Below are 72,089 nucleotides of genomic sequence, written 5' to 3'. Positions count from 1 at the left end.
ATGTGTTGTGGATGTTGTTTCTCTTTTTGTTTTATGCATTAAGTTTCACCGGTATTGATATTAACTACTAATTTGTTTATCAACAATAAGTTTGGTTTACCGGTATTAAGTATCAAGTTTGATTATGTTATAATTGGGTTGAAATACATTGACAACTGATTCACCCCCCCCCCCACTCTTAGTTTCCTTCTGGTTGCTAACATAGATAAGTATCCCAACCTGATTTGAGTGTGCAAAAAATAGATACAAGTCCATTAAGCATGTGAGCATATGACTCTTTATCCTTAAGCTTTGCTAGTGTGGGTCTACCAACCATATCAATACACTCCTTCTTATGTACACTTAATGAGTCCAACCAGGGACTCACCAATCCTCTGAGACCTCTAGCTCTCCTTATAATTTTGCCTTTATCCCTCTTGTTATCACTATTTAAAAAATGGGTCTTCTTTTCCCATAATTGGCTATGATTTTGAAATTTTGAATTAGACATTATCATTTGCTTCAGCTGTGTTAGGTCCTAAGGGTTTAGGGTTTTGATTTTAAATCGATTAATGTCTGATAAAAAACCCTCTGGTTCTATTTCTTTATTACTTTATCCACTTAAGTAATGGGTCCCGGGTTCGTAGGGAGTGTCCCCCTTTGTCATTTGCCTAGGTGGTCATTTGAATTAATCGTAAAATTTTATGCCTTATATATTTTCCTCCTAATGTTGTCGAGCCTAGTAAGTGGTGCGCATCTCTCTGGAAGATCTATGGTTTTAGCTATTTCGTTAGGAGAAGTTGCGCATGGTTTAAGACCCGTGAAATGATGAAAAGGATTTGCGTTCTAAATGGTGATTTTGGTCTAGTTTAAAGAGGTCTCATCTTGTCCAAGATCCAACGGCTGGCATTATTTCGTAGCCTGAACTTGCAAGCGAAATACCTTTCACGAAATGGTGAAAGCATTTGGTGGGACCCTGCATGCAAGGATTTTCTAAGTGACTAAAAGGTGATCAAGTCCCATTTGATCTGATGGTTTGCATTGTTTTGCAGGATGAAAATGCTCGATAGTTATCTTTCGCGAAGTGGCGAAATGATGTGGCACTTCAAGTAGACAATCCAGCTGGTCTAGAGAGTGAGTGAAATGGTTGCACGTGGTAGAGGCCACAATAGTCAGTGAGGTGGCTCCAAGGGTTTAAAGAAGGTGGGTCCCGGAAGTGAGTCATGCCGCAGAGTAAGAGGTGACCTAGCAGATATAGGTGGTAAAATGAATTGGAACCCAGTGTTTTCTCTCGGCAAATGAAAGACTGACATGTCAACTTTGAAAGTGACTAGATGCCAGGTGTTTGAGGTTGAGTCAGAGGGCCCACGTTTGCCAGATTTAGTTTAGATGGTTAAGCATTGAGCAAGTAAAAAATAATCTAACGGCCCATGTGAATTCACAAGGGTAAGATGCTCATGCTTTATGCCCTTCGAAATGGCGAAAAGGTTTTTTGTCCCCAAAGGTAGATGAAACATGAGGATAAAGGAGGTTCAACTTTGTTTTGATCCAATGGCTGGCACTATTTCACAGTTGCGAGATGCTTGAAGGATATGCATCAGGAAATAGCGAAAGTAAAAAGGGTTTGTCCAGGTATCAAGCTAGATGGTGACATGTCTATAGACACGTCATTTTAGAAGAAGCTGAGGGCCCACCAAGGTGTAATCGGTGGTAAAAGGGAGAGACACATGGCTAACATTGAACTAGGCTTGAACGGTTTTCTAAAACCAATGGTTGAGTGCCACGTGGTATTCAGTAACTAGTAAAAAAGTGGCGTAAGCAAAGCAGGCATAAAGGGTTTCCCTTAAAAGATGGTCATCTCCAATATGATCCAATGCCTCGCGTTGTTTCGCAGCCCGAAGTTGACAGATGTTTTAGCTCCATGAAATAGCGAAATACCGCTATCAGTCAAGGCAAAGGCGCGGTTAGTAAAGATGTTGGTAGTCCCGGTGAGAGTTAAATGCCAAGTAGTTACAATTCCATCTAACGTCTGGTGCGGTTTTGCAAAGGAGAAGTGCTCAAAAGATAAAGTCTATGAAATGCCAAAAAGGAGGTGGGGCCCAGCATGGAGGCAAGAGTGTTAAGTCAGTATAATGACCGATCAAGTTTCTTTTGATCAGAAGGTTGGCGTGATTTCGCTTAACAAAATTGCCTGAAGGTTATGCTTCACGAAATAGCGAAAGAGCGAAAGGAAAGAATTGCAGGAATGCTGTGGCCCATTGGAGCGAAAAATACGAATTCTCTCATGAATTCAATTCTAAAGGGACGACCGAAGCATGCAGAATCAATGTTGCAGTTAAGACCCTAAGTACCATATATGAACTCTAGTCGATTGAGTAAAGGTATTATTCAAAAGAATTGTTGCGGAAGAGGAGATACAGAGCTTTTGTCTTCAAATATAGAGTGAGTCAATTCAGTTGCAGAGAAGATTCCTTCGAGCTAAAATCAGGTTTTCTTGTACTCCTGTGTGGTTATGTCTTTGTGTTGTTTTAATTAAGGTCTTGATTTGTCACTGAACCATTTGGGGTAGTATTTTGATTTCTGCATTTTCAAAATGGCACCTAAGAGAGAGTTTTTTGGGAAGGTTAATTATTAGGAGAGGGCCATTTGTGATGATTTTCATGAGCAGTTGACGTTGTCAACTAACCAGGCATCAAAAGTGAAAGAATTAGTGCCTAGAGCTCCTTGTTTGAAGATAGGAGAAGGGCTATATGATAAGGGAAATTGGTTGAGAGATCCACAGGTCGGATTGTCTAGGTTGGGGTTATTCAAGGTTGGATTTGGAATGAGGAATTCTCCGGCCCCACAAAATAGCATCTAGGAATTAGATGTAGGGAAGTTGGTAGTTCTAGGGGTATTCATGGACATGGATCTATTGACTCAAATTGCACATAATTATGATCCAATTACAAGAAGCATTAGGGACATAAATGGAAAATACCTTATTGAAATTAATAATAAGGAATTTAGAAGTGCTTTTGGGCTAAATGAGTTTACAAATTTTCTAGAACCCATTAATTTTAAATCATTAGCTCAAGTATATAGTGTACAGAATAATCACCTTAGGAGTGGGCCTCTTAAGGAATTTTTTGTGAAGATAGGTGGGTCGATAGTTGTAGGACCCAACACAAAAGAGCCCTTCTCATTGAATCTATTCACCCTCAGGGCTAAGGGAATGTATTGGTCACTCTGCCAGGTTTTGGGAGAAGATACTAAGGCAAATATGCCCAATCACTACTTGCTAATGATTGCTCAGATTTTGAATCCTTCCCTTGCAGTAACATTTGATTATGCTTCTTTCATTGCTGATGCTATCCATGGAGGGATAATAGGAATAAAAAATGGGAAGGTGGATAGGCCTTTCGGATGGTATTCACTCCTTATGCATCTATTTTTTTTCAAAGGTGGTGATTACTTCACTAGTGGACTGGACCTCACAAAAGAGAAAGCGGGATAAAAGATGCCAGTGCAACTATGGAGTACTGTGTTGTCATGGGACAAAAAGGATGTCAGTTTCTTAAATTTTGATAAATATTTTGCATCCAAGATTAGGACTCTCCTCTGCTCAGAAAACCCAAGAATCCCCAAGGTTCTTTTGGAGTTTGTTAGACCAAAAGAATTTGTAGAGAGCATAAAGATTGTTCATAATTGGGGTGACATTTATCTATACCTAGTCTCAATAGTTTTTTAGAGTTTTTGGTTTTAAAGGCACTCCATTCTTGTTGCCCTATCAGGTCCCTCTCAAAGTGGGAATTGCAGAAGTCCTTAGATAGATTGGTAGTGTACAAGAGGCAGAGCTAACAGGCAGGGGTAAAGGGACTATTTTCCCTACTATTACCATAGCCCATCAATTTATAATAACCAAGGGAGGTTGGAATTGTTTTGAGGACTTTCTCAAACCCTATCATTTGTCAACTGCAATATCCAAGTGTGTTGATCCAAAAGACTTCTTCAATGGCATGTTTAGAAAGAGGGCAGTGTGCTGAGGAAGACCCCATCAATTTTAGTTTCCTGGAGACCTCATTAGAAATGAGTTTGATTTGGATGAGCAGGAACTAAGGAAGGAAAAATGGGTGGCTTATAAGAAAGCCTTAGACTTTGTGCATCAGTTTGATGCTAGCTATGACCCATTGTCTAGCTTTTTCCCTTTTGAGGAGAAAATAAAGTTTCTAATTGTTTGCTTTGAGGATGTGATGTAGACCTTGAAGGAGAAGAGATAATCTATGATTAAAAGTAACACTGAAAAGGAAAGAATGATTCTAAGTAGGTCTACCTCCACCAAAGCAATCCCTCCTTGTGACTACACACTGCACAAGAAATCTAGTTATAGTGTGCTCATGCCCACAATAGGGAAGCCCTCTACCTCCAAAGGAAAGAGGAAGATACAAGATGTCATTGACATCGAAGAGAGCCCTAAGAAGTAGAGAGTGGGAAAAGAGGTACAATCTGATATACCCTTGTACTCTCCATCCCAATCCCCTATTCATATAGGAGATGAGCAAGCGGCAGCTGAGCAACTTTTACAGTTAGGTAGTTTAGGGGAAATTGCCCATGCATATGATGAGGTAGAGGAAGGAATGCCAAAAGAACCCCTTGCTACTGAAATGAACATTACCACCACTGAACTTAAAGGCCAAGAGTGGGATCTTGAGATAAAGAAGGCCAGTAATGACTTCTTGGCTGACAACAATTTTGTCACATTAGGAGCATTTATGCAGTTTGTATGGAAACAAAATATAGATAAATACAATGCAAGATGTGAGAAGAGGAAAGGTGAGTAGCCTAACAAAGATCGAGCTCTATTGGAGGAGGAAATAAAAAAGAAATGATGGAAGAATTTAAGACCATCACTCCTAAGCAAGGAATTGATATGGTGGCACAAGTTGGAGTGCTTATTTTACTTGAGTGGGACATAGCAGATGCCCTGGTACTGGAGGTAGTGAGGAAAGAAACTAAGCCCATGGAGGGAATCACTTACAGCAAGGATAATGCTGCACTTGTCATGTGGTCTCTCAAGAGAGATGAAAATAAGAGAAGCAAAGATACCCCAGGGTCAAGCTACCTTTATGGGATGATAGTGAAGAGAGTATAGAACACAGGGGTGGTAGAAGCTGCTAGCACTATGCTAGAGACTGCAAAATTTAGCATTGTAGTAGCAGAAAAGGAAGCCAAGGAAAAAGCAGACCTCCAAGTCAGGTTAGAGACAGTTCTGAAGGCCTATAACAATGCTAAGGAGGAGGTAAGAGGTAAGGATAACATCATTGCTAAATTGTAGAGCCAGTTGACAGGACACTACCATCAAGGTGAGTCTTCAACACTGATGATCTCCTCCTCTCCTACAAGACCTCCACCTAGCAGCCCCATCATTGAGTTCCCACCATCTCTAGCACCCTCCAGCTCCCAGATGATTGAGATTACTCCTCAAGAGCTAGAGAATTTGAAACAGGCTCAGGCCTTGTATGCAAAGAAATATGAGGAGAGAGTAAGGGCTACTATTTCAAGTTTTGCAGATACAATGAATGCCTCATTGCTATATAATAATATAAGTAAGGTTTTGGACATGAGGAATGAGCTTAATGGAGATAAGGCCATTTTGACACCTATTTTTGACAAGTGGAGGCCTAGAGAGCAGGACTTGGAGTCTATTTGTGCATCTTATGATGAAGAAGGGGCAAATCCTATCATCAAATCCACTTGTGACACCACCAAAGACCTAGTAAAATTAGCAAATGGGGTGGATAATGCTAATAGGAAAATTAACTTGTACAAAAAGGAGTATGTTGATCAGGTTTTTGAGTTGCTCCCAGGAGTTTTTGCTAGCCCAGATCAACTGAAGGACAAACAAGTGTGGCTCAAGGATTTAGAGGCCAAATTGTCAGCCATAATTAAAGGAATTGTTGATCTAGATGATGCTTCCTTCTTTGTTGTGACAATTCAGGAGATAGAGAAAATCAAATCTCATTATGGTTTTCTCAATTCAGAAGTCAACAAGATGAGAAATTCCTGGAAAAGGTTGACCAAGGCTAAGACAAAAGTGATTGATTTTGCGTGGCCAACTGATGATGTGTATAATGAATGGACAACAAAATATGCCATCTAGGATGCAGAGCAGTTAGAGGGCACTCCTGAATAGTTAGAAGAGGTTGCAACCAAATAGCAAGTAGAAGAAGCCACAAAGGTTGAAAAGGACTTGTAACCATTTTTGCAAAAAGTTTTGTAACTTCTTCTTGAATAAGAAAATAATTGTAACAAATTCTCCTATGAAAGTCTGAAGCTATGTGCATCCATATTGTTATAAATGGATACTAGGACTTAAAAAAAGGAGATCAAAAAGAATTGTAAGAAAACGCTGCAAAAATTTATCTGAGCTTTTCTAAGTTTAATGGAGAATATTCAAAAGTTTTTGTAATACTTTCTTGGAGATAATATCAATATACAGACCATCAGTTTTGAGTAAAAACTTTGTGTCATCTTCAAATGTGTTTGCAATTATTTACTGTTTCATTCTAAATAATCTAGGGTTATTTTGTTTGAATAAGGGTTGTAAGGCAACTTTCAGTAGATGTGTTCGCTAGCTTTTCTCTTTAGGAGGGAAATTAAACATGCAGGGATCGCCTCTACCAGTAAATTCTTTGTAGGATATTTTGAATCTTGATGAGCATAGTTTTATTTGGTGTGCATAAATTCTCATGTATGTCAGGAATATGTAAGGATTAACAGAAGCCAAGCCAATGGGATGTGTAAAGATATTCTATTTGGGGAGTATTGTTTGAATTTAGATGACTTTGTGACCTTGGATAAGGCACTGGTATAGATCAAGGTTGTCTATTGCATGTTTTGTAGATCAAAATACTGAATATGAGTATAATTTTCATTCCTTTGTTTCAATTAGTGTCAAGGTGATTAGATCCACTGGTTTTCTGGACTGGTTTGCTATGGATTTATCTTTTGAAAGTGTGAATTTAGTTCACAAAGGTATACCCGCTTGGACTCTGAGTAAGTCTGAAGTGTAGAAGGTTAAATCAAACCTTGTCATATATTGTCCTAAGAATTTCCTTCCCTCTAACATCTATCCTGCACAATGTTTAATCATCTTATTATAAGGATGTTGAAGTGAATCAGATTTTGAAGACAACACCTCTCAAGAGCTGATAATATTTGTACATTGCCTTAAAGAATTATCAATCAACTTCAACTTACCATTAATCTCTTTTTTCTCAGATTCAATCAGTTGATCAAAAGTTTCTCTCTTGGCTTGTGTGAATCTCTCCAATGCTTGTCGGTTTAACATTTGTTGTAAAGACTGAAAGTCCTTATAAATTTGCTCTATGATTATTTTAAGCTTGTTGGATGGGCTTGCTCCTTTGTCAAAATGGCACTCCAAGACAAGTCTATGCAAAATTAGGATTGATTGATCAATAATTCCTTTGTCCACAGATCCTTCCTTCATCATCTTCTGTGCAACCATCATCATGAGCTCAATGGAATTCATCTTAGTTAATCTTTTATGCTCTACTTGTGAGGTGTCAATTGACAACAATGATGCCCTCGCTATCGGCTCCCTACTAGATTCCTCTTTCTTCTCCTCTGATGGTTTATTAACTTTTATAGCTTCCTCTTTTGCACCGCTGGCTTTGCCACTTGGTGCAGTATCAGTTACTGTTCCTCCTTATGAACTGTGACTTCAACCTGTACATTCTTATCTAGAGGACTATTGTCCTCAACATTTATAACATGTACACTCTTTGAATTTGTCGATATCTCAACATTTGTCAGTATCACCTCTGTACCCATTATACCTTTACCTTTCCCTTCAACTGGGATGTCTGTAGTGTCAATTTTATCTTTCGGTGAATTGTAGAAACCAGGGTTTTAAACAAAGAATTAAACCCATGCCTTGTGGGTCTCCTTGATTATCTCATTAACCCTTCCTAACATAAGACTAACTATCATGTTCTTTCTTTGAAAGATTTTTCTATCTACAACCTCAAGTGTCATATCCAACTCCTTTGGAGTAACAGATCCATAGGTAGTTAACAACTCTTGAATCTTTATCCCCTTATCCTCCCCCATAGCTGATAATCTTCTAGCATCTAGATTTTCATATAGCTGTGTCGGTATTTTCTTCTCAATTTTGAAAAAACCTTTCTTATATATATCCAAATATAATAAGACCACTTCCTCAACTTCTCTCTTCTCATCATCATCTAAATGCTCATAATAAAATTAAACATAGTCTTAGGTGGAAGAATAGTTACATTACTAGTGACAATTTCCAGGTTTGTGCCATCCATCTTATTTCTTCTAGTACTGGATGGAGTAGAAGGTGTTTCCTTTTGGAGCTCTATTCTTTGTTGATACCTTGATTGCAACCTTCCTTACTGGTTGCTTCTTTGCTTCTTCCTTAGACTCTTCACCTTTCTTCCTCAATACCCACTTGAATGCTAAGGGTGTGTCATCTTTAGTTCTAGAGTGATGGAATAGGCTCAATGAAGATTTCAAGCTCTTTCCTCTTCCTTCCTTTTTTTGGAACAACATCAATTAATGCTTTGATGTCTTGAGATACTTGTTCAACAAATTTTCTATCTCTACCTTACTGTTTCTCCCTCTTCTTCCGAGAAAACTCATTTTGAAACTCTTGCTTCTTCTGTTCTGTAGTACCAAAGGATTTCTTAGCTTCATCAATAGGTGCATCAATTAACATCTTTGCATAAGCATCCAAAATTTGTGCATCAACTTCATAACCCATCTCTTTTATCCATATCTTCTGGGTTTTGACTGCTTCCATCAAGGTTTCATCGTTTTTAACCATGAAGAATATCTCAGTTGAGTATTTATCAACAATTTCCTTTGGAACCCTCTCTCTAGATTTCATAGCCTTCTGTAATGCCTTGAAGTAACCCCAAACCTTATCATCTTGCTGACTACCCAAAGTAGCAATAGATTGTTTCAGTTGTCTTCCTACCGGGATATCAAATGCCCACTCTCTATTCCCAAAACTAGGAGTTTCATTAATGAAAAATAGAATCAAAAAAATAATAAGATTTCCATATCAAAATGTCCCCTTCTTCTCTCCTTTGATGTTCCCTAGGTTGATTAACAACTCATCTAACATCCATCCACAAAGATCTATCTTCTCAATTTCCCTCATAATCTTATGTGTGGCATAAATGTAGGAGATAGAAATAGAGTTAAGACAATTGGATTGAGTTACCTTGTACCCAATAATCATGCTACCATATCTGATATCTCTATCTGTAATGGTGCTAACCCTCATCGATCACAAGTCCAAAGTTCTGTCAGTGAGTTTATTAACCTGATCATTAGAAATCTTCTTCTCCAAACGCTGACCAATCTGTGACAATCCAGTGATGGCCCTAATGGCCTCCTTCAAGATCTCATAAGGTCTATCCAACCAGATGAATTCTCCATACACTCTACTCAAAACATATCTGACAATCTCATCCTCAAATTCAGGAATATCCATATATCGGTAAACCCTAGATCCTCAATGTGCTTGTACTCGGGTTTGATCTTTTTGGAGTCTCCCATTAACTCACTCATATACATGCTCTTGATATCACTGGTACACAAATCCTCAATGTGGCAGTGAATGTATGCTCTAAAATCTTCCACATATACAACTCCTTTTGGGATACGGGAAAAAGCGCCAACCAAATCATCTAAGGTGGCAATATGCGGACATTGCTTGAAAATCAGCCTAGGATGATCCTCAACCTCAACAATAGTAGGATTTGCATTAAAAGTAGGTGCGGAGGATGATCCCGCTTCCATAATAAAAGATAATATCGATAAGTACCTGAGAAATAGTTGCCAGTGAAACCCTAAAGAACTCTTCTGATCGCTAGTGAAATAGCTGAAGAAGATATAAGATCACACTGAATCTCTTTAGACTTTCTCTGAGTCTCTCTTAATCACTTTGAATGCAAGGTGATCAGAAATGAAGTGGATTGAACCTTTTAACCTCCAAGAAACCCTAATCCCTCATTGATATGAATGACTTTTGGTAGAAGATACTGGATCTCGATAGAACATCTCCATGCTTGATAAGCATTTCCAATGTCTGTGACATCTTCTAGGACCTCTTCTTGAGGCTTAAGTAATATTATCATGAATTTTTCCTACCCCTAAGGCATCTTCCTTGGTTACCAGTGAGCTTCCTCCTGGTGCAGGAGCAACCTCCTCTGCCAGTTGAGTAATAGAGCACTCCCATCTATTGATTGATCATCTGACTTCCTGACCCATTTCTTGATATGATTTGGTTGTATTTCATTGACCTTCTCTTTTCATTTATCATTTTATCCATCATTGTTAACCGATGGATTTCTGCTTCTACAAAACTTAGCTATGTGTCCAACCTTGTTGCATGCATAACATGTAACATTGTTCTTTTGAATTGCTTTTCTATAACCAGTATAATTTCTTGACCTGCACTGATTAGCTAGATGTCCAAATTTTCAACATGCATAACATTTTACATTCATTCTAAAATCTTTTTCCTTATGACCATACTTATTACATTTAGAACATTGGCCGAGAGAAGAATTATAGTTCTTATTTTCTCTATTTCTATATTGCCTAGCCATGTGACCAAATTTATTACAAACAAAGCATCTACCATTAAATTTATAAGCATTAAGCTACCTTACTGGTGCCTTCTGGTTTTGATCTTCATTTTTAGTACCGAAGCTTTGATCTTGTTCAAATTCAAGTCCACTGGAATCTCCATTATGTCTTTGAATTTTCAATAATTCATCAAGTTGTGCTGAAATAACCTTGAATTTGTCCATGTACCCACTTGCAATAGTCAGATCATCTCTCAGAATTATCATTTGTCTTTCAAGTTCTTGTTCATTACTTTGGTATTGCACTAAGTTTGTTCTCAACATATCATTTTCATGAACCAACCGGATGCATTCTTTAGATGTATCTTTCAAAGATCTCCCAAGATTTTCTTCATTCATTTTCTGGTCTTCAATCTCCTTTGACATCCTCATAGTTAAGGCTTGCATTTCATTCCTCATGGCCATGTTCTCCTGACTCACCTTCTGACATCTTTCATTATGGGCATTTTTCTCATCATGATCCTAATTTTGCAGAAGTTCCTTCCTCCTAGCTTGAACATATGACATCCTCTCTTGTAGGATAAGAATGAATTCCGGAGTGGAATTCAATTCATCTTGTAACTTCAAGTTCTTCACCCTTTCAGCATCATAATCTTCAAGTGCTACCTTAAGTTGCTTCTCCAAACTCATATCCATGGATTTTGGATTCAAGATCTCCCTCGAGTTGTTAAACTTCCTCCGAGGCACAAGGCTCTGATATCAATTGTTGTAATTCAAGAACACTAATAGGGGGGATGAATCAGTGTTCTATCGGAATCATCAATTTTAACCTTATTAAAACATGCATTCACCAACAGGTAAACTGGTACACATATAAATGAAATAAGTAAAGCAATTAATAAGCTAATCACACAAATGAATACCATAACACATAGAATTATATGTGGAAAACCTCAAACAGGAAAAACCAGAGTGGGATTTGTGACCCACAATATCAATCCACTAACCATATGAAAAGATTTTACAAAGTATAGGGGCCTATACTTGCAAGAAGGCTTCCAACCTGGAGCACACTGCTCATCACAAAAGAGTCTCACTGACTACAGTCACTTTGAATAAGAAAACATAAAACCAAACTCATATAATGTATCTACTATGCTTGATTGAGTTCCGGTTCAAGCTCTATTTGTTTTGGTTCTGATACCCTAAACCCTTACCAGAATAACCTCTTACATAATCAACATTCAACACATTAAAATTATCTCTCTCTCACTCATATTCCATTACTTCATATCACAAAATGATCTAATCAACTGACCTATATACCTTTATAATCCTTCATGCCTTATGTTGGCTTCCATAGATAATTACAAAATGAATATACATGTCGGCTCAATTACATATATGCATAAATATCAAAATCAATTGCCAATTTTTAGATCTCCCAAATGATGTTGGCCTCCAATACCACTATCCTGATGAAGTCATGTCAGCTTGCAATGCCGGTACCCAAAGAATCCTTCCTACCAGTGAAGAAACCTGTTGGTGTTGGTGAAGTGTCTTCCGGTGAACAACTAAACCAAGGAATGAAAGCTAGAACATGTTTCCATCAATGAGAACATATTGAAACCAGTCAAATGAGTGTCAATTTACAACAAGATCATTTCATGGACTGGATAGTTTCTATCGAAAGTTCATCAAAAATTTCAGTGCAATTTGTAGCCCTATGACTGAGACAATGATGGGAAACTAGAAGGATTTTAAGTGGACAACTGGAGCAAACCAGAGTTTTGAATTTTTGAAATGAAAGGTGACTGAGAAACCTTTTTTATCCTTACCGAAATTTAGTAAAGTCTTTCAAGTGGATCGTGATGCTAGTGAAAGTGTAATTGGAGCTATGTTGACCCCGGAAGGAAGACCTGTAGCATATTTTAGTGAGAAGTTGAATGATGTGAGATGGAGATATTCAATGTATGATCAAGAGTTCTATGCCATAATTCAATCCTTGAAGAAGTGGAGACACTGCTTATTGCCTTAGGAGTTTGTATTGTACATAGATCATCAAGATTTACAGTATTTGAGCAGTCAGAGTAAGTTGAATCAGAGACATATGAGATGGGTTGAGTTTATGCAGAGTTATACTTTTGTTTTAAAACACAAGAGTGGAAAGTAAAATAAGGTCATTGATGCCTTAAGTAGAAGAAGAAATTTCATAACAGAGATGAGAGTTGCAATATTGGGATTTGAGGAATTGAAGACCCTGATTTTGCAGAACTTTGGAGAGCTTGTGCAAAACCTGTTGTAGTAGACTAGAGTAAGTGGTTGGATTATTTTATTTAAGATCAAATGTTGTTTAAGGGAAATCAGTTGTGTATACCCTAGAGTTCTATGAGAGACAATTTGATCAAGGAGAAACATAGTGGAGGATTAACAGTAAATTTTGGGATTGATAAGATAGTGGCTTTGGTGAGTGAGAATTACGTTTGGCCTTAGATTCATAAGGATGTCAGGAATTTTGTTCAAAGTTGCATAATTTTTCAATTTGTAAAAGGAAGTAATCAGAATACCAGATTATATAAGCCTTTGGTAGTACCAGAGAGACCTTGGGAAGATATAAGCATGGATTTCATATTAGGATTACTGAAGACTCGGAGAGGAAATGATTCTATATTTGTGGTGGTGGATAGATTGTCAAAGATGTCACATTTTATACCTTGTAAGAAGACAACCGATGTAGTTCATGTAGTAGATCTATTTTTCAAAGAAGTTTTCAGACTGCATGGGTTACCGAAGAGCATTTTTTTAGATAGAGATACTAAGTTTGTTGGTTACTTTTGGAGGAGACTTTGGAAGAAGATGAAGACAAATTTGAAGTTCAGTTATACATTTCACCCATAGACGGATAGCCAGACCGAGGTTGTGAATTGGAGTTTGGGGAATTTGCTGAGGTGTTTGAGTGGAGATAAACCCGAAAGTTTGGATTTGATATTGGCATAGGCAAAGTTTGCATATAATAATTCAGTTAATCGAAGTACAGAGAAGACACCATTTGAGATAGTTACCGGAGTGTATCCTAAAGGAGTTTCAAAATTGAAAGATAGCATTCATGAAGCTAAGAAGAGTGCAGAAGAAGAAGCATTTGTAGATCATATGGAGGCACTACATTTAGAGGTAAAGCAACATTTGGAAGATATGAATCGGAAATATAAGGAGAAGGAAGATGAGAAAATAAGGCATAAGGAATTTGAAGTTGGAGATGAAGTGATGGTATATCTGAGAAAGGGGATATTTCCTATTGGAACCTATAATAAGTTGAGGATGAAGAAGTTTGGACCATGTAAGATCTTGAGGAAATTTGATTCAGGTAATGCATATGAAGTAGAGCTACCAAAAACCTTGGACATATCACCTATTTTTAATATTGCAAATCTTTTCAATAACATGAAGTAGAACTCAATGACAGTGAACCGAAATTGAAGTAGTTTCTTGAGAAGAAACTAGATGAGATTGAAGAAGTTTTGGATAACAAAGTTAGTAAGAGCACACACAACAATCAGTATAGAGAGTACCTTATGAAGTGGAAAGGAAAACCAGTTGAGGATTCTTCTTATATTTCTCTGGCTGAGGTAGACCATCTTGGTTTTCCTCTAGCCCTTACAAAGTGAGGGACTCACTTTTTATTAACCCTGGATGTTTGATGCAGGAGCATCCCTAGTTCTTGGCTATCTTGCATCACCCAAAAATATTTCCTTTCAGCAGTTTTGTTTGTGAGAGTTACCAGATACCTTGGCGTTGATCATTTCTCTTGCAAAGTTGGATTTGACCTTCATTATTGTTTATCTTTCTTATTCTGGATCTGTGTTTCATTTGAATCTCTTTCCAACAAGTTATCACTTCCAGATTGATTGGCAATTTTTTGTTTCTCTTGGATGCTTGAGCTTAACGGCTAGTTGGCGTTCTCAGATCTTGTAGAGCGATTCCTTGATTTGTGGAGCTAACTTATCATATGTGGGATGATCTTCGATGCTTGGTTGACCCTTTTGTTGGTCTGCACTTTGTGGTGATTCTTTTCCAATAGGATTTTCATCTCATATTTGGGCTGACCTATCTACATGTTTTATTTCTTTTCTTTAGGGAATGTGGACTTTCTTGGCCGACCTGGATGTTTCTAGATGCTATATATTAATGTATTTGATTATAGTATATAAAGTATTCAGGATATAAAACTAGAGATTATAATTTGAATATGATTTTGCTTCCGGATTGATGCATATGGATGTATTTCTATAATAAGGCAATTGCTTGCATGTAAGATGAATGTTACCGACGGTTGCATTTGAATAAATGTATTGATCTGTGCCCGATCTGGCATGCTCTCTCTCTCTCTCTCTAGTGTTGTATTATGTTATTTTGATCTTGCTGCATGGACCAAACTTCCTCTTTGGGAATCCTCCCATCCATGGCTGTACCAATCTAGTTCATTCATTGTAATCATTTTTGTATTTCACTTGTAGGACAATGAGTCCTTTGGGGGTTGTAGCTCTCTTATGTAATTGAGTAGTGATCTCTAGACAATGTTTCTGAATGCAAGTGCATTCCTATTTTCTACTATTATCACTCCTAGTCAAAGTATAATAATATTGTGGGTAATCAATCCCATCGTGGTTTTTCCCTTTCTGAGTTTCCACATTAAAATTTTGGTGTTATGGTTTTGTGGCTGATTGGTTTATGTTTCTGTACTTTACTTTCATTTTCTCTTATGCGGTGGTTTAAATATTTGGTTAATGAATTTGTTAGTTATAGAACACTGATTCACCCCCCCTCTCAATGTTCATTGATTCCAACAAGAACCTACCCACAATGAAATAGGAGTAAGTGAAATATTGCAATGGGGAATGCACATGCATTCAGGTACACTACCTAGAGCTCACTACTCAAATTACAAAACAAGAAGGGCTACAATCCTTGGGAAGGCTTGCTGCCTTAAAAAAAAATTTGGATTACATCTGAAGGATCATGAATTGATAAAATAGAATCTCCTCATGCCTGGTTATAGTTCTAGTTAAGCACAAATTCAAACTCTTCTCTTTCAGACTTCTATACACTTCTTCATACTTCTCCTCTGCTGCTAAAAGATCAAATCAATATTTGCACATGGCGCAGATACATCTCTCACATGAATATTACATATATTTATACGAATCATCAACCTATATTTCAAGGTTGGCTAAACTCTCAACACAAATTGCAAACACAATAACCTCACATGCTACAATAATACATGCAAACCAAAAAAATTCAGCTAAGACATAGTCGGGACCTAAATTAACACCACACACAAGAAACACCTCCAAAGATTGTGCCTCAAATATCCACAACATGAAGAACACTACCAGATCAAGAAAATGATCAATCACATACACAACAATCAATGTGGACCATCAACATGGATAGAACACAATCTAGAAGCATCTACAAACAACATGAATCACCATAGAACCAACCACAACATCACCACTTATCTTTATCATCATTATACCAAACCTCAAGAACACCAACTATATTGACTATCAAACTGAAAGATTCACTTGCGGACCTCCAAATCACAAACCATATGAATGTTTGAATCACTCTGCCAAATCCGCAAACCAAGATATTGTAATTCTAGAACAATGCAGAGCAAAATACAAAATACCGAATAACATGAACAACTAAAAAACCAACCTCAATACCAAATCTCACAACTCAATCCAATCACCATGCAAGCCTCTGAAACTTTTGCTGAATCAACTAGAAAACTTGTCTCCAAACCCATTAAACCGCAACAACTCATCTGCAACATACTGACCAAACCAACTCGTCCAATCTAACTACAACACTGGAATACACAAAAGAATATGTTGACATCAATGACAACACGTCATTCCAAAAAAATTCTCAGCAATATCCAACAAGGGCATCCTTGTCAATTCATTTTTAGAATCTTATCTTATGCTAGCATTATCATCAATTCAAGAGTAGATCTTATTCAAGGAGCATCAAATAACATCAAGGAATCTTCATGTTATGTTTTATCTATTATTTCATGATGTGGTTTATGTTGAACACCCGACAGGACTAAGAGGGGGGGGTGAATCAATCTCAAACTTAAAAAATCAATTATTAATAAATAACATTAACTTACTTAGGATTAATCATCAACACATAAGCATCAACCATCAAAACATGAACACCAGATTTACGTAGAAAACCCAAACAAGGAAAAACTACAATGAGAATCTAACTCGGAATATGAATAACAATGTTTATAACATTTTAGGATTACTGTCAAGGAGCACCAACACCTAAATTACTTATAGAACTAAGGCGCACAACCTTAGGCAAGATGCAAAGAGGACTTGCACAACTGAAGATCACTTCTTCAAGACATGATACAAACTATTGCCAAAGGACTCACTATCAATTAGCAACAAATGAAATAGATAAATTCATATTGAGAAGGATTCTCCTAAACATGAAATTTTCCTTAAACAACTAGATCAAGTGACCAAAATCATGACAAACATCTCTGATAATCTTCACTGTCACAACACACTATCTTGCAAAATATATCACCTTCAAAGCTCTTCTCAAACTGAATTTTGCATCACCACAAACTCAAATCTACTTGAAAATAGTTCACATATACTTCTCACACAATTCACTTCTCATCCACATACAATTCATCCATCCACACATTTTAAATATGAGATACATCATTGAAATCCTAATTAAGGATTGACCAAAATAGAATAATCAATATTACAAAAATAAAGCTACCCAAACCAAAAATAGTTAGATCAGTCTACTCCGAGAGAAAGAGGGAACTAAAACATATCACAATACATTCATCTACAATTGATCCAATAATCTACACATGCTAACACATAAACCAGAGGCATTACAAAATATATGATGTAAAAATAGTAACCAATCAGCCACACAATCTCTTCTGATCCAAAATACTCCATGCAGATCTCCACACACCACGGTGAGACCCAAACTAACATCTCAACACATTTTTCAACTCATATCATGACCAAAATAATATGATCCACTAAGCCAAAATAAAATTAGCAACATATCTGGAGGGAACCAAAAGCTTTCTAAACCACCTTGAATATAAGATGACACAACCAACACCAAAAACATTAACTGGAACATAAAACATAATTCTGCAACAACCAAAAGCATATCTAGACCAACATTCATATGAATAACTAGGGTTGACATCAATGACAACCATACAATCTCATGCTATCAACAAACTCCAACAATCTCCAACAATCTTCCCCTTTTCAATTGATGACAACACCAAAAATTAGAAATACCAATATAATCCTAATAATCTTACAAAAACTATCTTCCCACAATAATCTCACAACAACTCTCTCTCCATTTGACAACAATGACAAAGGATGTTGCAAACTATACTGACCAACTCATACCATTTCTCCCCCTGAGAGCAACAACAAAATCAATCTAGGAGACAAGAATAAGCGTCGAGTCTCCCGCTAGAAAGATGCACCACTTAAAATGCATCTAATTAGAAAAAGGAGGGGCAATAACCCCTAAATTCTTCCTAAGATACTCAAAAGTATCCTTCACCAGAGCCTTAGTAAAAATATTTGCTACCCCCTCTATTGTAGAAATGTATTCCAGTCTGACTTCATTCTATGCAACCTTCTCTCTTAAGAAATGATAATGGACTGAAATATGTTTAGTTCTTGAATGCATAACCAGATTCTTCAAAATGCTTATAGCATTAGTATTATCACACATAATAAGAATAGAATCATCATATACTATTCTGATATCCTTAAGAGTTTGCTTCATCCACAAAACTTGAGTACAACAAGATGTTGTGGCAATATGTTCAGCTTCTATAGTGGGTAATGGCACTGATTCTTGTTTCTTACTCATCCATTAAAGCAATTTGTCTCCCAAAAAAGAATGCACCACCACTAGTACTTTTCCTATCATCAATACTTTTGGCCCAATCTGTTGGCATTATGTGAACCGGTATGAGGTCATAATGATATTGTATGTTGTCATTGATGTCAATATGTGATATGAAGAGAGAACTGGCATATGTGAGAATCGGTATATATGCCAAAGTAAAGCAGTATATTTGTTCAAGGTGAACCGGCATGTCAAGGTGAACCAGCATGTAGTCATGGGAACCGGCACATGGAAGCATTGTATGACTACCGGTTGGTAGGTAGTTTCCACTTCAGGATTTCTGGTTGGAGTATCTCAAGCCTATGTGACTCAATTGGTGATCTTTATGTGATGAAGTTAGCATGATAACAAAGAATAGATAGTGTTGCCATGTAAGCCTTCTGCGCGTGAAGGATCTTGCATAAAGAAGAGTGTTCCTATCTACCTCAAGAATGTGCAAAGTCTATAAACTATAATGTGTGATGGGTTATCAGCCACCATGAAATCGGTGGAAAGCAAACGATGGAGAATGTCTTGAGATTGGATCAAGACTGTTGCATTCAATACAGTATGATCAACGGTCAGGATTGAACCATTTGAATTCCTTAACCTAACAGGTCTAGGGTTTAGGTTTTATGCTACTGACCTGTCTATTGTCCTATAAGGTCAATGTTGTGATTCTTTCAGAAGTTGTTGGCAAAAGTGGCGTGTGTGTATCTAAGAGAAGAGATACATGATTCTTGCCAGGCCAGAGGAGAGAAGTCATATCTAAAGAGGGTAAGTGCAGAAGGTGAAGAGGAGCTTAAGAGGATCTGTATTGGTATTGAGTGCTATTATCAAGTCATTGATATACCTGTTGATCTTTAACTACTTCAACAGTTATGAAATCCCCTAATAGGGTAGCCTTAACTGGCTTGTTGAAAATCCTCTAACAGGGTAACTCGAAGCTACTGAGACATTGATATCCTTTAGCTATTGAGTTCTTTAAATCCTCTAACAAGGTACCCTTAACAGGGTTTAACCCTTAACCGGGTATTGTAGCCATCCCTTAACAGGGTGATCCCTAACACGATCGATTCCTAACAGAACCTATTGTATCTGTCTTTAACCAAAGAAGGCTCCTAATAGAGCGGACTTCCAAAGAGTTCAAAAACAAGCTTGTGGGTATTCATCCCCACCATGGTTTTTCCCAGTTGGGTTTCCACGTGAAAAATATGTGTGTCATGGGTGATGTTTTCTTCATGTGATGTTATGATTGTTTTCTAATTAAGTGGTGACGCATGTTGATCTTGCTGTAATATGTACATCTTTGATGGTAGATTGTTTGTTCATGCATTAGAGTGAAATGGGAATGAAGAGTTAGATTATATGAGAAGATAAGTTTCAGCTAGTCTTTGCTTGTCTTAGTTACATTGGGTTTTGCTGGTTGAACTCTATTGAAGGACCCGTGCTGCTATTTATCTGTCAGTGCATAAGTGTTAGTTGACAAACCGGTTTAAGGTTGAGTTTTTGCCTGTACTGATTCACCCCCCCTCTCAGTACCAGTTTGGTACTATTCGTTCATCATTAAGTTATCAATTGGTATCAGAGCATCCTCTAGGTTCTTTGTGTTGTAAGCTTAATTGCTTGAGGGAAAGATCCTGTTGTAATGATGAAGAGGAAAGGTCCAAAGTTTAACAAAGAAAATTTTAGTATATGGAAAGACAGAATGAAGATATACATCAGAAGCAAGGGTGTTCAACACTGGAGCTATGCTGAGAATCCCTATGTTTCCCCTACCAGTACTCTCACCGATGATCAAAAGAGAGAAATACGAGAGAATGGGCAAGTCATGGAGGCCCTAATCAGTAGCTTATCTGATATTGAGTTCATTGATGTCCAAGATAAGGTAAATCCCAAAGAGGTATGGGATACTCTTGAAAATATCTATGGAGGTGATGAGCATGTAAAACAAGCTAAGGAAGAAATCCTTAGAGGAAAGTTTGAAGATATGCGAATGGTTGAAGGTGAAACCATTCAATAGTATGGTATTAGAATCAAAACTATTTTCAGAGATATCAAGAGTGCAGGTGGTAAAATGGAAGATTCCACTGTGGTAAGCAAAGTCCTGAGATCCCTATTGCCGGTCTATGCAATAAGGGTTGCTACTATTCAGGAGCTAAGATCAATTGACAAGAATAAGGTATCCTTGGACTCCATCATAGCAAAGTTGATAGCCTATGAGCTAAATAGTTTTGATGGTAGTGTTCAAAAGACTGAATCAGCTTTTAGAGCTTTTGTTGTACCATCTAGGAAAGGAAAAGAAGCAAGCACTAGTGGTGAACCAAGACAGAGTAGAGTAATGGATGATGAGGAGTTTCTGATGGAATTTGAAGCTCTTCTTGCCAAGAAATTTCCAAAAGGAACCGGTAAATACAGAGGTAAGATCCATTTGAAATGTTTTTTGTGTAACCGGATAAGACATATTGCTATGAACTATCCTAATAATGACAACAAGGATAAACTGGAAAGATTCAAGAAATTCAAAGGAGGAAACCCGAGACACTATTTTGTTGCAGTTGATGAAGGTGTCATAGATGAGGAATCAGAAGATGAAGAGAATGAAGACATTGTGTTTGTTGTTGTAAAGGAAGATGTGTCAGACAAGAAGGCTCTTGTCTCCCGCTTTGATAATTCCAATGAGCGAATTATTGACAATGGTTGCTCACACCATATGACTAGTGACTGGAGCAAGTTTCTATTCTTGGAAGAGTATGATGGTGGTGTGGTTCATTTTGGCAATGATGCACCATGTATGGTTAAGGGAAAAGGGTCCATCTCTTTGAATGGAAAGAGTAGTGCTGACAATGTGTATTGGGTTGATGGTCTCAGACACAACCTTCTGAGTGTTGCCCAACTGAATGACAATGGCCTCACTCTGGAATTCAAGAATGGAATCTACAGAATCAAAGGAAAAGATGGTGAATTGGTGGCCACTGGCATGTAGACCAAAGGTAACCTATTTCATCTAAATCCAAATATAAGTACATGTCTTATTGCTAAGTTTGATGATAGCTAGATATGTCATAGGAGACTCTACTATGTAAACTTTGATAACATTGTGAAGGCTAGTAAGATCAAGGTAGTTAGAGGGTTTCTAGTGCTAAGCAAACCGAATAATACCTTGTGCAGAGAGTGTCAATTGGGGAAAATGTCTTCCTCAACCTTTAAAGGTAAATCTTTCACTACTGACAACTTGCTTGATCTTGTACATACTGATTTGTGTGGTCCTATGAAAACTAGAAGTGTGCAGGGTGATAGGTACTTCATGATTCTCACTGATGACTGCTCAAGAATGATGTGGGTCACATTCTTGAAAGACAAGTCTAAAGCCTTTGTGAAGTTCAAATCTTTCAGAGCATTAGTGGAGAAGGAAAGTGGTAAAAGGATCAAGTGTCTCAGAACTGATCAAGGAGGGGAATTCACTTCCGATGAATTCAACAAGTATTGTGAAGAATTTGGCATCAAGAGGCAACTGTCTGCCCCCCAGACTCCATAGTAGAATGGCCTAGTAGAGAGGAATAATCGGACTATGGTTGAAGCAGCTAGAACCATGTTGATTTAAGGAAAAGTAGCTCACACCTTTTGGAGAGAAGTGGTAAGCACTGCAGTCCACACAATGAACCGAGTACTCATCAAGAAATGTAAGGATAAAACTCCTTATGAGTATTGGACTGGTAAGACACCTGTGGTTAGCTACTTTAGGGTATTTGGTAGCAAATGTTACATCAAGAGGAGTGAACATCAGGGAAAGTTTGAAGCTAAATGTGATGATGGAATATTCCTAGGATATTCCACCAAGAGTAAAGCTCTCAAGTGTTTCAACAATAGGACTCAGAGAATTATGGAAAGTATCAATGTGAGAGTTGATGAAACCTCTAAGAAACCAGAGGAAATAGGCAGTGAGAAAGCTATAAATGAACTGGTTCCAACCTTCTAGGAACCTGTTGTCAGTAAACCAAGTACCAGTAACAGTGTTGCTAAACCAGTGAATGTTGATACTGATGAAGATGAGGATGAAGAGGAAAAGCAAGAAGAACTAGTCAAGACTATTCCTCGGTATGTCAAGCTTAATCATGATCCTAAGTAGACCATAGGAGATAAGGATGTAGGAATCCTTACAAGAAGAAAGATTAGAGAAAACTCATGTTTGATCTCTGAATTTGAGCCTAAGTCATTCAAAGAGGCTCATAAAGATGAAGACTGGATCAAGGCAATGGAAGAGGAACTTGAACAGATAGAGAAAAATGGTACATGGTCCTTGGTACCCAGACCGGAACACAAAAATGTCATTGGCACCAAATGGGTGTTTAGAAACAACCTGAATGAGGATGGCACAGTGATCAAGAACAAAGCCAGATTGGTGTGCAAAGGATATGCTCAAGAAGAAGGAGAAGACTATGGAGAAACCTTTGCTCCTGTAGCTAGATTGGAAGGAGTTCGTATGCTTCTTGCATATACAGCTTTTAAAGGATTCAAGGTATATCAAATGGATGTAAAATCTACATTCCTAAATGGTGTACTTGAAGAGGAGGTGTATATAGAGCAACTAGATGGGTTTTCCCTATCTGAAGACAGTAATATGGTGTGCAGGCTACATAAAGCCTTATATGGTCTAAAGCAGGCAACTAGAGCATGGTGTGAACATCTACATTCCCATCTTGTGAAGATTGGATTTGAGAGAAAAAGTGAAGATAGCAATATCTACTAGAAATCTGAAGGAGATCAGATCTTGATCTGTGAAGTTTTTGTTGATGACATTATCTTTGGTGGAGATGACAAGATGAGTCATGAGTTTGCTGATGAGATGAAGGAAGAGTTTGAGATGTCACTCATAGGGGAGATTAAGTTCTTCATTGGACTGCAGATCCAGTAGATGAAAGATGGAATCTTTATCACTCAGACAAAATATGTCAAAGAGGTGTTGAAGACCTTTGGCATGGAAGATAGCAAACCGGTTGGTACACCGATGGTGACCGGTTGCAAATTATCAAAAGAGGATGATTTTGCATTGGTTGATGAGAAGGAATACCGATCAATGATTGGTAAGTTGCATTATGTAGTGCATAGCAGACCAGATATTGCACATGTAGTTGGCATTACTGCAAGGTTCCAGAAAAGTCCAAGAGAATCCCACTTGGTTGTAGTCAAGCGGATTCTTAAGTATCTGAAGGGAACAATTGACTATGGATCGTGGTATGCATACAACAATGATTTCAACCTAAAAGTATTCATAGATGCTGATTGGGCAGGTAATGTGGATGATCGAAAAAGCACAACCGATGGTGCATTGTTTCTCGGTGGTAGACCGGTCTCATGGATGAGTAAGAAGCAGAGCTGTATCTCTCAGTCTACAATGGGAGTGGAGTATGTTGCATCTTTCATGAACTACACTTAGACAATGTGGATGAAGCATGTAAGTATATTCTATGATAACACAAGTGCTATCAATATTTCAAAGAATCCGGTTTTACATTCTAGAACCAAGCATTTTGAGCTTAAGTATCATTTCTTGAGGGAAAAGGTTTAGAATAAAGAGATTGCACTGGAACATGTTTCCAGTAAGGAGCAGTTAGCAAACATATTCACCAAGCCTCTCCCAAAGACTACATTTATGTATTTAAGAGGTGAATTGGGGGTACTGCCCCTTCAGGAGGTAAATTAAAAGTATTTGTTCCACATCAGTCAGGTATTGCATAGTCAATTTTTTTTTGATTGATGTGTTGAAAGATGCTACTACTCAGGGGGAGAAGCATAATGGAACAGGGATGCTTGTGCCTCCACTTTGGCATTGTTGTCAAAGGGGGAGAAGAAGTGTAGTGGAGAAGATATCTGTAGAAATTGGGGAGAAGATGAGTTTGCAAAAAGATATCTTTGTATAAGGCCATCAATGCCAAAGGGGGAGATTGTTGGCATTATGTGAACCGGTATGAGGACATAATGATATTGTATGTTGTCATTGATGTCAATATGTGATATGAAGAGAGAACCAGCATATGTGAGAACCACTATATATGCCAAAGTAAAGCGGTATATTTGTTCAAGGTGAACCACCATGTAGTCATGGGAACCAGCACATGGAAGCATTGTATGACTATCGGTTGGTAGGTAGTTTCCACTTTAGGATTTCTGGTTGGAGTATCTCAAGCCTGTGTAACTCAATCAGTGATCTTTATGTGATGAAATTAGCATGATAATGAAGAACAAATAGTGTTTCCATGTAAGCCTTGTGCGCGTGAAGGATCTTGCATAAAGAAGAGTGTTCCTATCTACCTTGGGAATGTGCAAAGTCTGTAAACGATGATAACATGTGATGGGTTATCAGCCGCCATGAAATCGGTGGAAAATGAATGATGGAGAATGTCTTGAGATTGGATCAAGACTGTTGCATTCAATACAGTATGATTAATGGTCAGGATTGAACCATTTGAATTCCTTAACCAAACAGGTCTAGGGTTTAGGGTTTATGCTACTGACCTGTCTGTTGTCCTATAAGGTCGATGTTGTGATTCTTTCAGAAGTTGTTGGCAAAAGTTGTGTGTGTGTATCTAAGAGAAGAGATACATGATTCTTGCCAGACCAAAGGAGAGAAGTCATAACTAAAGAGTGTAAGTGTAGAAGGTGAAGAGGAGCTTAAGCAGATCTGCATTGGCATTGAGTGCTATTATCAGGTCATTGATATACCTGTTGATCTTTAACTACTTGAATAGTTGTGAAATCCATTAACAGGGTAGCCTTAACTGGCTTATTGAAAATCCTCTAACAGGGTAACTCGAAGCTACTGAGACATTGATATCCTTTAGCTATTGAGTTCTTTAAATCCTTTAACAAGGTACCCTTAACAGGGTTTAACCCTTAACCGGGTATTGTAGCCATCCCTTAATGGGGTGATCCCTAACATGATCGATTCCTAACAGAACCTATTGTATCTGTCTTTAACCAGAGAAGGCTCCTAATAGAGCGGACTTCCAAAGAGTTCAAAAACAAGCTTGTGGGTATTCATCCCCACCATGGTTTTTCCCAGTTGGGTTTCCACGTGAAAAATATGTGTGTCATGTGTGATGTTTTCTTCATGTGATGTTATGATTATTTTCTAATTAAGTGGTGATGCATGTTGATCTTGCTGTAATATGTACATCTTTGATGGTAGATTGTCTGTTCATGCATTAGAGTGAAATGGGAATGAAGAGTTAGATTATATGAGAAGATAAGTGTCAACCAGTCTTTGCTTGTCTTAGTTACACTAGGTTTTGCCGGTTGAACTCTGTTGAAGGACCGGTGCTGCTGTTTGTCTATCAGTGCATAAGTGTTAGTTGACAAACCAGTTTAAGGTTGAGTTTTTGCCTGTACTGATTCACCCCCCCCTCTCAGTACTAGTTTTGTACTATTCATTCATCATTAAGTTATCACAATCAACATTTGTATATGCTTTCTGTTGGAACACAAATGGACCACTGAGAGGTGGGGGGGTGAATCGGTGGTAATTAAAAACTTGAACTTACTAAATAAACAAAGCTTTAATAATAGAGGTCAAGCAACTATAAGCAAATATATTAAACTAATCAACACACACACATAAAAGGAAAACTCATAATACAAGATATATAAGGAAAATCCATGGTGGGGAAAAACCTTGATGAGAAATGTTGCTCGAGTCTACAGCTCTAATCCAACCTCACAAGTAAAAATATGATTACATATTTATGGGCGTAGACACCTAAAAATATCTCATTGATCATACACTAATTATTCGTCTATTTAATAAAGTAATTCTTTAATTATTTGATTAAACTAATTATTTCTTTTAATCATCACCCTTCAACATTACTAATTATTCAATTTCTATCTATTAATCAATTAATCAGTTAACCCTATCCAAAATATTAATTAAATATTATTTATTTAATTAACTATGATTTATTCCTTAATTAAATAATCTTTATTATTTAATTAAATCCATTTCTAATGTTTAAATAATTTAATTTATATTATTTAAATAATCATAGAGAAAATAATAGAGCTGAGATAAGGAAGAATTGTGAAACTAAGGGTAATATGGGAGGTAATAAAAAAAGGTTTGAACTGGCTTCTTGCTCGAACTGGAAGAAAACAATGAAGTTTGGGAGATTCTTCAAGAGGGAGGCTTGAGTGTTTTTATGGAAAGGCTCTACAACAAAGACCCTACTGTCACTAAGCATTTCATAAAAAACTGGAAGAATGGTAAGGTTCTTGTCGGTACCCAGATGAAGAAGGTGGAAGAAGATGTCATTGCTGAAGCAATGGGTATGGTTAAGAAGGTATTAAATTTTATAGAGATTGAAGTGTGTCTAACAAGGTTGCGGATAGGTTTCCTATCATTGATGGAGAAAAAAGGAAATTGGTGAAGGTGGATAATCCCTACCATTCCCCTAAGTGTATTTGCAGGTCATGGAGGTTTGTGTTGTTTGCCACCTTCAACTACATTACTTTGGATGAGAGATTCACAAGGGCTTATGGGCATCATTTTGTACTACTTAATCACTTCCGTCATGGTGTCAAGGTCAGTCTGCCTTACTATATTGCTTTCTCTATGGATTATACTATTAGAGAAGTGCTGAAAGACTCTCAAAGAGACCATGCCCTCCACCAGGGTTTAATGGTTCTAGTTTATAAGTTGTTGAAGGGGAAAACTATTGAGAAACCCATTAGTAAAGGCAAAAAAATTAGGGATGATGATACTGAAAGTGAGAATAGTGGTTTCAATCTCTACTCTGAAACTAAAGGTGAGTCTGAGGAATTTAACAACAAGGGGAAGACCAAGGGAAAGAGCAAGGGGACTGCTGTGGATTCTGACCTTTCGGACTCTAAGGATGAGTCTTTTGATGATAAATTCATAAAAAGAAAGAAGAGAAAGAGTATGGGTAAGAAAACCCAAAGGACCAAGAAGACCTATAAGGGGATAAACAAGGTGAAAAGGCAGATTTTTACTTCTTTTGATGAGGATACTGAGGTTGAAAAAATTGATAATAAGAAGGGGAAGGAGGAAGATGAAATGCTAGATGGTGATCATGGGGAGAACCTGAGTACACAAAGAATGCAAAATGAGGGTCAGGAGAACAACATGGGAAATCAAAATGACTGTCATGGTGACATTGGTAATGACATCATCAAGGGTTTTTGTGAGGTCATTAGCAAAATGGCAAAAGAGATTAGTGACTTGAAGACTGACCTTAATGTGATAAAAAAAAGGCTACTATAGGCGAGAAGCCTCTTTCTGAAAACATAAAAGAATTAATGATTGCTATTGACAAGGCTGAAGCAATTAAGGCTATGGTTAGTAAAATTCTAGAAATGGAAAAGAAGGTGAAGGAGCTGGAAGGGAACATAGATGCTAAGGGTCTGGATACTAACCTGAACAATCTGGTCAACAAAGTGGATAGGATGAAGCTTACTATGAAGAGGATTGTTGAGCAAAACTTCCAGATCCTTAAGGCCACTGTTGACAATATTAACATCTTGATTAACAAATTTGAACAAATTAAAGACAAGGAGGGTGATAAGGATCAGATTGAGAAGAAGGGTCACGAAAAAAGAACAAGGGCCAACACTCAGAAACAGGTTGATATCAAGGACAAAGAGCTGGAAGAAATGAAAAATTTTGTGATCAATATGAAGCAGATGGTAGATCATGTTGAAGAACTTATGAGAAACATTTAGCTGTCCTTGTGGCGTCTTTGTGCTTTCCTTAGGCTATCTAGTGTTGCTTCCTTTGTCTTGTGTTCCCTTTTTGTTTTGGGTGGGAACTGTTCTATGTGTGGGTGATAAGGCACTGTTGTTTTCTGCCTCTTTTATGATTGATCTTTCTCCTGCTTTGTAACAAGGTTCTAGGTTCCTTTCAAAAACCTGTTTTTAATTAATCAAAACTTATTCCTCCATTTTCCAAAATGTGAATTTCAGTCAATTTCATCTAATTCCAAATCATCAAATTAACATTTTGCCAAATCTGAATTTCAATTAATTTCATGTGCATTTCAGCATTCGAAAGTCCAAATTCAAATTCAAATTGAAAATTAAATTGAATTTCAATCTCAAAATCCTACAACACATGTTGAAATCAGAACTGATTGATCAAATCAATTAACTCAATTAACTCTTCAATCACCCCTGTTCACTCCAAATCAACTTTTTCTAACTAGTCAATCAATTCGGTCTTCTAATCCATCAATTCAGTCTATTGATTAATCAATTGAGTTCACTCTCCAATCAACCCTGTTAATAGACCAATTTATCGAGTTAAGAAATCAATCAAGATGAGTTCACTTATCAATCTAAATCAGTTGACTATCAATCAGGACTTGAGTTCAAGTCCTCACCCCTTCTGTGTTGAAAATCTATATAAAAAAAACATCATTTTCATAATTTAGTCTAGATCACACTCTTCAAAGCAATTGCCAATCTATGCAGGAATTTTAGTACAATACCTGAGAGCCACCCATGTAATTTGGAGAATAACAATGGAAGCCATGATGCAACTAAGGGAGTTTTCAATCAGTTTAATTGTTTAAAATTTCTTATTTATGCATTTATTTCATTGATTTGTGTTTGATTTTAGCTTGATTAGTTAAAGAACCATGATCACCCTTTTAGGCTAATTAGCATAATTTACATGATTTCAAGCATGAGTACATTTGGTGAACTTGACCTGAACTAGCTTTCTGATCTTTTTTCTCATAATTTGTAGGTTTGTACGGAACAGGAAAATATGATGCACAATTGTATTGACATAAATTTGCATTTGTTCATTTTGATGCGTAATTGTCATCATATTGGTTTGCAATTGTAGTCACTCTAATCCACAATTGTGAATTTTGATTCACAATTGTAGGGATAGGTCAAATTTTCATTTTTGTTTGTTGTTTCTTCTTTTCTAACATTTGCATTGCTAACCCAAAAAAATTTCAGGTACCAAAAGAAGAAAAGAGAATAGAAGACAAAATAATATTTTATGCATGAAATGTTCTTAACCCAATGGCAGGAAGGGTGACATTCAAAATTTCAGGTACCAAAAGAAGAAAAGAGAATAGAAGACAAAAAAAACTTATTAGAGTCTTGTGAAGGCAGAAAGGAAGATCCAAGAAATCGAAGAAGAAGAAGCCATAACTCGATACCACAAGAATATACATAGTTTACTTGCTAAATTTGATTTCTTTGATGGTATTGATGTAATGGCCCGAGTCATCTGGAGTGATCTTCTTGCAAATTGATTTACCTCTTCTATCTTTTGTCTTTTTTATTTTGTGTTTAAGCAATTCACAATTGTTCAGATTTCTGTTCGCACTTGCACAGACAGAAATTCACAATTGTGTTGTCAAAAATTTGCATTTGTCTTGACAGGAGTTCACATTTGTAGTTAAATTAGTTTGCAATTATATAGTAGGTGATGCACAATTTTTAGGATTCAAAAAAGCATTATTGTTCTAGTTTGTCATAATTCTCTGTCATAAATATGTTCTGTATTCAAAGGACATAGAAGTCAAAGTTGTAATCAAAGAAAAGATTAGGCTGGAAAGCCCACCATGTGCTAACCATTCTCATGTTTTCTTGCAGGAGGCTAGACTTAGATTAGCCAAATCTTTCCTTTTGATGCTTTTAAAAGTACAAACAAATAGTTTTATTTCTTATTTTTCCTCATCATTGCAATATCGGATAAAAAGAACATCATGTCTTCTTGGAACAATATCTCCATCTAGCTTAGATAATTTTGCAATGAAGGTTTAAAAACAATCCTTGTCTTTTATGTTTGTGAGGTGATAGGTATATTCTCTCCTCTTCAAAGGGTGATCAAAAAGCCAGAACCATCTCTTTTATGCCTTCTTTCAATTTTATGCATTAAAACCTTTAGAAGGCCTGCCCTCCCGAGTTGCCCTTAGGGTGCCATTAAGGTTGGTGAGAGGGGAATGACCTAAAGTGGTAATGGCTAATGCCAAGTATTCTGAACCACTATAAAATAAATATGTTTGCAATGAAAATTGTAAGCAATGGGTGCTGGAATAGGATATCAATGAATAAATTCGTTGAATCTATGCCCACCTAAACAAAAGTCTGATTAAAAACCTTAGGATCTAGAGGTCAAACTGAGTTAGTAAACAAACACTGAAATTATGATAGTGCAAGGGTGGGCAAGAATCTACCCCCAAGACACTCACCATATATCTCCCAAGATAACAAGTCAATTGAGGAGCAATCTTCTTTGGTTCAATTTCTAGACAAAGGCAGAAAAACAAGCGTACCTTAGGGTGTGACATGGCTGTTTGAGCTAATAGAGTATCAAGATGTGGGATGTGATAATACTTGTGACCTTTTGACCTTAGGAGAGTTTTCTTTTTGTTCTATTGAATTGTCAAAATACTATCAAAAATAAAATGGGGTCTTGAAAAAGATCTCAACATTCATGAAGATTTGAAAAGTCCTTTAAACAAGTGCTCTCTTTGTTTAGTTTAGATTGTTTTATTTGTTTTCTACTTTTTCTTTGTAACATCAACATCAACAAGATAAAACCCCTCAACAAAGTCAAGTTTCAATATCAACAAGATCAAAACCCCGCAACAAACAAGCTTGTCAAGATTAACAAACCAATCAAACATTGCAACATTCTAGAAATGGAGAAAATATCTTACATGTTGTGATCCTAGGTCCAAACCAATCAAGAAAACATCATGGAATAGCATTATGTATTTCATAGGGAGGGTGAAGAATTCATCCCTTCCATTCCTATTCCATTGCCATCCATAGAAACCTTAGCTCAACAGATCAAGACTTTGCAACAACAAATGATAGACATGACTAGTCCTAACAACCATAGGGGATGGTTAGAAAATATGATGAGAGAAGTGATAACCATGAGAGAATCATAATTAGGCCAATGTTCTTCTTGTGATACCATTCAAACATGCCAACCTTCATTCTTCAACAAAATCATTCCTACCTCAGTTCAACCAACATTAGAGTCATGTCGACCTTCTTTCAACCCAACATTCAAATAGGTTGTTTCAAACAAAACCAAAACCCTTTCAACTAAAATCAAACCTTTTTCAACCAAATTCAAACCTCTTTCAACCAAAAATAAAACCCTTTCAACCAAAATCAAACCTTTTTCAACCAGCATCAAACCTCTTTCAACCCAAATCAAACCTCTTTCAACCAAAACCAAAACCCTTTCAACCAGAATCAAACCTCTTTCAACCCAAATCAAACCTCATTCAACAAAAACACAAATCATTCATATCTATCCACCATTTCATCATCCCTTTAAGTTACACAAGACCAATCCACACCATTTTTATACAATAACACAATCTCCCAAAAGGTACCCATAATACTAATCCAATTTAATCCAAGTCATGATGCTAGTCCTATCCAATGCCTCCATCTATTCTGTTTCCAAGAAAACCCACTTTAGAGAGTCTCATTGAAACTCCTCCCCCATGTGAAGAGAATAATCCAAAATCAGAACAAATGAGCCATTAAATAAATTAAGATCAAGAATAGACCCTTTCATCCTACCCAATTTTTGATCTAGATCCCACCAACCAAGAATCTTATGATGATCCCTTCATTCTTTTCTATTCTACTCATAATAACACCCTTGTTTCTCAAGAGAAAGATGTTCTTTCAAGTTCCATCCAACCTCCACCTCCTAAGCAAGATCAGGACATCCCTTCCATCCTTCCTAATAATCTCTTTCCAAGTCAAGATCGAAGTATCCCTTCACTTTCATGTCCTAAACAAGATCCCATTAATATATCTAGATCCCTATCAAGATCCCTCTTTCCCTTCATTTCCATGTCATAATCCTCCAATTCTCCCACAAAATTCCCTCTCAAATGAATCTACCATTTCTCCTAGTCTCCCTCATGATCCCAATCCCTCTACACAAGTTGTTCATGAACCCCTTATCAATGAAATCACTAATCCAGACCATACTATAGAGAATAATTTATCAATTATTGTGTGTGCACCATTTTCACATGCCAATGTGGTGAAAGAAATGAGCATAGAACTAGCTATTGAAATCAACACCCAAATTGTTCCATCACCTTCCTCAAGAACAAGCATAACACCTAGTTGGCTTCATCATCCTCTTCAAGTGCATCAATAAAAACAAACATAGCACCCACTCATGTGACAACTTCAGAACCAAAATCTATTTACCTCATATACCCACACTTGAAATACTCAGGGCAAGAAGATCTATCATAACTAGTTTGGTTTGAAAATAAGGAGGTTATAGAAAACATTGTACATGGAATACACCCAGCTGAGTCCTTATATCCTATTGAAAAAGCATGATTTATCCAAATTTTCAAACAAAGACCAATGAACTATCTACACAAAATTCATACCAACCCAATAACAACATCCACCTTAAAATATATTACATCTAAGAGATGGGTTCATTTAAATTTTCAATAATGCATTTGCATATTTATTTACTACATTGTAATGCATATCTGCATTTCATATTGCACAACATATCGCTACATATCATTATTCATTTCTCATATAGCTGCATCAATAAACAAGGTGATTGTCTAAGTCATTCACCCATCTGCACTGAAAGGAGTGAAGGTTGTCTCATTTCCTAAATACTTATTCATGAAGTTTTAGGAGGTATTTACTCATTTATCTTCAACGTCACCTTGTGATTGAGCTTTATCCATGGTTGAGTAGAGGTTTCACTATTGAGCCTTGCTTCCCAAAGTCTATGAATTTCTATATATCACACATTAATCAAATACTCTAAGTCATTACAGATACCTAGTTGGTCATGTGGCTAGTGAAAAATCCAATATTCTGCTTCAGTGTCACTATAATCGTCATACCCAAGTGGGTTTCATTACTTATAATTCAAGGCAAGAAAATCAAAGAAAAAAATGCTATGCCAAAATCAAAATCAAAATATCATGCAAAAATGTGCAACAAAGCTTGACTAAGGGAACATGCGAATAACTCCATCAGGGCTATGGATGCCTACTGGTAATGGAGCAATATTCGAGAAATTAAGGTGTATAAACTTGTCAGAGCCCTAAAAACTTGCTGGCAGTGAGACTCTATCTAGGTTGCTTTTGAAGTTAGAATAACTCATGTAGCTAGCCACATAGGATTCCAAGGGGTTATAATGATTATAAGGGTGGGAACAAATTCAAAGGCACAAACATGGGAAAAATAAGATCAAAGTTTCAAGAATTGATGGAGAAGTTTTTTGCACCTCCATTCATAAATCTTGGCTACATAGTGTGTTAGGTTGGATGGTTTAAGGTCTTCTAAAAACGGACTGAGCTCCTATCTCTAAAAAGTTTTGCACCTTTAATCCACTTAGTGCATTTCAAATTGAAAGACACACACAATCATCCTTATTCGAATAGGAACTGCATCTTCATCATGCATGTTGCATTAGCATAACATATTAAAAATTCATTGTCTCCATATGCATCACCTAGATCATCATGTCATAATAAGTCTGCATACTAGGGGCATAGCTACAAAAAATTAAAAATCAGAAAAAGATCCTGAACAAATACCAAAAACAATCAAAAAATAACAAATCAAATAAAAAAGAATTTAGATAAAATCTTCAAAATCCAAAAACATTTGAAAAACACAAAAACTCTTTAAAAAAATAAAAATTATTAAAAATATTAAAACCCTAAAAATTGAAAAAACACAAAAATCAACCAAAAACATTCAAATACGATCCTAAGAAAATCCAAAAACATTAGAAAACATCAAAATCCAAAAAAAACTCATCAAATCACAATTCACAATAAATTATCCTTTGCAAACAAGTATTTCAATAGACATAAAATGCAACACAGATCAAAACATTGAGCTTAATAATTCATGTATCAACAGTCAAACTACCAAGCTAGTCTAGAACCTAATCGATCAATGCCTATCAATTTTCAACATCCTTATCAAATAACATGCCTTTACAGATAAATCATTCCTAAAACAAGCACCTATCAGATATCATGTCCTAACAGATACATGTTTCCTACAATGGGCATCCTACCAAACAATCATCCTAGCAACACTTATACTTGGCAAGAAGATCAGTATGGTTGTTGTCTTGTATGGTCAATTTTGTCTTATCTTTTATCGATTTATGTCAGATCATGTTACTATGCTACTCAAGGATGTCCAAAAGTGACTAGAGGAGTCGTGATGGGCTTGAACTTTTTTCTTTGTTTGTTGTTAGTGGTGTGAAACAATGAAGTTCTAGGGCAATAGTTCCAGTGGGTTTTTGTGATTGGTACGTTCACTCAGCAAGTATCCTATGCAAAATTGAAGTCATGGATATCTATTCTTGTGACTACTGCACAAACCTCAACCCTTGTTGTTATTCCCAGAATGGAGGGTTCACTCCTTGTCTGCTACGTGTTTGTTTCTTGCAATGAGATATCTATACATCTTGGTTCCTTATACCTCAATGTACTAAGCTTCATTGTTACATAATAAGGCTCAATGATGATAATGTATTGCACTACGAATAAAGGCAAAGAAGAGTATTCATCACTACCATTCACTATCATCATCAATCATATCAGTTCATTCCATCAATATTGACTCGTCTATCATCATCAATCATAACATATCATTTTCTCATCTAACATATTCTACTCTCAATGAGTTCAGTTCAATTTATGCTCACATCTTTCTAATTCCATCTCAAATAATTTTCTCATACAAACTATTCTATCTATCAATAAATTATTCCTCACCTTCATTATTTCTCATTATTCATCCAATTTTGGTCTATCATTTAACTTATATAGGATTATTCCTTCCTAAAACCAGACATGATCATCTATCATTTGTCTTATACAGGATGTATCCTTCTTGAAACTAGACGTTTTGATCATCTTTGTTTTATATAGGATGTGTGCTTGAAATGAAGCTTAATCAATCTAATCAATCTATCAATCAAATCAATCTTATCAATCTACAAATCATTCTAACCATTTCTTCTACCTAATCAAACTCATTCATTTCATCAACTAAACATTCTTCCATCTCTCATATAACATTCTTCTTCTTTTGAGAGATCATTCATGTCTTCAATGCACAAACAATCTCTCAAGGGGGCATTATACTCTACTGTCACTATGGCAATTTTTTTTTCATTTTCTTTGAAATATCATCGTTTTGATATTGTCTCAAAGAGGGGCAAATTTAGACACCTAAAAAATGTCTCATTGATCATACACTAATTATTCGTCTATTTAATTAAGTAATTCTTTAGTTATTTGATTAAACTAATTATTTATTTTAATCATCACCCTTCAACATTACTAATTATTCAATTTCTATCTATTAATCAATTAATCAGTTAACACTATCCAAAATATTAATTAAATATTATTTATTTAATTACTTGTGATTTATTCCTTAATTAAATAATCTTTAATATTTAATTAAATTCATTTCTAATGTTTAAATAATTTAATTTAAATTAATTAACTTATTCCTCAATTTCCCCAAATGTGAATTTCAGTTAATTTCATCTAATTCCAAATCATCAAATTAACATTTCACCAAATCTGAATTTCAATTAATTTCATATGCATTTCAACATTCGAAAGTCCAAATTCAAATCCAAATTGAAAATGAAATTTAATTTCAATCTCAAAATCCTACAACACATGTTGAAATCAGAATTGATTGATCAAATCAGTTAATTCAATTAACTCTTCAGTCACCTTTTTCACTCCAAATCAACTTTTTCTAACTAGTCAATCAATTTAGTCTTCTAATCCATCAATTCAATCAACTAGCTAGTCTATTCAGTCTACCGATTAATCAATTGAGTTCACTCTCCAATCAACCCTGTTAACAGACCAATCTATTGAGTTAACCAAACAATGAAGATGAGATGACTAATAAATCTAAATCAGTTGACTATCAATTAGGACTTGAGTTCAAATCCTCACCATTTTTGTGTTGAAAATCTATATAAACAACATCATTTTCACAATTCAGTCTAGATCACACTCTTCGAAGCAATTGCCAATCTCTGAGGAATTTCAGTGCAATACCTAAGAGCCACCCATGCAATTTGGAGAAGATAAATGGAAGCCATGATGCAACTAAAGGAGTTTTCAATCAATTTAATTATTTAAAATCTCTTATTTATACATTTATTTCATTCATTTGTGTTTGATTTTAGCTTGATTAGTTAAGGATATGTGATCATCCTTTTAGCCTAATCAACATAATTTACATGATTTCAAGCATGAGTAAAATGGGCACCAACCCCATATCTGAGTACCCACTCAGATGATTATAATGAACAAGTATTCAAATACAGTTTAAGCACCTTGTTACAAAAGAGGTTTTGTAACGCACCATGTTTTCTACACCTAAGAATGATTCTGCTTTTTTCCGCTCACAAGATTAGTCCTCTACTCACTGGTCTCTACTAACAACCTATTTCCTCTCTCTTTGTCTTTTTCTTATCTTTGCATACAGCTCTCTGATTTCTTCTCTATTCCAACTTCTTTTTCTGCTCCAGTCTCTATGTATAACCTTTTGTGTTATCATCCACAACTCACTGCTCTCTAGTCTCTTATCTCTGCTCTTCTTAGTCCTCTATTTTTTTGCACTCTACTTTTTATTTCAGTTGCCTCTTATCTCCTATTCAGATTTGATCATTATGCATGCAATATCTTATGCAATGTTATGCCTATAATAGCATCATGTTATGCACACCTGTGAAAAGTGCTTTTATGTGCCCTCTTCTTTTCTCTTTGTTCTGTAACCTTTGTTTTTGCAGAGCTTCTTCACCTACATGCCTGCCTCACTCTCTCATACACCTCCTACATTATTTTCCCACTCAACACATCCACTTAATCCACTTCCTGGTCAACTATGTACCTCAAGAGTTTTCCCTCCAAAAAGAAAATAAAATAAAATCTTCTCGAGCCACTAGAAGATTCACCTTGTCTCTTAATTCTAGTTTGGTAGCCATCCATATTAAATGCTACCTTCCTTATTTTCTCAGCTATCTCTTTAGTTTGATTTTGCTTTAACACACAATCTCTATTCTGGAAATGATCGATTAACTATAACACTGTTCAACATTAACTCCATTTCTTATTTTCTATTCTAACTAAAAAATAATCTCCTTTGATACATGTGCTCTTAGATTCATAAACCAGTCAAATATTTTGTCCAAAGAGCATTCACATGTTACTCAGCCACATGGTGGATGGTGGGATCCATCGACAAATCCCTCTGCTCACAAAAGGTCCATGTGCAGATGAAATCCACATTGGATTCTTTGGCACCACTGAGCTGATGTGTTTTGTAGACTAGCTAACATGTGTGTTATGCACTTACACAAAAACTTCCTTCCTGCGAGCTGGTATGATTGCACCCAATATTCTATTTTAATTATCCCATGGGATCATTTTTCCCAAGTCCTTGTTGTGGTCTGGTGGGGCTATCATCTGTTCATGGTGGAAACTACCCCACAAAGACTTTTGTCCTAATTCTTCCTAGTTGTAAGGTGGCAGGGAAACTAACCCGTCATAGTGGAAACTACCTCATAGAGACTTTTGTCTTAAGTCTTCCTTATCATGGGATAGTGGGGAAACTAAATCATCATAGTGGAAACTAACCCACAAAGACTTTTGTCTTAAGTCTTCCTTGCTATGGGATGGTGGGGCAGCTAACCTATCATATTATTTACATCCCTTGTTGCAGTTTTGTAGATGCCTTTGGTCAATACAAAGAGTTAACCATGAAATAGTGATATCGATAGCACAATGTGTTATGCTATCCGTATAACATTATGCAACTGACTCTTCTTGTAACTACGTGCAACTAACATGGTGTGTTAGCTTAACTATCACTGCACTTTTTCTTGAGTCAAACTAGTTATCTCAATGCCTTACCAAATCAAAGGCCTACGTCTTCTTGTTCGATTGTAAGTCCTAATAACACACTCCATGCTTTCCTTCTATATCTTCTTTGTGGCCTTTGACTAAATGCCATTGCAACCTCTAAGCTAGTCCAACTTGCACACATATAATTAAATCTTCTTACCTTTGCTAACTTAGGATGACACCTCTCTATAAATTTTACCTTCATCTAGGGCATTTATCATCCTGCACCTCTATCCAATCTGATCTTTGCATGTCTCTGCATCTTTGACTAGTGGGTCTGAGGCTATCACTCTAAACTTCCTCTATCAAGCTACACTTATTCTCTATGGCACTTATCATCTTTGCATCTCTGTCTACTACATCTTCTTAATTGTTTACATCAATGACAATCTAATACCAATAATCTCCCCCTTTGGTATTGATGTCAACCTCACTCAACTTCTCCCCCTTTGACAACAATGGAAAAGGGTGAGACAACCAATTGTCAGTCATGCATCTTCTCCCCCTTTGAACTTCTTCACTCATTTGGAAACACATGTCACACCCCCTATGACAACTGCACTATACTTGTGGTAGATAACACATCCTGGACATCAACTACACTCTCATCTTTTGTGCCTATGCATCTACAACACCTGCTATCATTTTTCTGACCCGATTCAACAATGGTCTTCCCTCGATAACCATAACCTCTAGGATCCATCTCCCTTGGAGCACACATAGGTTCAAGGGTGTAAAATTTGAAGCTATAAGCTCCCCCTGAACCACAGACCTCTTGTACCTTTAAGTGCTAAATTTTTTCATGTTAATTATGCATAGATCATATATATCTTCTCCCCCATTCACTGCACATTTGCAGCACCATTTATCATTCTATAAAATTTATTGACTCCCCCTGTAAAAGACAATATTTATGCTCTACCTTTCTTTTCTTTGCTGCAAAAAATCTGACTAGACTTATTTTTGATTCCACATGTGTTGTCATTCTTCTTCCATGCCTTGAACCAATAAACACTCTTGTTGGCCTGCCTTTTTTTCTCTTCCAATTGATCTTTCGTATAACACATCATGTTACAAATGTACTCTAAGCTCCACTTCTTTGTGTTGTCTATTTTCTTTTGTGTTGCATCATGTTTTCATACTAGCTATCATTGCCTCCATGTACATTATTCTTTTAGCTTCAAAACTATTCGGAATGTCAAATCCAGCATAACAAATTCATCTCCTTCTATGTTGTTGTTGTATAATTTTCTCATTAACCTCAAGCTATTATTGCAATCATTTCACTTTTATGTTGCATCATCCTTATCATAGTGAACAATATGCCAACAATTCCAAACCTTGATATGCTACCAAGGTATAAACTTCTGCAACTCAAGAAGCTACAAAAAACAAACAAATATTTCAACTAACACAACATCAACTGAAATAAAAATAAACAATCATCAGTCTTATCAACTTCCCTGTCACTAATTCTAGTCCTTTAAACTGCCTTTATACTTGTTCTTTTTCAGAAGTTGGGGGTGTAATATATGATCATGTTTAGCTCCCCCTAAGGTTCTACTTCTCCTTAATATTGAGGAGATACCACATGTGCATGGAGTGCACAATGCTCACTCATAGTCTTATACTTCATGTTCTTCTTATCATATGTGTTTTGTTTTCTTCTCCAAACTTGTTTGATCTCCCTCTCTTTCTTAGTTGCAACTTCTGGTGCAACATCTATCATCTTATTTTATTTGAAAACCTTTATTTTACAGTATTTAGTAGTGTGGCCAAAATTGTTGTAATAGTCGTGTATACACCTAAAAATGGTCTGAAGATATTTAATTAAATAAGCAATTATTTAATTAATCCTCCTCCCCAATTTAATTGAAATCATTAGCAATTTGATTAAATTCTCCCTTTCATCTACTTATTAATAAATCTAAGGATTTATTTAATAGGTTCATTTCCATAGTCCCCTTTGATTAATTGATTCAAATTAATTAATCCTCCCCCCACTTCAATTAATTCTTCTAATCCTCTAATTAATTAAAACTAATCAATTTATGAGTTGTTGAGAATTAATTAGTCTTTTCCTATTATTTGAATTTTTAAAATTCAAATTACCCACATGCCTCCTAAATTCTAACCACCTAACCTAACCATTCCTCTAACTTGACCTATTCCACCTAACTGTGGGTTTAACTAAACATATCCTATCTTGCACATCCTAACCTCCTTATCCTAACCTCCTATGGTGTGGATATTTTCTTCTTGAGACACATGGCACTTTGGCCACAAGTCTCCTCTCTTGGACACTTGCCCTTTTATGAGCAAAGCTCCTTAACACTTGTCACCATAGAGATGACAAGTGTCTCTTCCTCCAATTTCACCCTTGATATCTTCAGACTCAATCTTGACCATTGATTCCTACCACCTCACCCCTGGCCTTGGAAATCCTATAAATATCCCCCATTTTGGAGAAAAAAGGATCCCATCTCATTTTCATCTTAGATATTGTTACTATAGGCATATCATTTGAGCACTGTTATTATAGGCAATTGCATCTTAGATTTAGTTTAATTTGATCATTTTCTAGCATAATTGTTGAATCATGTAGCTTAATCGATCTCTTTTCTAGCTTAATTGCATCATCATCATAGCTTAATCATACATATCATTAGATTAATTAGTCTCTTGGATCAATCTAGCATATTCAATCTCATCTTTGCACATCATTATCATTTCAAATCCTTCATTTAGGTGTAGTCAAGTCACTGGGATTGCTTATCCAGATTTGAGAGAAAATCCATACTTGCATCTATTTGGAGGCGATAGGTCGCTTTGTGATGGTTTTATTTTTCATTTGGTTTTAATTTGCTAACCATTCTTGTAATGATCTATTGAGTGTTTTGTGTTGCAGCTATGGGTATCACACATCATAGAGCATGACATTTTGATGCCCACCATGGGGCCAGAAATCTCATTTTTGGCCTCTCAAGCATCATCAAATATTTATTTTTGACCGGGTTGGAACCAAAATTTTGTGCGAGCTCTTTTTCAATCTCATACGAGCTCCTTTATGCAGTGATACGATAATTCTTCCTGATTCGTACAAGCTTTTAGGGAGACTGAAGTGTCGTACGAGCTCTGCTTTGCACTCATATGGTCCCGGAAGGGTACTCATATGGTCAGGTAAATTATGTCGTATGAAATTTTGTTTCTATGTTTTTAAAGCAGTTTTCATTTTAAGGGTTTCATGCTTCAATATGGTTATTACTAATGCTAACCCTGGTCTGTTTGTGAATTTTTTGGCAGCCTAATTGGTTTTTGTAGGACAATTGTCAAAGACTACGCTTGTCAAAGCTTTGTTTCAACAAAACACATCATGACTACTAATGCATTTATTTTGCAGGTTGCCTAGGAGGACTCAACCAAACTCTATGTCTTCTTTAATCTTTCTAGGCACACCTTTTTGCTAATGGAAATGAACAATCATGTTTTATGTGTTTTGATGATAGGTGAGTATGCTTTCACCTTTCTTAGGTAATCAAAAAGATAGACTCATCCTTTGCTTTCATTAGTGCATATCTTTAGCGGGTCTGCCCTCTCAAGGAGCTAATAACTCTTATCCATTAAGGCCGGTGAGAGGGGAACGACTTAAGTGGGAATGACTAACGCCAATTAATCCAACCCACTATAAAATAAATGTGATTTGATGAAAATAAAGTCAATGGCAGTGCTCAGGAATAGCTCTCCTCCGTACCTTATGCTATATCAAACCTTGGTTTTCAAGGCTGGGAGACCTCTTAATTGAGTATTATACCTTGACGCGTTGAATGGATCCCTTACTAGTTTCGATTAAATTAGAAGCTACCTGATTCAGCTCCGAAAGGGTGATAATCTTTGTGCAAGAGAGATAGTAACTCTCCCAAGACACTTGCCATATCATGCCCCCATTAGCATTTGGAGTCGGATAATATGACGTTGAAAATCTATTGCATAAGACTCAACAACCATATTCTGATTAGGTATTGGGTGTGTACCTAAGCTTGCATGAAAAGGTTTTATCTCTCAGCCAACTTCCTTAGGTAGCGTAATGTTCTTGAAGGTCACTTATCATATCATGTGCTCTCTATGTATTCATCCCTAAAATAGAAAACCAGACATTTAAAACTGGAAAAAATAAGCAAAAAATCAAACTTCAATGATCAAAAATCTGGCCAAACAACATTTTTTACTTCTATTCTATCTTGAGTCATATGAGCTTGTGTTTTTTCATACAAGCCTTCTTGTTTGTCATATGGTTTAGAAATTTTTGTCGTATGAGTTCTTTGGTTTATCATTTTTATCAGTAATTTTTGTCATACGAGACCTCTGGTTTATCATTTTTCTCAATGGGAATTATCATATGAGCTTGTTCTTTGTCATATGAGATTCTTGATATGTCGTATGGACCTGTATGTATTATCATCCGAAGCTTCTTAAACTATCGAATGATTTTATGTCTTTGTTGGTCCAGAGTTTTCTTCTTGCACAACTTTTTCAGGTCAGTCATATTTGCTTGGTCGATTTACAATAATCATAAACACTTGTTCTTTGTCATTCTATTCTTGGATTGTCTCCTTTGTTTGCTTGGTCAAGTTGTGATTTGTCAAATTGGATTCCAAAGCTAAACACCTCAAGATTTTCAAGTACTCACCCTCAACAAGTTCAATATCTAAACATCTCAAAGTGCATCATCAACCTCTTTGATAAACTGATCACTCAAAACATAGTTTCTCATCAAGCTCTATCATCCTTTATCACAAAACTACAATGTTTGGTCAGGATAACCTTTTCCCACATCGTAGGATATATCATTCCTATTGGACTTCATTTTTATCAAATCATCATCATTGCACTCCAAAACTGAAGATCAAAAAACTTGCAAACTTTTAAACACTTGAAGCGTCTTTTCAGGTCATATCACTCTATCACATTTACATTGACAGTTGATCACGTATCAAAACAACTTTTAAACAATTGAATCCTAGCACAATATCTAACACACGTGTATGCCCGTTCTAACTAGAGCTCAAAGATGAAAAATCGAAGAGATGGAAATCAAAACATTGGAAATAACTTAAGAGCATAGAACCATGGAACATGAAGATTAAATACAAGTTGAATGAGAAATAACATAATAAAATACCAGAGACATCAAAAAAATCCTCAATTCGATAAATTTATGCAAAAATTATTGGAGGGAGAAATTTTATTTTTTTTCCTAATGTTAGCAAAATCTGGTGCTACACTTCCCCAAGATTTTGATGTGAACAAATTGACACAAAAGAAAAATGACCCTCCCCTAATAGCAAACAATATGAGGATATTTTTGGTCCAAAAAATGAATGACACGTCAATTCTGAGTAACACCAGAACCAATGAAGAAACTTACATTCCCAAAAGAGATGACGTAGAAATTCTAAATAGCTTTCAATCCAATGAAGATACAAGAAGGACTAGAGATGATACAAGAAGAGATCTAGATCCTCCTAGAATACAAAATCATGGTTATGCAAGAACAAATCATGTTGATAATCCTATCACAACTCTCACACAACAAATACAAACACTGCAAACATAAATTCAAGATATGCAGAGAGGAAATGTTAGAAGATACTCACTTCAAGAAATTTGTCCTTATCCATTCCACAAAAATCTAAACATAATACCATTTCCTATAGGTTGTGAAACTCCTAGATACAAAAAATATGATGGAAGCACTGACCCTCAAGATCATATATGAGGAATTTTCACAATAAGTATGGAGTTTGCACATGAGGATACCTACTTGATGAGATTATTTCCGAAAAGCTTACCTGGACTAGCTATGGAATGGTTCTCCAAACTTCCACCTCGAATCAAATCATTCTTAGAATTGGTGGATAAGTTTGTTTCACAATACTCTTACAACATACAACATGAAGTAACAATGCTAGACCTATGTAATGCCAAACAAAAGAGTGGAGAACCTATCATGACATTTTTATAGTGATGGAGATGGTTAGCTTCACAATATCCTCGTACAGTGTGAGAGTATGAAAAAATGGACATATTCATCGACAATCTAAATGATCAAATGATTTATTATCTAAAAATGCAAGGAAATCAAAGTTTCAGAAAGATGATTGATAATGGAATTAGAATAGAGGAAGCCATGATAAAGAAAGGTGAGTTGAAAATATACAAAGACAAAGTTCATCCTCCTAACAACACTAATAACAACAACCACAATGATAAGCCAAAGTTTTGGAATAGAAATCGTAATGTTGTCAATGATGGAATAGTGGATAACAACAATGTGAAACCAAAGCAACCAGTTTTTAATTTATCCCACCACTCAGCAGCGGCTTAGCAAAACAACTATTACAAAAAAGCAACCATCAAAAATTTCTTTCGAAGAAAATTTACAAACATTGGTTAACTCCTTGGGTCAGCACTAAAGACTGTTGGCATATGCACACTCCAATGAGACATTGTATGTGATTGAAGGTTTTGTCATTGATGGCAACCTTGCAATCCTATGGCACCGACAAAGACATTATACCAGCATTAGCAGATCACACTCAACACCGGCACCGACATAGAAGAAAATAAGTATACCGGTACAGAGGCCGATAGGATTTTGTTACACAATATTTTGATTATTATTGTAAGCCGACTTGGCAAATTGTAAAATGACTCTTATATATAAAAGAGATCATCATAGACATTTGTAGAAGAAGTTGTATGTGTTTAAGGAAAATATTAGGCAGACCAAATGTGCAAAATATAGGTCAAGGGTATTGTAGACACCTAAAAATGGTCAATGCTTGCGGAGTCATACTTTAACATTGACGCATTGCCTTATTTTATGGTTTTTGTGTCGCATTAACATTTCTCCTATGTTGCGTACTTGGTCTTTATCATTTGTGAACATCGAGTCCTTCTTCTGCATTCTTCATTCGTCTCGCTTTCGAATTTGGTCTTGTCGACAACAATCTTCAGTCATGATTTTGATCGATCTTATCCTATCACATCAATGTGCGTGCTCATTAGTCATCATTTTGGCCATCATCAATCCTAATTAGGGTTTTGTCCTCTTATCAATCTTGTCATTTTTTGATCGATTTGTCATCGATTGTTGTCATTTTCAATCTTGTCATTTTGCGATCGATTTGTCATTGATCATTGTCATTTTCAATCTTGTCGACTTGCGATCAATTTGTCATCGATCGTTGTTATTTTCAATCTTGTCGTCTTGTGATCAATTTGTCATCAATCGTCGTCTTTCTCAATCATGTCAATTTAGATCGATTTGTCATTGTTCCTCAGCTCATTTATCAATCAAATCATTTATCAATTCAAAATCATGATCAAATCGAATCAACATTAATTATCTTTTGTCAAGACCTAATTGTCGTCCTTGCATTTCTAATTCATCTTCTAAGGTTTTATGATTTATTCATTTAATCTTGTTTGGTATTTTTCCTCTAGGTTAAATAATTTATTTATTTATCCTAAGTCTTCTTGTCACAATTAAATATTTATTTAATTGGCTAATTAATTCCCTCTCTTTGTGTGAATTAATTAATGAATGAAAAATTGTTAATCAATTCACTTAATTCCTAATTTCCTCATTTTCTAATTTTCCTAATTCCTAATTTCCTAATTTCAATTTCCACCTAATTAATTTCTCTCTAGTCTCTCCCCATTTTTGTGCTTTGGTGGAAGCATGAATTTCTCATGCATCATACTTTTGGCATAGCAAGATGTCATAAGCTTTTAGTCCTCTAACCTTTGCATTGGCAATATGTCATAATTCATGACATAGAAGGTGTCATAACCTTCTTCCTTCAACTCAATTTTGCCATTTTTGAAATCAATTGCCTAAATATCAATTTCATGCTAATCTTATCTTTTCTCCAATTTGTCTATAAATTGGATGAATTTCTTCAATCAAGATCCCTGGTTGAATCAATCACACTTCGAGTATTCTTGCGCTATCATCTTGTCTACTTGCTTTCACATCATGCTTATGCACTAGTAGGTGAGATCCACAAACAAAGCTATTTTAAGGAGAAAGAAGGACAATGGAGCCACATGAAGGAGACATTCAAGTTTGCAATGATTTGCGTTTGGATTGATGTCTTGTTTTCATGTTTTCATTGAATGTAATTAGGATTGTTATCATTGCATTTTAGCTTTCGTGATTGAACTAGACTAATAATGTTTATATTGCTTTGATGATTTCCAATTTCCTAGCTACATTAATTGGTGAACCCAACGTGAAACTATCTATCTAACCCCTTAACTATGTTTTTGAGTGCTTTTGAGCTGATTTACAGGTGAAAAATGCAAGAAATAGAGCAATTCAGGGCTTTCTAGGTACTTATACACTTGTGTAGGAGAGTTCTGCGCCTATGTCAAACATTCTGCGCCTGTGTCAAGGACTTATGCGCCTATTTCAAAGGGATCTATGCCTATTTTGCTGCATTCTACACCTATGTTATTGCATTATGTGCCTGTGTGAGACATTTTGCACCTGTGTAAGGCCAGAAATAGAGGTAAAAAGCAGTGTTTTTACTTGCAAATTGTGTTGTTTTGCATTTTGTTTCTGCTTTTTGGTTTTTTGGTACTGATTCTTTGTGCAACACCTTGGCATTACACATGACAAAGACAAAAATGAAACTACTAATGAATTTTATGCAAGTTGCCTTGTATCTCAACTAAACGTTGTGTTTGTAATTCATAATTAGGCACCTAGTATGATTGCTAAATAGGACGGAATGAATGTGTGTTTGCTTTGATTGTTGAGTTTGACATTGGAGTAGGAGAGTATGCTCTCATCCTTCTTAGGGTGATCAGAAATCCAGATCTTCGATACCATTCTCTTGTTTCAGATTGTTTGTTACCTTTAGAGGACCTGCCTTCCCAACCATTTGCTTTCTTTTGCAAGCAAGTGATAATCGTGAGAAGGGAATGACCCAAAGTGAGTATAGCTAGAATACCTTGGCATTCTAACTCACTATAAATAAATACCTGATGGGTGAAAGATTTGAAGGAAGGGTTACGTGGGAATTGTAGTTTACTTGGGAAGTGATGACCCTTGGACTCTTTCTCATATCAGCATCTAAGTAGGGCATCAAGGTCTAAATCATGCTTGTGTGACTACATTTTTTTGGTAGCTTGGTGGGCTTAATGTCTCAATCACGCTTGCGTGACACCAAGGAGTAACGCTTAACAGAAATCCTTACTAAACACCTTGTATTTAGAGGCCAAAAATCCTTCTAGTTGCTTGAGAAGGACAAGTTCGGATACTTGGAAGAGATACTAAGTTTGCCATGGGGAGATTTCCATGGGGAATGATGCTTGGCTACCCTGAGAAGTGAGTGCTGTGGAGGGGAGCCTGTGGGGTCAAGAATCTATGTATTCTCCTTGAATCTCATAACGAGTCTACCGCTCAAGTACCTACTGTCCTTGTCTACCATAAGAAATGTGTGAATGAGCATGATTGTTTTGAGTCTAAGTTAAAATATCTTGTCTTCTTTGCTTGTCAAAAGTTGAGTCGTGTCTCATTTCAAAAACAAGACAAATTGATTCAAAACAAGGTTAAACCCAAGAGTATTTCATTCAACAAACTTCAAAACACCTTCAAACATGGTTGTCAAACATTTTTCAAAATCTTGTCTCAACATTCATGTCACTTAGATTTAGGTTCATCCTAGGTTTGCATTTTGCAAATTCATTGTCAACTACCAAGGTTAAGTTTCACTTAGGTCATACTCATTTGCATGTGTCCTCTTGCATTAGAGTAATACCATTTCATAATTCAACCTTAGGTTTTGCCTTAGGTTGACATTGTCATACATTTGCATTTGCATCCTTGTCCTCATAACATTAGGTCACATTTGCATACCCTAGGTCTCTTCATTAAGCTTAGGTCATTATCATATCATATTAGGGTCATTTGCATAGTAATTGTCCCTTTGCATATAGTGTCAAAACTAGGTTTTGTCATACTTGAGTAATTGCAAATCTTTGATAAACCCTAAGTTATTGTTAGGAAGTCTAGACCTTATCAAACTTTTGTCTTTTTGTCATTTTTGTCATTTGGTCAAACCTAGCTTAGTATCCAAGCATATAGGGGAGACATTGTCATTTTGTCCTTTTGTCACTTGGTCCTTTTTTCCTTTGAGGTCTAGACATCATTTCAATTCCCTAAGGGTCTCTTTTTAGATTTACATCCCTAAAGGTTTGTCAAAATCTTGAAAAGCAACAAAAACATAGGTTGCATTCTTGCCATAGATTGCATTCTCATCTATTTTAATTTGCATTTAGTTGCATATCCTATATCATTCTTGAAAAAATTCCAAAAAATATTGCATTTGCATAGTGACATGACTATTGAAACAAGGTTCCAAGCACCAATGATGCAACAAAGTTTGACATATCAACCGATAATGCAATCGAATTTTAATCGAAGGCAATCACAATTATATCCAACCCAACAACAAGGCAATATCGATCAAACTTTTTATGATGAAACAAGTCTCCAAATACAAAAACTAGAGGAGAAGCTAGCTCAAGAAAATGAGATATTGGAACAAAGAGTGAAAAACATTTAGAAGAATAGATCACAAACATCCAAAATGTTTCAAAAATTTCCAGGTCGAAATCCAAATATTGAGCCAATTGATGTAAGATCTCTTATTGAACGATCAGACATACCAGCTCTCCTCTCACAAATAGAGATGATGAAACAATTTCAAGAAAAGAGACAACAAGATTATGTGCCTCCACAACAAGAACAAGAAGGTGTTTACTATCAATCACATTTTCAACCATCACAACCAATGGTTCAACCAGTTGTTCAACATTTCCAATAGACACAACCAATTGTCCAACATATACAACCAACACAACCAATGGTCCAATTTCAACAATATGTCCAACCAACTATACAATGTCCACAAATAGTTCAACCAATGGTGGAATATCAACAAGTTCAATCAACATATCAATGTCAACAACCACAACCAAACATTCAAATACAAAGGTTGTAGCACACACCAACCCAAGTTTCAAACATGTTAGAACAATTGAACCAAGTCCAATATCAAAACATGACATCAAACCAAGACCAAATTCTTTCCAAACAAGTTCAAATTCCAGATACAACCATGTCAAAACCTTGAAAGAAAGGTGGCTTTATTGCAAGGCTCTTAAGGAACCTACCAAGTGAGTTCTTTGAAGAAGATCACAATAATACAATTATGTCTAGCAATGCCTCATCTCCCCGCAAACAAATTGACTCTCCAGTGGCATCTATCCCTACACCTCTAGAAGTTTCAAAAGAACCTTCCATATTGTCCTCATCAAATAATACACCCAAGGATGAAATTATCCAAGGGCTATCCATAATTGATTGCCAATATAATCCAATTCATGATGCACATCCTTGTCTTTTATCAGAAATACAAGACCCAATGCCACCATGTACTTTATTGCCATTACCTGTTTTAGAGGACCCCATTCGAAGTCCCCCTTCCTCATGTTCAAGCATTGATTCCTTGCCAGAATCCATCACAAATGTTCAAATTCCATCCCCTTCATGCCAAAGCATTAATCCATTGCCAAAATCCCCCATGCATATCCAAAGTCCAACCTCATGTCAAGAGGATAATTTAGAGCATGAAGAAACGTGTCTTAAAATAGATCAAGATCAAGATCCTAAAACCTTATCATCCCATCCAATTGTTGACCAGGACCCCATCTTCCTAGGCACTCACGATGATTCCCCTATTCTTGTCCATCTTATCCAAAGTCCTATTGACACTCCATTCCCCAAGAAAGATCAAGATATCCCAGTCCATCCAATCCCAAACGATCCCATTCCATTTCATGAAAAAAATGTCTTTTCAAATCCCATTGGCATTCCACTTCCTAAGAAAGATCAAGATATCCCTTCCATCCTTTCTGATGATCCCATTAAAATTCAAGAGCAAAGCACCTTTAAAGAGGATTCCAATGATCTTCCTCCTTGTCAAGATCAAATTATTCCTTTAAATCCACCACAAGATCCTTTTGTTCCTCCATCTCCTTGTCTTAATACTCCATATACACTCCAAGATCACATTTCTTTTGATGATCTCATTATTTTTCCCATTCCATCTCTTGAAGAGCCTGTCATTGAACCATGTCCACTACACAATCCTAGTCCCCCTCATGATCCTAATCCCCCTCATGATTCTAACGTGTCAGTGCAAGATGTTCATGAACCCTCAACATGCACAATGGGTTCTTCCACTTTGGTGAAATCCAATCCACTTCAAGATCTCATTATTTCTCTCATATCATATCCACCTCATAATGGACTCGCGTCTTCTTCCCAAAAAAAAGAGCATCCTAAAAGTCAAGATATTCATAAAGGCAAAGGAGTAGACCTTCCCTCCATATCAAAGAAGATCTTAAGGGTATCCCTCCATCAAAATCCAAACATACACCTTCCATCCATCTTAGGTCCTTATATCCCTTCATCCTCTATGCAAGGTCAGCAAAGGCACACATCCTTGAATAAATTTCATCAATCCAAAAGAAGTCCATTTCATTCATATCTATCAATGCATTCCTTTCTCCCTCCAAGCAATTTGGATGCCAAGTATAAAATTCATAAGTCTAGAAATCCACATGTATTCAAGGATCAACATGTCCAATATAATCAACATGTCAAACCAAAGAAAAATTTGATCTATAAAGAAAAGGAAAAATCCAAAAGGTCACAAAGGCCCATTGATCAAAAAAAAAGTTAAAATCTATATGGGTTCCTAAATCCCTTGTGCAAGCAATGCACTCCAAGGAACCACAAAAGCATGAAAAATCAAAAACCATGTGGATCCCTAAGCAGCTCCTTGAAGCACAAAAGCCTAAAGAAACATCAAAATTGGCATCTAAAACTGCTATTCCTCCATCCAAACCTTCCAAGTCTATTCCTCCACCACCTTCTTCATCTGTTTTGGGCCCTTATGTCCCAAAATCCATAGCCTTTCCTCCGTCAAAATCTCAATATCCAAAATACATTTTTCCTCCATCAGTCCACCACCCGTCAATGTGTGTGCCAACGTTGATCTTGCCAACATTTCTATCCACTAAAGCCCAATTCTTCCAATACCCTATCCATTATCCAATGCATATTTTTCATCCTTTGATCCCTTTGATCCAATCCTTTGCATAAATCCTTGCCTTAGTTTCATCTCTTTGTCCATGTCTTTATCCTACCAATGTCTTTGAGCATACTTTTAAAGGTCATGGTCCATTTTTTTCAAGGCTACTATCCAAAAAAAAAGGCGCTTGAGTCCTTCTTCCATCCCCTATCATGTGTCCATCTTCTATTGAAAAAGTCAAAATACAAAAATAAAAGTGAAAAGAAAAAAAAAAGTGAAAAAAAAAGAAAAAGATAAAAAAAGTAAAGCAAAAATAATTCATCCACTAGTGAAAACCTAGCACATAGGTGCCTTGGGCAAGTACCATGATGAAAACCTAGCAAATAGGTGTCATGTGTAATCTATGAACTTCTTGCATACCGTACTTGGGGGTGGGTTTCCTCCTTCATATCCTTTTGTCCTTCATTGTTCCATTATCCTATCGAACCCCTATCATTACCCTTCATATCCTATTGTCCCTCATGTTCAATTTCCCTTTCCACCTTCGATCTTGACAAGGTTGAGGATCTTCATGAGCATCACACATCTTGTTTGCAGCTTTTAGTCCATCATAGCTTTTGGTCTTTACCCATTTGCTTATTATAACCTTTCATCCATATTCCCTAACTTATTGCAACTTTTTGCCACTATCCCTTAGCCAATCCCGACCTTCAGTCCATATCTCTTATCCATTCTTAGTCTTTCTTATCCTATCCATATCTTATCACTATCCATACACTCTTTTTCATTCCTTGATCTTGATCTGACATAAGGATGCAAAATTTAAACGTGGTTTCAAACACCTCTTGACATGTCCCTCATGCCATGTCACTGCTTTACATTGTCATATCTAGTCTCTTGTCCCATCACGCAATAGCCCTTGAAAATTGCATCCGTATTGTCTCCATGATAAAAGGCCTTTGTCTTCCCTCTATCCACCATCATTTTAGAAAGCCTATTTATTCACTTGTCATATTCCTTGCCTTGCTAGACACCGGGGGCAAAATCCCTAAAAATCAAATAATGTCCTAAAAAAATCCAAAAAAATCAAATAATGTCCTGAAAAAATCCAAAAAAAATCAAATAATGTCCTGAAAAAAAAATCCCTAAAAATCATATAATGTCCTGAAAAATTCCAAAAAACATCAAAAAATGTCCTGAAATAATCCCTAAAAATCAAAATTTGTCCTAAAATAAATCCCTAAAAAGTCAAATAATGTCCTAAAAAAATGAACAAATTTTTTTTCAAAACATTAAAATCCAAAAACAAGCATTTTGCAATAAAAATCCCCTTTGTGCATAAGACAGATCGCTGAGCATCCCTCCAACGACATGCAATCACACATTGTGCTTTAATGAAATCATGCATAAACAGATGAACTTTTTCGATCAAACCAGACATTCAAACTAATCAAAATTGTCATATCAATCAACTTCAAAATCATTCGTCCTTAGCACACTATCATGGGTCTTATACAGGGTGTGCTTTACTCGAAACTAGACTGTGTCCTGTCTTAGACGGGGTACTGCATGTCCTAAAACTAGACAGCATGATCGTCCTATCAGCACTTTCAACTTTTGACAATGAAGATCAAGATGTTTGTTTGACTTGTTGGAATTAGCGAGTCTTATCATTTATTGATTTATCTTCGATCATGTTCCTATGTTGCTTGATGATGTCACTGAGTGATTTAGAGTGACCAGGATGGTTCATGGTCCCTTTCTTTTTTGTTGTGATTGCTGCTTGTGTGTGATGTGTCTGTCTTTTGCAAAAAGGGTTGCATTTCAGCTCTGGCCTTCAATGCCATGGTGCTACACATCCATTTTGCTACATTAAAATAAAGGTTCTCACCTACAAAGTGCATTAGTGAAAGCAAGTTTTTCTTTGCCTCTAACGGTCCTCTGTCTAATTTCTTCTTACTAACATTTCTTCCGTCAATTTGGGCAGTTAGTTCAGTCTCGTGCTCTGATTTCTCCACACACATATGCTGCATCCTGCATTCCTTGGTTAGTACATTTGCAAACATCACATCAAGCATCACGTCAAGCATTTTCTCCATTTCATCTTATAAATGCATCAAAAACACATAAAAATATATATCCATACATGTTCCACAATAAATAGTGCATAAGTCATCCATACATGGAAAACAACTATAAGTCATAACACATTGCATCCCATCATATCGATGCATATCATATCATATATCCAAATAATATCGGAGTACAAAATTGGACTGTCTGTACTAAGTATGGCCCGCAGGCTGACTACATAATGTCAAACTACATCTGTCTCTATCCTAAGGAGCACATGCCTCTGTCACTAGGTGCTTCCACTGTCCTCCTCATCCCTGCCATGTCTCATAGATGATGTCCCTCCTAGTCTTGGCTATGGTGGTCTCATCAGTCCACTCACCCCCATGCTGCTTACTTACCTTTGAGAGCGTGCCCTGCTCTTTGTCCTTGATCATGCCCGATATGAAGTTGCTCTCTACTCTAGTGGAACTGCACTCTCATATAGTGTCCTCCAATGGCGTATCTCCTCTCCGGTCTCTACCAACATCTGTGCCATCTCACATGCACTAGCATCCCTAATCGACCCAATGTACTCGGTGACTCTCTGTTCTTCTCGCTGTGCCTGAGCTATTGCTGTATCTCGAGCCGCTATAAGTCTAGCTATCTCTGCTGTGAACTGATCCTGCTCTATCCTCAAGATAGCATTTTGTCTCTTTAATGTCGCAATATGATCATGCTAACTCACTATGGTAGCCCTGCACATCTCCATCTCCTCTATCCTAGCTGTCTCCGGCTCTATAGGTATATCCTGCAATGACTCCTGATCGGCTGAGTCCAGCTCATAATTGTCATCCCCCTCATCCTCCTCATCCTCATCATCTCCCTCCTCCTCTCCTATGAGTGGGAAGTCCTCCAGTCTCCTAGGTACTGGAATATCAGGATCTGTCAATGGCACTGGCCGTCATCGTGCAAACCATCACTCATACTCCTCTGTCATCCTGGCATCCACCACATCTGATCTCCAATCCCACTATCTCTGTTGTAGCTGTGTGAAGTCAGCATATGCTATGTGTGGTTGAATCATCCTCCCCCACTAACTCATCTCTCTGTGAGATCGGGCAAAGTGTGCAGTCCCTCTAGGTACATCTTGCCTCTCTCCAAACTATTGTCTAACTCTCTCTAGCAGGTACATCTCAATCACTCTCTGGTGATTCACTAGTCACCCAATCAGGTACCTCTCCCATCTACAATATGGTAGCTCATCCCTATCATCTGACCATCCAGGGCAATCAAGATATGGCCTCCATGTGAACTCTCTCAATCTGTCTAGCTCATGTCGCCAATACAGTATGTATCCAAACGGACCCTATCTCAGTGCTCCATCATAGCAGTACACATATGGTCAGTGTGGTAATACCTGTCTCTCTGCAATCGGTCGACATATGGCTATGTGCTCAAATGCCCATACCTGTAACAGTGTGACTCCACAGCTCAAAGTCTAAACTCCCTGATATACTATCTAATGCAACTGAAAATATAGCATAGCCAGTACACATGGTCCCCATGCATACACGGTCCCCTCTATCACCATCCGCTCTAGGACTCTTCCCCATCTAATAGGGAATCCATGTCCTCATCTATCCCCTACTAGTAGGCATGCTATCACCACTGCTATCACCACAGATCGTCGATCGTACTCTGATGCCATGGTCTCCCAGCCAATCTCCCTCTCTACGATGTCCAAATCATCTGCATCTCACTCAAATAATCTGCACAATGTGTCTCTCCCTATCATTGGGTCATACTCTATCATCTCCCCATGAATTGGAATGCGGAGGATACGCCATACATCCTCTAGTGTCACAGTCGCCAGATGGAAAGAGGAAGTCTATGAATGCCATCGCTTTGCCAATGCGGTAAGAAGTCCTGTGTTTGTCCTAATCTCAGGCATGAATGTGATATAGTATATCCCAAGTCTTGCTAACATATCTCTATTTGTGCTCCTGAGCCTATGTCGTAACATGAAGCACTCTGGTCGGTTCTCTCGCGTGATCAATGGATACTGTCGACTCTGCATCATAATTGGGGCACATTTTGTCAGTTTTAGGGTTTTCTCCTACGAGCTGCATTTCCTTGTTTTCATGTCCAAATTAGGGTGTTTCTACTTTATTTTGACCTATCCTATTCTTATCCCCCATTTTTAGATCATTAGCATGTTGTTTTGGACCAAAATAGGGTTCCCAATGCACAACTGCGCCTGTGTTGCATTGAACTATGCCTATGTACCCTACACAAGTGTAGAAGACCCTACACAAGCACAGGATTCACTCACACAAGCGCAAAAGTCAGTTTCTGCATCCCCTGTGGGCCCCGCAATGTCTCGCAAGTGATCAAAATTCATAAAATTGACAATAAGGGTTTTTGAGATGCATACCACTACTCCCACGTCGTTCGGTCATCTATAAGTGCATACACATTCTCTGAGGTGATCTACCAGTGGAATGTTCACCATCTCTCTGCACGTGTCCTTTTCTAGAGCAACAAATCCTCCTCTTTGGCTAGTGCAAATGAGCTCTTTTCACTCTTTGTCTCATTTATAGATCTTTGTCAGTGTATAGATGGACATGCACTCTCTCCATCTTATGCTGGTCATGGTCTTTTGCACCATCAATTGCTTGTCCTTTGTGTATCCGATCTTCGATTGTCAGTCCATTCAATCCTATCATTTTTATCAATCAATTGGCCTCTTTTCTGCCTATTTCCGGCCAATTCCTCGAGGGGGCATGCATATGTCATTATTATTGTCTGGGGCATTTTCATTATTTTTCTTTGAAACAATGCTTAAAATCGCATTGTCTCAAAGAGGGGCAAAATGTAGACACCTAAAAATGGTCAACGCTTGTGGAGTCATACTTTAACATTGATGCATTGCCTTATTTTAGGGTTTTTACGTCGCATTAACATTTCTCCTATGTTGCGTACTTGGTCTTTATCATTTGCGAACATCGAGTCCTTCTTCTGCATTCTTCATTCATCTCTCTTTTGAATTTGGTCTTGTCGACAACAATCTTCATCATGATTTTGATCGATCTTATCCTATTGCATCAATGTGCATGCTCATTAGTCATCATTTTGGACATCGTCAATCCTAATTAGGGTTTTGTCCTCTTATCAATCTTGTCATTTTTCGACCGATTTGTCATCGATCATTGTCATTTTGTGATCGATTTGTCATTGATGGTTGTCATTTTCAATCTTGTCGACTTGCGATCGATTTGTCATTGATCGTTGTTATTTTCAATCTTGTTGTCTTGCGATCAATTTGTCATCAATCGTCGTCTTTCTCAATCATGTCAATTTAGATCAATTTGTCATTGTTCCTCGGCACATTTATCAATCAAATAATTTATTAATTCAAAATCATGATCAAATCGAATCAACATTAATTATCTTTTGTCAAGACCTAATTGTCGTCCTTGCATTTCTAATTCATCTTCTAAGGTTTTATGATTTATTCATTTAATCTTGTTTGGCATTTTTCCTCTAGGTTAAATAATTTATTTATTTATCCTAAGTCTTCTTGTCACAATTAAATAATTATTTAATTGGCTAATTAATTCCCTCTCTTTGTGTGAATTAATTAATGAATGAAAAATTGTTAATTAATTCACTTAATTCCTAATTTCCTCATTTTCTAATTTTCCTAATTCCTAATTTCCTCATTTTCTAATTTCCTAATTTCAATTTCCACCTAATTAATTTCTCTCTAGTCTCTCCCTATTTTTGTGCTTTGGTGGAAGAATGAATTTCTCATGCGTCATACTTTTGGCATAGCAAGATGTCATTAGCTTTTAGTCCTCTAACCTTTGCATTGGCAATATGTCATAATTCATGACATAGAAGGTGTCATAACCTTCTTCCTTTAACTCAATTTTGCCATTTTTGAAATCAATTGCCTAAATATCAATTTCATGCTAATCTTATCTTTTCTCCAATTTGTCTATAAATTGGATGAATTTCTTCAGTCAAGATCCCTGGTCGAATCAATCATGCTTCGAGTATTCTTGCGCTATCATCTTGTCTACTTGCTTTCACATCATGCTTATGCACTAGTAGGTGATATCCACAAACAAAGCTATTTGAAGGAGAAAGAAAGACAATGGAGCCACATGAAGGAGACATTCAAGTTTGCAATGGTTTGTGTTTGGATTGATGTCTTATTTTCATGTTTTCATTGAATGTAATTAGGATTGTTATCATTGCATTTTAGCTTTCATGATTGAACTAGACTAATAATGTTTATATTGCTTTGATGATTTCTGATTTCCTAGCTACATGTATATGCAAAGAATAGAGTAGGAACCGGTACTAAATCAGGCATTGAAGATGCTATTGTAAAGCAATACAAGTTATTAGATTTGTATAATCCTTATTGTAAGTCAGTGTGACTTCCCATTGAGCAGTGAGCTCTAGGTAGTTGGCCTTCCTACATGTGCAGGCCCCTATTGTAAGTAATATTCTCTTATTGGCTAGTGAGTGAATACTGTGGGTCACAAATCCCACCAAGGTTTTTCCCACACTGGGTTTCGTCGTTAAAAATTGTGTTATGGTGTACTTTTCATGTGGATGTTCTTGATTCTATTTATTGCATTATTTCTTGCATACCTGTAATAACCCACCATGACTCATCCAACAAAATGAGTATATATATATATATATATATATTTTTTTTTTTCATTATATTTTACTATGTTTTATTCAATTGCATACTCTGGGCATCCATCCAAATAGGATTGGGCATTCATCCATTCGGGATGAGCTTCTAACCATACGAGTTAGGCAAGTGTCCATACGGGACGTAAATTCCATCTATCCAATACGGGATAGGCATCTACCCATACGGGGTAGGCATCTACCCATACGGGGTAGGCATCCATCCAAACGGGATAGGAAATGCTCTGGCTAGAGACTTAGACTCATCGGGACCATTCGGGTCCTGAGCCACTCACTAAGTACCACATTCTTCTAACAAGAATGCACCGAGGTCGCCGTCCTTAGGAGTAATAAGAAAATAATACCAGCTTGAATTCCGCCTCGGAATTTGGCTTAAAGCCTCAGGAAGTCAAGCGAATCCATACGGGATTCCTTCCGAGTATGCATTGAATTAAGTTTGATTATCTTATCTTTCTAATAGGATTCTTACTCGACCAAGCCTAGACCCCACCCACGAACGCCTGAGTACGAGGGAAAACTCTGTCCCAAGACTGCCTACATACCCGCTTCGGCACGGGATCAAGGCGTAAAGTATGTAGTTCTATTTTCTAATCTATGGTTTGATATAAACTGATTTTGTGGGTACGCAACCCTTTCTAGGGTCAGTGTCCCAGACAGTTTCTCTGCGGTTGCTACCCACGAAGGTAGCACTTAAGTGAAGGCTGAAGATGGCCTATTGCTTGTGGCCTAAACAAAATAACTAGAACCTAATACTTATCATGAGCATCACCCAATTGCAAATCACCAATATCCCTTCGAGATGAATAAATAAATAGATAAGAAGGTAAATTCCACAAGAACCTTTAACTTGACCATCCCTAAGAGGGGTTTACTATGGTTTATCTCAACGGATGTGAAATTCCTTTAAAAGTTATCTTATTAAATTATCGATCCAAGAGGGATTACCCGCCCCTTGGATTTTAACTTCCAAATGTCCCTTATTACTCCCCGACGATTTATAGGGACGATGCCACAGATGTCGTTAATGCATCTTTATTAGGCGTTAAGTGCAGTAGTTCAACATGACGACATTACCCGTAAGCGTGACCCAGAGGCACCATATATACCGAACGCTGCTAGTTTTGGTTTTCCAACTTCCTTTATTTAGTTTTCTATCTACGAGCTATGGAACATCATACTTGAAAACAACTACTAATTGAATGCGCAAAGTTCAGTTAATTGAAGTAACTACTTGAAATATAACTTGCATAAAAATGACCATCATGAAACTTACATATTAATGATTACATGTGTACTTGCATGAAAATGTCAATAAACATAATTAATCCATAAGTAATTTGCATGTTATAAAAATAGTGCAACTTGCATGCAAATGTCAATAAACGTAATTAATCTATAAGTAATTTCATGTTATAAAAATAGTGCCACTTGCATGAAATTGTCAATAAACACAATTTAATCCATAAGTAATTTGCATGTTATAAAAATAGCGTTACTTGCATGGGAACGTCAATAAACTTAATTAATCCATAAGTAATTTGCATGTTATAAAAAATAGCGTCACTTGCATGAGAACGTCAATAAACATAATTAATCCATAAGTAATTTGCATGTTATAAAAATAGCGTCACTTGCATGAGAACGTCAATAAACATAATTAATCCATAAGTAATTTGCATGTTATAAAAATAGCATCACTTGCATGAGAACGTCAATAAACTTAATTAATCCATAAGTAATTTGCATGTCATAAAAATAGCGTCACTTGCATGAGAACGTCAATAAACATAATTAATCCATAAGTAATTTGCATGTTATAAAAATAGTGTCACTTGCATGAGAACGTCAATAAACATAATTAATCCATAAGTAATTTGCATGTTATAAAAATAGTGTCACTTGCATGAGAACGTCAATAAACTTAATTAATCCATAAGTAATTTGCATGTCATAAAAATAGCGTCACTTGCATGAGAACGTCAATAAACTTAATTAATCCATAAGTAATTTGCATGTCATAAAAAAATAGCCTCACTTGCATGATTAAGCAAACTAAAAATAGTGATTGATTAAGGCATTCGAATCATGAATTAATTGCTAAAGGCGAACAAATTAATCCAAAGAACTTAATACTTGGTAAGAAGAGGGTTGACTATAACGTAAGAAAATGGAGCATGCTGGTTTAATACTTGGCAACCATCTAGGGAAACCATTTTAAACGAAACAATGTTATACAAAGAACAACACACCGATTATCAGATGATTAACCAGAGGGTACCGTGATAATATTAATTGGTTATCAAATGTTACTTGCCGATTATGTAAACCGAATAACAAGGTAAAACAAGAGTCGAACACAGAGTGGAAACTGAGGAAATATTAGTTAGGCACTGCACAGCCCAAGGCTTGAAGACAATATGGATAGCTATTGGGTTTAACCGGTTGACAAGGAAAACACACTGAATACAACAAACGGGTTCCAAGGGTCTCTATACCAATCATATCAGTCGAGTAGTGCAATCTTTACCGAATGCGAAAAGAACAACACAGTAATTTAATTGATAGAAATCAAATTAGTACCGGAGATAACAATCAATCAATGAAAGAACATATTCTAAGGCACAACTAAGACATAAAGGAAGATGCATACCTATTTAAATCCATGGCAACAAATGGTAGAATACCTATAATAGCGACTGGTAGTAAGGAACAAATCAGTGGATGGCTACAACATTACCCTATGAAGACATGTCGATTCGGATGCATGACAAAATAAGAAAAGTGGATAAAACCAACAACATCCACGCACTTATACAGAGCTCGAACGATTAGAAGGGATATGCTTATCGATCATTATAACTCGGTGGAAGGAGGGTGTAATCCAAATATATTATTCGGTTGGTATGGTGAAATCAAGGGGGGTGCATGGTCATTGCATGCATAAAAGGGACAGATTGAAAATTGAAAAAAAAAAGTCTTCGATCAGACATATATTCACAATTACATCTTGATGGTAATAAAGGTTTGGGAAAAAAAACAAAGGCAGACGGTAGAGCACCAGAAACATAAGCTAATAAAACATTACGTAGGACACTATACAGAGGTAAGGCAAGGTCAATAAAATCTCCAACCTGGAGTCCAACGTCCGATGGAGTATTCTCGAAGATGCAGAGCAGTCCACAATTTCTGTCGAACACCTCCAGTATCAAAACCCAAAATCCTTCAAACAATCCACTCAAAAATTCCTGGATGCAACCTGCAGAAATTTCTTATCGAATAGCTAGCTTTTCCTTTGAAACTTGTTCCCATTTTATGAAAGAAATTACAATTTCCCACCACCTATTTTTTTAATTGAAAAAAAAAGAGATTCTTCTCCCAATTTGGCCTCCATGCAAATTAATTGGGCTTAGTGGGAGGAGTTACATGCAAGGAGGTGGAGAAGCCTCTAGAAGCTTCTTATTCCTCCTACAACATTTGCCTTAATGGGAGGGAAATTAAATAACTAATTTAAAATATATATGCATTTTCCATGTGTGTGTGGTTTATTAATTTTATTCCCTTACAATATTCATTCAATAATTCATCCAAAGAATATAAATAAAGTTTGTATTTAAATAAAAAAAAAAAGGTGATAAAGGAGGGTTGTGACATCCTCCCCCCCTTAATCTGTGCATCGTCCCGATGCACTTATTAAATGCACTTAAAAGAGTTTATAGTTCATGTTCAAAACAAAAAGGGAAATAGCTGCTGCATCTCCTTAGTATCCTCCCACGTGGCATTCTTCTCATCGTACTGGTCCCATTGCACTTTGCACTGATCAACCTCTCTATTGCGCAACTGGCACTGGCGCCTCTCCAAGATTCTGAATGGCTCTATCATTATTCCCCCCATTTCTTGGACCTGCAAGGCATCCCAATTCAAAATGTGTTTCTCATCAGGTACATACTTCTTAAGAAGAGATACATGGAAGACATCATGGATTCGGCTCAATTGGGGAGGCAAGGCCAACCGATAAGCAACTGGATTAATTCTTCCCAATATTTCAAAGGGTCCGACATAACGAGGTGCAAGCTTAGTCTTTTTCCCAAATCTTATGGAACTCTTGTGTGGCCTAACCCTTAGGAAGACTTTCTCTCCTACTTCAAACTCCCTTGGTGTTCTGTTTTTATCTGCATAACTTTTCTGCCTATCCGAGGCTTCCTTCAACCTTTGCCTAATTTCCATAGTTTTCCTTTCCATTTCTCTCAACATATCTGGCCCAATAATCACTCTATCTTCAAGACTATCCCAACTCAAAGGTGTTCGACATGGTCTACCATACAAAGCTTCAAAAGGTGCCATTCCCAAAGATGTTTGATATGTATTATTGTAGGCAAACTCTACCAAAGGTAGGTACTCTTCCCATTTTCTCTGTTGGTCCATGCAGTACATACGGAGCAGGTCTTCCATAATCTGATTTGTCCTTTCTGTCTGACCGTCGGTTTCCGGGTGGTATGCGGTGCTAAAGTTTAGTTGAGTCCCTAGAGCTGATTGAAGAGTGGTCCAAAACCTGGAAGTGAATCTTGCATCTCTGTCTGATATGATTTTCTCTGGTATTCCATGCAACCTAACTATCTCCTTAACAAAGCGTCTAGCCAAGGTGGGTGCATCATCTGTCAGATTCCTTGGTATAAAGTGTGCCACCTTAGTGAGTTTGTCAATTACCACCATTATTGCATCATGCCTAGAAGGTGACATGGGTAACCCTTGTACAAAATCCATACTAATAACTTGCCACTTATGTTGAGGTACATCGTGCAATTGTAACAATCCAGCTGGGTGCCTATGTTCTGCCTTTACTCTTTGACACTCCAAACATTTAGCTACGTACTTGACAATATCGCTTTTCAACCCTTGCCAAAAGTATAATTTCTTTAGATCTGCATAAAGTTTGTTAACTCCTGGGTGGCCTGAATAAGGGGCATTGTGAGCCTCCGATAAAACTACTTCCCTTAAATTCCCTGAATTAGGAACATAGATTCTGTTATTGTATCTGAGTAGCCCATCTTCATCAAATGCATACCCTTCTACCTTAGGGTCGGTCGGGTTGTGTCTTATAGTTAATTTGACTTGCTCATACCATGGGTCATGTCCTTGTTCATCCATTACTTTCCTTTTGAAAGAGGTTTTGAAGGTTGCTATAGTCATCAAGTGTCTCCTCCTACTTAAGGCATCTGCCACCCTATTTTCTTTTCCCTTAATATATTCAATCTCAAAGTCATATTCACTTAGAAACTCTAACCACCTTGTTTGTCTGGCATTTAAGTGAGGTTGGGTAAAGATGTATTTTAGTCCTTGGTTGTCCGACTTAAGCTCAAAGGGCTTCCCTAGCAAGAAGTGTCTCCACTTTTGCAGGGCATGCACAATTGCTGCCAACTCTAAGTCGTGGGGTGCATAATTGACTTCATGAGTCTTTAGCTTCCTAGATTCATAAGCCACTACCCCTTCATCTTGGACAAGTACTCCTCCTAACCCTTCTATAGAAGCATCTGTTACAACTGTGAAGTGTCCATTTGGGTCTGGTACCTTTAGAATGGGTGCTGAAGTTAGTTTTCCCTTCAGGATTTGAAATGCCTTATCACTTTGCTCAGTCCATACAAACCTTTTGCCCTTCCTTTGCAACGAGGTGATGGGATTTGCTATCTTAGAGAATCCTTCCAAAAACCTCCTATAGTAACCTGCTAGCCCCATAAAGCTTCTTACTTCTGAAACATTCTTAGGGATTGGCCATTCTACTATCGCCTTTATTTTGTCTGGGTCGACTGCTATTCCTTCCTTTGATATTATATGCCCAAGGTAGTGAATCTTTTCCTCAAAGAAGGCACATTAGGACAATTTTCCATATAACTTATGTTCTCTTAACCTTTGCAAAACAATTTGTAGGTGCGCTAAGTGTTCCTCTTCATTTCTAGAATAAATCAATATGTCATCCAAAAATACCAAAACAAACTTATCCAAGTATTCATGGAATACACTATTCATCAGGTTCATGAATGCAGCTGGGGCATTAGTTACTCCAAAAGGAACTACTATGAATTCATAATGTCCATATCTCATCCTGAAAGCTGTCTTCGGAATGTCTTCTTCCTTAATTTTGAGTTGATGATACCCTGACCGAAGATCTATCTTCGAGAAAACTGCCGCTCCTTTCATTTGGTCAAAAAGGTCCTCTATGCGAGGTAAGGGATACCTATTCTTTATGGTAACTTTGTTCAACATCCTATAGTCAATGCATAGCCTTAAGGTTCCATCCTTCTTCTTAACAAATAAAACTGGCGCTCCCCATGGTGATACACTTGGCCTTATTAATCCCTTAGCTAAGAGTTCCTCTAATTGCATTTTGAGCTCTTGTAATTCGGTTGTGTTCATCCGGTAAGGTGCCTTTGATACTGGTTCAGCTCCTGGGAGTACTTCGATAGAAAAGTCAAATTTTCTCTTAGGGGGTAAACCGGGTAGTTCTTCTGGAAAAACATCCTTAAACTTCTTTAAGAAAGGGGTATTTTCCTCCTTTCCTTCACCAATTTTGACCATAAAGATTTGTCCTCCTCTTCTCCTTTCCTTCTTTAGTTGCATTGCTGAGATAGTTTCTATATTAATGGGTTTAAACTTTCCTTGGATTTTGACCCTTTTCCCCCCATCATCCAAACATTCAACAATTTTTCTATAACAATCTACATTAGCTTGATGGTCTGCTAACCAACTCATTCCCATAATTACATCATATAATCCTAAGGGTGCCACATAGAGATCTACCCTTGTTTCGAACTCAGGGAATTGTACCTTTGCCCTTGGTAAACACTTAGTTACTTCTCTAGTTGCCTTATCCCCATATTGAACCGTCCATGATGACTCCATTTGATTAACTTTTAATGCATATTTGTTTACTAACTCAGGTGAGATGAAACATTTAGATGATCCAGTGTCAATTAGAATTGATATTGGTTGTTCAAATAGTGTACCTATAGTTTCCACGGGAACATTCTGGTATCTTCTTCTTTGGTTCCTAACTGCTGCATGAATCCTCTGTTGGGGCCCTTGTTGGGGTTGATTGGCTCTAATTTGTCCTTGCATCCTGGGGCAGTCTCTAGCAAAATGATTTTCCCCGCACATAAAGCATCCGCCTGGAGGACCTCTCCTACCTTGATTTCTAGGGGGATCATTCCTTGTTTCATTTCCCCTGGGTGGATAAGTTATCCTGCTCTGCTGGTCATTCCTGTTATAGTTGCCTCTGTTATCATTGCCCCTATTATTATTGCCCCTGTTATCATTGCCCCTATTATTGTTGCCCTTGTTATTATCATTTCCATTCCTCTGATATTGATTAGGCGGTGGTCTCTTTTCGGAAGAGTTATTCCTTTGACCCTTGTTGAAATTAGTGTTTCCATTGAATTCTTGCTTCCTTTTGAATGAGTGATTCCCATTATAGTTCCGTCCTGCTAGTGTTTGAATCTTCCTCTCTTGCCTTAGGGACTTTTCAAGTACTTCATTCATGTTTCTGGGTCCATGCATATCAACCTCTGCCCCTATGTTGGTATTCAGCCCCAAAATGAATTTCCTTGCTTGGCCTTCTTCATCCTTTTGGTACATAGGCACATATTTAAGCAACTTGGCAAACTTATCCCAATATTGTTGAACGGATAGGGACCCTTGACGTAGATTATGGAATTCTGTCACTTTCTCATCAAAGAACAATTGAGGGAGCCACCTATCTCGAAAATGGTGAACAAATTGATCCCATGTGATTGTATCCCTGTTATACCCATTTTGTTCCTTGGTGTTGGTCCACCAACTAGCCGCCTCCCCTGTGAGTTGATAGGAGCCCCATAAAGCCTTAGTAGTTTCGCTGAAATCTCTTAGCTCAAAATATTTCTCCATTTCATTTAGCCAATTCTCAGCCCCTTCACCAATCTGCCTCCCATCGAACTTAGGAGGGGTGATTTTCTTCAAATCCTTGGAGAGTTCGAATATGTTATTTTCCTTTCCATTACCCATCACATTTCCTTGATTGCTACCAGGGTTTCCATTCTCGGTACCACTTCTATTCTCATAGTCATTCCGCCTTTCCCTAAGATCCTGTAGTGATTGTTCCAGGAAGTTGATTTTATCTCTTTGTTCGGTTAGAAGGTCGATTATAGCTTGGACCCCATCTCCGTTATTCCCTAGGTTGTGTCGAGCCTCTTCATGATCTTCCTCATGGTTCCCTTCATGGTTTTCCTCATGGTTTTCCTCATGGTTTTCCTCCCTTTGACTCCTGGTACGTCTCCCATTACCCCTTCCTCTTCCTCTTCCTCTTCCTCTTCCTCTTCCTCTTCCTCTTGCCATTCTAGGTTTTACCTGAAAGTTAAATTATGTAGTTAGTTTTCTTTTTGTGGAATAAAGTTTAATTTCTATTATTGTAAAACATTCCCTTAGTTGAATAAATTGAAGTGAGCACAAGGCCTAGATTTGAACCTTTGCTCTGATACCACATGTAATAACCCACCATGATTCATCCAACAAAATGAGTATATATATATATATATATATTTTTTTTTCATTATATTTTACTATGTTTTATTCAATTGCATACTCTAGGCATCCATCCAAATAGGATTGGGCATTCATCCATTCGGGATGAGCTTCTAACCATACGAGTTAGGCAAGTGTCCATACGGGACGTAAATTCCATCTATCCAATACGGGATAGGCATCTACCCATACGGGGTAGGCATCCATCCAAACGGGATAGAAATGCTCTGGCCAGAGACTTAGACTCATCGGGACCATTCGGGTCCTGAGCCACTCACTAAGTACCACATTCTTCTAACAAGAATGCACCGAGGTCGCCGTCCTTAGGAGTAATAAGAAAATAATACCAGCTTGAATTCTGCCTCGGAATTTGGCTTAAAGCCTCGAGAAGTCAAGCGAATCCATACGGGATTCCTTCCGAGTATGCATTGAATTAAGTTTGATTATCTTATCTTTCTAATAGGATTCTTACTCGACCAAGCCTAGACCCCACCCACGAACGCCTGAGTACGAGGGACAACTCTGTCCCAAGACTGCCTACATACCCGCTTCGGCACGGGATCAAGGCGTAAAGTATGTAGTTCTATTTTATAATCTATGGTTTGATATAAACTGATTTTGTGGGTACGCAACCCTTTCTAGGGTCAGTGTCCCAGACAGTTTCTCTGTGGTTGCTACCCACGAAGGTAGCACTTAAGCGAAGGCTCAAGATGGCCTATTGCTTGTGGCCTAAACAAAATAACTAGAACCTAATACTTATCATGAGCGTCACCCAATTGCAAATCACCAATATCCCTTCGAGATGAATAAATAAATAGATAAGAAGGTAAATTCCACGAGAACCTTTAACTTGACCATCCCTAAGAGGGGTTTACTATGGTTTATCTCAACGGATGTGAAATTCCTTTAAAAGTTATCTTATTAAATTATCGATCCAAGAGGGATTACCCGCCCCTTGGATTTTAACTTCCAAATGTCCCTTATTACTCCCCGATGATTTATAGGGACGATGCCACAGACGTCGTTAATGCAGCTTTATTAGGCGTTAAGTGCAGTAGTTCAACACGACGACATTACCCGTAAGCGTGACCTAGAGGCACCATATATACCAAACGCTGCTAGTTTTGGTTTTCCAACTTCCTTTATTTAGTTTTCTATCTACGAGCTATGGAACATCATACTTGAAAACAACTACTAATTGAATGCGCAAAGTTCAGTTAATTGAAGTAACTACTTGAAATATAACTTGCATAAAAATGACCATCATGAAACTTACATATTAATGATTACATGTGTACTTGCATGAAAATGTCAATAAACATAATTAATCCATAAGTAATTTGCATGTTATAAAAATAGTGCAACTTGCATGCAAATGTCAATAAACGTAATTAATCTATAAGTAATTTCATGTTATAAAAATAGTGCCACTTGCATGAAATTGTCAATAAACACAATTTAATCCATAAGTAATTTGCATGTTATAAAAATAGCGTTACTTGCATGGGAACGTCAATAAACTTAGTTAATCCATAAGTAATTTGCATGTTATAAAAAATAGCGTCACTTGCATGAGAACGTCAATAAACATAATTAATCCATAAGTAATTTGCATGTTATAAAAATAGCGTCACTTGCATGAGAACGTCAATAAACATAATTAATCCATAAGTAATTTGCATGTTATAAAAATAGCGTCACTTGCATGAGAACGTCAATAAACTTAATTAATCCATAAGTAATTTGCATGTCATAAAAATAGCGTCACTTGCATGAGAACGTCAATAAACATAATTAATCCATAAGTAATTTGCATGTTATAAAAATAGCGTCACTTGCATGAGAACGTCAATAAACATAATTAATCCATAAGTAATTTGCATGTTATAAAAATAGCGTCACTTGCATGAGAACGTCAATAAACTTAATTAATCCATAAGTAATTTGCATGTCATAAAAATAGCGTCACTTGCATGAGAACGTCAATAAACTTAATTAATCCATAAGTAATTTGCATGTCATAAAAAAATAGCGTCACTTGCATGATTAAGCAAACTAAAAATAGTGATTGATTAAGGCATTCGAATCATGAATTAATTGCTAAAGGTGAACAAAGTAATCCAACGAACTTAATACTTGGTAAGAAGAGGGTTGACTATAACGTAAGAAAATGGAGCATGCTGGTTTAATACTTGGCAACCATCTAGGGAAACTATTTTAAACGAAACAATGTTATACAAAGAACAACACACCGATTATCAGATGATTAACCAGAGGGTACCGTGATAATATTAATTGGTTATCAAATGTTACTTGCCGATTATGTAAACCGAATAACAAGGTAAAACAAGAGTCGAACACAGAGTGGAAACTAAGGAAATATTAGTTAGGCACTGCACAGCCCAAGGCTTGAAGACAATATGGATAGCTATCGGGTTTAACCGGTTGACAAGGAAAACACATTGAATACAACAAACGGGTTCCAAGGGTCTCTATACTGGTCATATCAGTCGAGTAGTGCAATCTTTACCGAATGCGAAAAGAACAGCACAGTAATTTAATTGATAGAAATCAAATTAGTACCGGAGATAACAATCAATCAATGAAAGAACATATTCTAAGGCACAACTAAGACATAAAGGAAGATGCATACCTATTTAAATCCATGGCAACAAATGGTAGAATACCTATAATAGCGACTGGTAGTAAGGAACAAATCAGTGGATGGCTACAACATTACCCTATGAAGACATGTCGATTCGGATGCATGACAAAATAAGAAAAGTGGATAAAACCAACAACATCCATGCACTTATACAGAGCTCGAACGATTAGAAGGGATATGCTTATCGATCATTATAACTCGGTGGAAGGAGGGAGTAATCCAATTATATTATTCAGTTGGTATGGTGAAATCAAGGGGGGTGCATGGTCATTGCATGCATAAAAGGGACAGATTGAAACTTGAAAAAAAAAAGTCTTCGATCAGACATATATTCACAATTACATCTTGATGGTAATAAAGGTTTGGGAAAAAAAACAAAGGCAGACGGTAGAGCACCAGAAACATAAACTAATAAAACATTACGTAGGACACTATACAGAGGTAAGGCAAGGTCAATAAAATCTCCAACCTGGAGTCCAACGTCCGATGGAGTATTCTCGAAGATGCAGAGCAGTCCACAATTTCTGTCGAACACCTCCAGTATCAAAACCCAAAATCCTTCAAACAATCCACTCAAAAATTCCTGGATGCAACCTACAGAAATTTCTTATCGAATAGCTAGCTTTTCCTTTGAAACTTGTTCCCATTTTATGAAAGAAATTACAATTTCCCACCACCTATTTTTTTAATTGAAAAAAAAGAGATTCTTCTCCCAATTTGGCCTCCATGCAAATTAATTGGGCTTAGTGGGAGGAGTTACATGCAAGGAGGTGGAGAAGCTTCTAGAAGCTTCTTATTCCTCCTACAACATGTGCCTTAATGGGAGGGAAATTAAATAACTAATTTAAAATATATATGCATTTTCCATGTGTGTGTGGTTTATTAATTTTATTCCCTTACAATATTCATTCAATAATTCATCCAAAGAATATAAATAAAGTTTGTATTTAAATCAAAAAAAAAAGGTGATAAAGGAGGGTTGTGACAATACCAGTACATTGTTATATTATGTTCTGCATGTTTTACGTTAAGAAAATCTTATAACCGATTAGATACTGATTCACCCCCCCCTCTCAGTATTTGTGGGACCCCTAACAATTGGTATCAGAGCTTGGTCCTCTATTTTCAGAAGCCTAACAGCTTGAGGAAGATCTTGACACCGATAAAGATGGAAAATCTGATGAAGCAACTTGAAGGAGCTCTTATAGACTATGATGTAGAGAAATTGAAAAATATTAAACTAGAAGATTATTTAAAAGCAACTCAAGATATCATTCAGGCACTTCAAGAAAATCTTATTGTTGCAAGAAATAAGAGAAGAGAACTTTGTGAAAAATTGCAAAATGAGAATGATGAAAAGGAATCACTTAATGATATGATAAGCAAGTTGAAACAAGAGAACATGACAACAAAAATGAAATGTAGGATATGGCTATGAGATTTTGCAAAGAGATTGAGGATAGGAAGAAGAATGAAGAAGAATTGACCAGAAGACTAAGTGATGCAGCAAATGAGAACTCAAGACTTAGCTATGAAAATGACATGAAGATAGATCTGATGCATACACAGAATGACTCAAATGAACTGATGAGACAAAAAGAAATCCTAGAAAGAGAACTAGAAACTACAAATCAACACAAAGAAAAATTCAAGAAAAGCTCAAAGGAACTTGGCACCTTGCTGAAGAATCAAAAACCTAAAGGTGACACTTTTGGAATTGGCTTTGAAGTTGGTGAAAGCTCCAGTACTGCAAATACTCAGGATCACAGCAAACTGGTAAGACAACCTAATGCTTATAAATTCAATGGTAAATGCTTTAATTGTAATAAGTATGGTCATAGAGAAAATGAATGTAGATCTAAAAATTATCAGAATATCAACACACCCACCGGTGAATGTTCTAAATGCAACAAAGTTGGTCACAACTCTGAAAACTACATAATGAATGTGAGATGTTATGTCTGTGGAAGATTTGGACATTTATCAAATCAATGCAGAACACAAACCAGCATAGGTTATGGGAAAGCTATTCAAAAGAATAATGTAACTTGTTATGCATGTAACAAGATTAGGCATATTGCTAAATTCTGTAGAAGTAAAGGAACACCAATAGACAACAAAAGTTCTAGCTTGAAAGGTAAAGAAAAAGTTGAAGAGGTCAAGCAAGAATTCTCAAAACAATGGATCAGAAAAGCTGATCTAAATATTGGGAATACTCCTCCACTGGTAGAACAAACCAATGCTTCACCAGTAGGATAGAGTGATGCTTCACCAGAAGAACAAAGCAGTGCTCCATCGATAGGAAGTTCTTCATCTAATTGAAGAAAATTTCCTTGAGGGTTTGGCAATCTATTGATACATGTGCTAT

The sequence above is a fragment of the Cryptomeria japonica genome, chromosome 10 (assembly GCF_030272615.1).
Source record: "Cryptomeria japonica chromosome 10, Sugi_1.0, whole genome shotgun sequence".
NCBI classification, from domain to species: Eukaryota; Viridiplantae; Streptophyta; class Pinopsida; order Cupressales; family Cupressaceae; genus Cryptomeria; species Cryptomeria japonica.
The sequence above is the reverse complement of the archived record's forward strand: the minus strand, read 5'-3'. Positions refer to the sequence as shown.